This window comes from Hyaloscypha bicolor (genome assembly GCF_002865645.1).
Source record: "Hyaloscypha bicolor E unplaced genomic scaffold K444scaffold_206, whole genome shotgun sequence".
Taxonomy (NCBI): domain Eukaryota; kingdom Fungi; phylum Ascomycota; class Leotiomycetes; order Helotiales; family Hyaloscyphaceae; genus Hyaloscypha; species Hyaloscypha bicolor.
The window spans coordinates 57,816-129,904 of record NW_020194708.1 but is presented as its reverse complement, the minus strand read 5'-3'; the positions used below and the strand labels follow the sequence as shown (position 1 = coordinate 129,904).

The window sequence follows — 72,089 nt, the reverse complement described above, 5'->3', positions numbered from 1 at the left end:
TTATAAGTAAGAATATTATATAATTACTAATAGATTTCTCAAAATACTTTATATAATATATATTTAATAGCTTATTAATATTTTTTCTATTAATATATAAGATATTAAAAATATTCTAAAACTAGTTATTAAAATCTATAAAATTATTAAAGGCAAAAAATATATTTCTATTATTTAAATAAATAAAGAAATATAAAATTTCTTTTTTAAAATCCAGAAAATTAAAAAACATAAATATAAATATTATATTTCTAATTAATTTCGCCTAAATTTATAGTTCTAATTTAATATTATAGTTTTTATTTCTAAGTCTAATATTACTAATTTAGATATAAATAACTATATTTATAAAAAGAATTATCTAAAATAAATTAAGAAACTTAGTATTTAAAAGCTTTTAATAAAGAAAATAGAAATACTATAATCCTATTTCCGAAAAAATAATATATTAAAATATAAAGATCTAAATAATAATTACTTTATTTTAGTTTCTTAACTTTTAATAATAAATCTATTAATATAGCTCGGCTTTTATAAGATATTAAATAAATACCTTATTTATTTAGTTATTTATTTTTAGCTAGTCTAATACTATATTTCTAGAAATATTAATTATAATTAATATAAAAATAATACTAAAGATCTAGCTATTACTAAAGCTTTAAATAGCAAATTCTATTTTAGTAAAAAGTATTAGAATATTAGTTATATTTTTCTTATAAATTTTAAAAAAGCCGCTATTTTTAATAAGAGATTTTTTAAAGATATTAATTACTTTTCTATTTCTAATAAATTTAAGCCAGAAATAGTTAAGGAAATAGGCGAATATTTATTAAAAGTAATAAGAAAAAAGACTTTGAATATAATTTATTTAGCTAGATAAATAAATATCTTTAGCTAAATAATCTATAAGTCTGAAATTATAGGCAAGTATTAATTCTCGAATAATATATAAGTTAAAGAATAGCTTAATAATAATTTACTATTTAATAGGCCTTTTATTATAATTCTAATAAGTCTAGTTATTATTAAAAATAAAATATATAAAAATAGAATTTTTTTATAAAATTATTAAAGCCTTTTATCTAGGGCTTTTTTCTTTTATTAAAAATTAATTTAAGAATATTATAAATAATATAAAATTCAAAAAAGCTATTTATTTAAAATATATTAGTATAATTTATAATATAATTTATTATAATAAGCCTTTTTAATATCTAGTAATAAAGGCGGAAATTATATAATAATTAAAGGCAAATACTAATTAATATAAAGAATTATATTAGATCTAATATAAAAATATAATAAAGTAAATTCGGATTACTTTTAAATAAGTTTAGAAATATAAAATAAGATTATTTAAAGATAATAAATATAAATAAATAAAGAATTAGATATAGTATAGCAGGCTATATTTTTTAAAGATTATATTATTTTAGTAGTTTTAAGATTTAGGTTATATAATAAAGGCTATAGTTTTTTATATATAACTTATAGAAATTATAAAAGAAAACTAGTTTTTCTATAGTCCTAAAAAATAATTTCTTATAAGTATTTAATTAATTAAGCTTTTATATATTATATATTATTTATATTTTATTATTTATGTTTTTAATTTATTGTTTTATTATTAAGTTATGTTTTATATTCTAATATACTTTATATAGGTTTTTATTTTATTATAGTTTCTTTTCTATAATAGTAATTTAATATTCCTGAACTCGAAAATACTATAAATATTAAAAGATTAGTTAAAACTAAGCTATTTTAGAAAAGTATAAAAAAATAACTTATAATTATTAATAATATAAATAATTTTAAAATATTTTATTATTAAGAAAATAAAAATAATAGGTCTAATATATTATCTTAGTATTTTCTATTAAATTTACTTAATATAATTTTATTTATAATTCGAGATTATAAAACTATTATAAAATATACTAGATTAAATATAATTAATATTAATAAAATAAATAATAACAAATCTAGTAAGTTCTTCTAGTAAAGTTTTTAGAATAAATAACTTATAAATAATAAAAGTAATATAAAAAAGCTACTAGAATTTCTTATTAACTTTTCATTTATAATTATATAAGTAGCTATATATTTTAATATTAAGAATATTACTATTATTAAATATATTAGAATTCATAAAAGAAGTAGTAATAATATAATTAAATTATTAAATAAGAACTTTAAGAATATAAAAAGATATTAGAATATAAAGAATCCTATTACTATAATATAGCTTATTTTATTCTAGTAAATCGAGTACTAAGATTTATTAATAATAGATTATATAGTATTTATATTATATATTAAAAAGAAAAATATTTTAATAGGTTTACTATTTCTCATTTCTAAGTTTAATAAAATAAAGGCAATTAATATCTTAAAAGCCTTTAGATTTATTAAAAGCCATATTAGTAAAATATTATATAATATATATTAATTAAAATATAAAGAAAAATAGAAATATTAGAATAAAAAAAGTCTAAAATAAATTATAAAGATCTTTCTATAGTTCTAATATAATAATAAAGCTATATAAATAAGATCTTTTTTTATATATAATATATTATTATTATTTTAAATCTAGGGTTTTATAAAATAAAAGACTTACTAAGATTATTATATAATATTATAGAATTACTTTATTAATTAGATAAATATATAGAAATAAAGGCTATTTACTAATAGATATTATAGCTTAAAGAAATAGTATTTAAGAAAAAGTATTTAGATTTATTTATAAGTATAAATAGCCTTATAATTTTATTTTATTAATAAGATAAAAATATAAAAATAAAGGCTATTTATTAATAAGTATTATAGTTTATAGAAATAGTATTCGAGAAAGAATATTCTTATATATTTATAAATATAAATAACTTTATAACTTTATTTAGCTAGTAAAATAAGTATATAAAAATAAAGGCTATTTGCTAGTAAGTATTATAGCTTAGAGAAATAGTATTCTAATATATTTATAAGTATAAATAGCTTTATAAATTCGCTTTACTAGTAAAATAAGAATATAAAAATAAAGGCTATTTATTAGTATATATTATACCTTAAAGAAATAGTATTTGAAAAAAAATATCTAGATATATTTATAAATATAATTAATCTTATAATATTATTCTATTAGTAAGGCAAGTATATAGAAATAAAGGCTATTTACTAGTAGGTATTATAGCTTAGAGAAATAGTATTCGGGAAAAAATATCTAAATATATTTATAAATATAATTAATCTTATAAATTTACTTTATTAGTAAAATAATAATATAGAAATAGAAGTAATAAATTAGCAGGTATTAAGCTAAATAAGACAAAGCTAGTAAGTATATAAAAGCTAGAAAAATATACTAGAATTAATAAAATAAGCTTTATATTTCTAGAAATATTAATAGATTTATAATAAGATTTAATATATAATAACTTATATTTCTTTTTATTTATATTTTATAGAGAATTAAAGAAAATATATATTTTTATAATATTATATAATTATTATTTAATTTCTAGTTTTCTTTTAGAAAAAGTATAAAATTATTATATAATTAATAAAAAGTATATAATTAAGTTCTATAATTTAGAGTTTAATTACTAATAATAGCTAATTCTAAATAAAGATCTTTAACTTATATATAATATAACTAAGCTAAGAAATAAGCTAATATAGGAATTAATAAATAAACTAATTTAATTATATTTAAAAATGAATTTTATTAGTTTATATACTAATATTCTTATTATTTTTCTTTTAAAATAAATATTAAAGTAGAAGTTTAATAACTTATTATTATAATTAATATTACTAGAAATAAGTATTAAAATATTCTTTTAAAGAAATCTAGATAAACTATATCTATTATTATTTAATTAGAAATATTAATAAAATAGTAGCTTCTTAATAGAAAACTAATAAAAAAATAATACTTTTTAGTATATTCTTATTTTAATTTATATTATTCTATATATAATAAACTCGGGTTTTAGGCTATAATTATATTAGTTTTATTTAGTTTTTTAGATACTTAAATAAGATTACTATTATATTAATATTCTGAATTTATATATTTTAGTTAGAATTATTTATAAAATATAATAATTAGTTATATAACTTAATTATTCTTAATAAGTAATATATAATTTCTAGCCTTACTAGTCTTACTAGCCTTATTTTATATAACTATTACTTTTATTCCTAAATAATACTATCTTTTTCCTATAATAAGACTATTATAAGATCTATATTCTATTACTATTATTTATATTCTATTATTTATATTTTATTATTATATATTAATTTATTTGTAATATTTTTAGAAACTTTTTTTTTATTTTTAGAATTAATTTTAATAATTTTATTATAGTTATTCTTATTATATATATTCTTTATATTTTCTAGATATAAACTATAGCTTATTTATTCTAGCTTATTACTATTATTATATATATCTTAGTTACTATTATTAATCTAATTAATAAGATATAAATTTTTTATTTAAATAACTAGAATAGAAATTTAATTAGTTTTATTTTATTATTAGAATAATAATACCTATTATATCTAAGAATTACTAATAATATTAATTAATTTAGTTATTATTAACTTCTTTATTATTAGACTATTTTACTATAATAATATTTATAATATCTTTTAATATTATTAATACCGGTTTCTAAACCGGAATAATTAATAATTTAGTTAATATTATTTTCTATTATTATACTTCTTCTAGTAAATTATAAGGACTTAAATAAACTAATACTAATAATAGCCTATTCTAGAATAACTAGAAACTCTATTAAACCCGTTAGTTATTATATTCTTTAGTTATAAAATAGATTTTATTAAATAAGAAATACTTAATTAGATTTATTAGAAATATATTTATTAGCTTAAATAGTATAAAATAAATATAAATACTTTATTAAATATAAATAACTAATTACTATAAAATAAATTATAGCTTATTATTAAATATATTTATTAAATATAAGACTATTTACTAAAAATATAAATATTATAAATTTATATAAATAATACTATTTAATTTAAATAAAGCTTTCGAAATATACTAAACTATATTAAGATATTTAAATAATAAAATCTAATAGCTAATATTTTCTAGCTTATATATAACTAGTTATTTAATAATAGAAAAAGAAAATAAGTTCTTATACTAAATAATTTAAATAATACTAGCTTTTTTATTAAAGCTTAAAATACTAATTAAGATAAATAAATAAATAGTATTAGTAATAGGAATTTATAATTACTTATAATATATTTTCTATAATATTCTAATAAATTAATTCTTATAATAATATAAAATAGATCTATAGCTTTTAAACTAATTAAATAATATAATATTATTAAAATTAAGCTTATAAATAAAGTAAATATACTGGAATTTTTTATAAAAAAGCTAAATAGAAATAATAGTAGTAATAATATAACTAAATTTATTATAGTATTCGAGTTTATATTACTAGCTATTATTTAGGCTACTAGATATATTTCCTAAAAAGTATTATATTATTTTATATAAGAATACTTTTAAAACTTTTAAAAAAATAATTATAAAAAAATAAGTTTTTTAAATTATAAAAATAAATAGTTTTATTAAGATCGGGAAATAAAGAACTTTATTATTATTATATAATAAATATTATTTAATTATATTTATAAAACTAGACTATTAGCTATTAATTTATTTTTATTTATAAGCTTTTTTAATTAGTAAGGAATTCCCGAGGCTTTATTTCGGAATTAAAATAAATAATAAAACTTATAATAAAACTAAAAAAAAAATAGTAATAGTAATTCTATTTATAATATTATTATTAATAGTAATAATAATAATAATATATTATAATTTAGTATAAATAATAAATTTAAAAAAAAATTTTTAGTCTTATAATATTATTTATTTATTTCCATTTATATAAATAATATAATTTTTAAAATATATAAACTAGTTTAGCTAGTTATATAAGAATAACTAAAAGCTAATAAGAAATAAAAAAATAGAAATAATAATTTATTAGTAATCTTAATATAAAGCTTCTAACTAGAGAATATAAGAATTAGATGAAATATTAAAAGCTTTTCCTATATATATAATTAGTAGTAATATAATAGATAGAGAACCCAAATTTATTAAGAAATTAGGCTTTAATACTTTATAAGGCTATATAATATACCTTAAATATAAAGAAAAATATAAAAATAAAGAAAATATTAGTTTAAATAATAAAAATATAAAAAAAGATCTTTAATTAAAAATATAATAATATACTAAATAATATAATAATAATAGACTTAATATATAAGCTTAGGGGCTAATAGAATACTATTAAAGAACTATTTATATAAGTAATAAAAACTTGAAAAAAGAAACTTAATATAAATTATTTAAATAAGCTAATTAATATAAATAATCTAATATTTATATAAAAAGAAACTAGTAAATAAACTAAAGCTATAAAATTTATAGAAAAATATATATAATTATAGAAATATATCTTAGAACATAATTATTTAGATATTCTATTATCTAGTAAAGATTTAGCTATATAGAAAGTCAAATAAAATAAAGTTATATTATTAGTTCTAAAAGCTAGAAATAATTAGATTAATTTAATTAATTTTTGAAATATTTATTATATAATAATATTCTAATATTAAAAGTATTAGCTAATTATTAATTTTAGTTAATATAAATATTATTAGTATATAATATATATTATTAGTTCTTTAAGTTTTAGTCTTTACTAATATTAGCTAATTCTTAAATATTTATATAATATTAGAAATAATTTTAAATAAATATAAAGATTAATATATATAAATATAAATTCTAAAATAAAATTTATTAATTATTTTAATTAAAGCCGATTTCGAATTCTATTATATATTTAGATTATATTTAATTTACTTTATTATAAGATATAATAAAGCTGTTTTTTATATATAAAATCTTAGAAATAGAAAGTTAGATTAAATTAGCTAACTAGAAGTACTAAAAAAGTATTTCTATATTAATTAAATATTTTATTATAAAAGTTTCTTTTAGTTTACTAGAATTTTTACTTAGTAAATATCTCTTTTATACTCTTAGCTTTTTAATAAATCTAGTAATAAATTAATATCTATTACTCTAGATATATTACTTTTAGAAGTTTTAAAAGTAATTCTAGAACTAGCTATTTTTAAAGCTACTATTTCTAGAGATTGTTTTAAAAAGTATTATTTCTAGAAATATATTACTAAAGCTTAATATCTTATATATTTAAGATACTAAATATACTAAATACTATAATAACTTTTAGTTTCTAATTTAAATGCCTTTCTATAAGTTAATTTATTAGAGCCTATATTATTTCTTTTATATTATTTAGTTTTTATATTATATTAATTTTATTAAAACTTTCTAGAATATAAATATTACTTAATAATATATTATAATACTTATAGCTATTATTTTTCTTTTAGTAGTTTTTTATATATTAGAAATTTTAATTAGCTTTTTATATATTTATATAATATATTATTTTCTTTAATATATTTTTTATTTATAAATTTATAAATATATAAGAAATACTATTTAATATTATATATTCTTAATTATTACTTTTTTTATAAGTAATATTATTTGCCTTATAAATAATTATATAAAGGTCTTATAATAAACGAAACTATTATTTATAATTAATTTTATTTCTTTTATTTTTATATTATATAATACTAGTTATATAATACTATTATATATAATTTAGTATAAAGCTAATACTTTTAGTCTAATATATAGCCTTTAGCTTAATTTAAGCTCTTTATTACTATTATAATAACTATTTTATTATAATATATAATAGTAATATAATAATTATAATTGAGATTAATTTTATAATATGAATTATTATAATAATAAAGTAATATTTCTCTTACTATTATAGAAAGAGCTTCCTGCTATATATATTCTTACTAGTAAAATTATCTAATTTCTTATTTCTCTAAGTCTTTACTTAGCTAGTATTATAATATAACAGACTGTATTTATTAAAAATTATATTATTTTAGTAGTTTTAAGGTTTAGGTTATATAGTAAAGGCCGTAATCTTTTATATATAACTTGCGGAAATTATATAAGAAAGCTAGTTTTTCTATAATTCTAAAGAATAATCTCTTATAAGTATTTAATTAATTAAGCTTTTATATATTATATACTATTTATACTTTACTATTTATATTTTTAATTTATTATTTTATTATTAAGTCACGTTTTATATTCTAGTATACTTTATATAAGTTTTTGTTTTATTATAGTTTCTCTCTTATAGTATTCTTTTATATTAGAATATAAGACATATATAATAGTTATAATTAGGAGGTTATTAAGACTAGATATAATATAAATAAAAAATATAATAGAAAAAAAAGTAATATATAAATAAGAAATATATTCTGAATTTATATTATAGTAATATAATTAGCTATAATTCTAGTAATAAGATATAAGCTACTAGAAGAGAAAAATATTTTATATTAGTAAACTTCTTTATTTAAAGCCTTAGATAGCTATATTATAATAAGAATATTATTTTTTGAAGTCTAAAGAAAAGAATTTATTATATAATACTAATTATGTAATATTATTATATATAATTTAATATATAGCTAGTACTTTTAGTCTAGTATATAGCCTTTAGCTTAATTTAAGCTCTTTATTACTATTATAATAACTATTTTATTATAATATTTCGTAAATTATATAAACTTTATTATTAGTAATTATGAATTTAAATATAAAACTTATAATATTATTTATTATTAGATAAAATAAATAGCTATAATTAAAAAAGAGATTTATATAATTCTAGCTATAATATTATAGATCTCTAATTTATATTTATTAATTTAAATAGTAATATTAGTAATAAGTTATTATTTATTAAAATAAAAACTACTAATTAGATAAATTAGGTTATTTCTATAATAACTACTATTTTAATTATTTTCTTTTTAATTATATAATATTATTTCTATCGAATTCTAGTAATAATTATTATAATTATTATTTGAATTCATATTTTAGAAAAGCTATTTAATATATTAATAATATATTTCTTTATTATATATTATATATAAATATCTTTATATTTTCTCTAGATTTATTAAATACTTTATTAGAACTTCCGTAATTAGAAATACTTATATAAAGTTTTTATTAAATCTCTATTAGATATTTATTAGATCTATATTAAAATTTTGAAATTCTAGAAATACTAAATTAGTTAATATATATATTTCTATATTTCGAAAGCGAGCTATAATACTTTCTTTTAATTATATCTATATATAATTATATAATAATATTTATATAATAAAAATTAGAATATTATTATCTTTATTATTTAATAATAAATAGAATTTGTATAAAGTTTTTCTAGTTATATTAGCTTATTCTAATTTACTAAATTAAAAGCTATTATTAAAGAATCATATAATAAGGAAATATATCTTAATAAATACGAAATAGTTTTATTATTTATAATAGGTATTAGTATAGCTAGTTAGCTATTTTATATAAAATAGCTTTTTAAGAATTTTTATAATTATAATATAAAGACTAGAAAAATTATATTATTCTAATAAATAAATTCTAAAAATAGGCTTTAATTAATTTCAGGAGAACTTTTACTAATTATTATTCTAAAGAATACTTATAATAAATAAAATAGTAAATAACGAATTTATTTAAATAAGACTTTAAATATATAAATTTAATTGAAATAATTTATTAAAGTATTTCTAATTTATATTTCTAATAAATTCTTAATATATATTTCTTTATTATAGGAAATTATATTACTAAAAATATAAAATATAATATAGTTAATTAAGTTAGTAAATATAATTATATTATAATAAATTATTAAGATCTTAATATTAAGAATCTAATTAGATCTGAAATTAAAAAAATAAAGAATTAAAATATAATTTTATATAAATCTAGCTATAAAAAAATATTATATTTATTAACTAATAACTTAATATAAAAATATATAAATAATAATATAAGAGAATAAATCTAAAAGATTAAAAAGCAAATATTAGATAAGAATATTTATTTAAAAAAGTTACTATTTTATTTATTATAATTCTAAAAAAACTATATATAATAAATAGAAATTAATAATATTATATAATAAAAAATAAATTTACTTATTTACTAGTATATATAATAAAATTCTAGAATATTTTATATCTAAGCTTGAACTTAATATATTTCTATTTCTTTACTAGCTTACTTATTTATATACTTCTATTTTATTCTAATAATAAACTATTAATAACTATTTATGTTTTTCTATTTATTTTTCTTTTAAAATAACAAAGAAAATAACTAGAAATAATTATTTATTAAAGTTTTAAATAATAAGTTTAGCTATTTATATATTATTTTCTTTTAACTAATATTTAATAAATTAGTAGAAATTCATATACTAGTATAAGAATTATAAGTAATATAAGAATTATAAATAATATAAGAATTATAAATAATATAAGAATTATAAATATATAATAAATAATTATAATAATATATAAGATTAAATAATATAAGAATTATAAATAATATAAGAATTATAAATAATATAAGAATTATAAATAGTATAAGAATTCATACTAGTATAATTAAGGCTAATAAAAGTATATAGGCTAGTAGAAATATATAGGCTCGAGCGAGATTTTAAGTTTTTATAAACTTATTTACTAATATAAGAATTATAAATAATATAAGAATTTAGGCTAGTATAAAAATTAAGGCTAGTAGAAATATATAGGCTTATATTAAATTTTGAACTTTTATAAAATTATATACTAATATAAAAATTAATACTAATATAAGTTTATATTAATAATAAGTTATTTCTTAATAATTATTTTTCTTTTTAGTTCGAATATTATATATTAGAGTTTACTTTTTTTAATAGATTTTATTTTAGAAGTAATTAATAATTTATTAATCTTATTTTCTTTTTTTAGTATTAGTATTATAATATATATATAATTACTAATTATTATATTATAGTATTTTTCTAAATATATTTAATAACTATATATTTTATTTTAAAAGAATTATTATATAATATAGAATACTTCTAGTTTTAAAGGCCTTTTTTTTAATATATCTAAAAAATTATTTAATATCTAGAAAAGTTTATATTTCCTTTATTAAAATAAATAATAACTTATATTATTATTTAGTTTCCGAGAAATATAATATAGAAAATAAAAATAAATATTTATATTCTTACTAGCTTATAAAATAAGTACTAGTTATATTTATTATAAAAGAAAAACTATAATAAAATAAAAATTCATATAAAGTATACTAGAATATAAAACGCAATTTAATAATAAAATAATAAATTAAAAGTATAAATAGTAAAATATAAATAGTATATAATATATAAAAACTTAATTAATTAAATACTTATAAGAAATTATTTTCTAGAACTATAGAAAAACCAGCTTTCTTATATAATTTCTATAAGTTATATATAAAAGGCTATAGCTTTTATTATATAACCTAAATTTCAAAACTACTAAAATAATATAATTTTTAAAGAATATAGCCCACTATATTATATTCGGCCTTTTATTTATTTATACTTATTTCCTAAATACTAAAAATAATAGAAAAATCCTATTTAAAATTCGAAATAATAAAATAATTAGGATTTTTCTTTATTAGCTAATCTAATTTCTCTTTTGTATACCTAAAATAAGACTTATTACCCTGAAATAGTTTTATTTTATATTTCTAAACTTATTTAAAAGTAATTCGAACTCGCTTAATTATATTCTTATACTAAATCTAATATAGTTCTTTAAATTAATTAGTATTTACTTTTAATTATTATTTAATTTCTGCTTTTACTATTAGGTAATAAGGAAACTTATTATAGTAAATTATATTATAGATTATACTAATATATTTTAAATAAATAGCTTTTTTGAATTTTGTATTATTTGTAATATTCTTAAATTAATCTTTAATAAAAGAAGAAAGCTTTAGATAATAGGCTTTAATAACCTTATAAAAGAATTCATTTTCGTATATTTTATTTTTAATAGTAATTAGACTTATTTAAATTATAGTAAAAGGCCTATTAAATAGTAAATTATTATTAAGCTATTCTTTAATTTTAATATTATTCGAGAATTATTACCTATTTATAATTCTAGACTTATAAATTATCTAACTAAAAGAATTTATTTATTTAGTTAAATAAACTATATTCAAAGTCTTTTTTATTTTTATTTTTAGTAAATATTCGCTTATTTTTTTAGTTATTTCTGGTTTAAATTTATTAGAAATAGAAAAGTAATTAATATTCTTAAAAAACCTTTTATTAAAGATAATAGCTTTCTTATAGTTTATAAGAAAAATATAGCTAATATTCTAATATTTTTTATTAAGATAAAATTCATTACTTAAAGCTTTAGTAATAGCTAGATTTTTAGTATTACTTTTATATTAATTATAATTAATATTTCCAGAAATATAGTATTAGACTAGCTAAAAATAAATAACTAGATAATTAGAATATTTATTTAATATTTTATAAAATTCAAGCTATATTAATAAATCTATTATTAAGAATTAAGAAGCTAAGATAAAGTAATTATTATTTAGATTTCTATATTTTAATATGTTATTTTTTTAGAAATAGAATTATAATATTTCTATTTCCTTTATTAAAAACTCTTAAATACTAAGCTTTTTAATTTATTTCAGGTAATCTTTCTTATAAATATAACTATTTATACCCAGATTAGTAATACTAGACTTAGAAATAAGAACTATAATATTAAATTAGAGCTATAGATTTAGGCGAAATTAATTAGAAATATAATACTTATATTTATATTTCTTAATTTTCTGGGTTTTAAAAAAGAAATCTTATATTTTCTTATTTACTTAAATAATAGAAATAGATTTCTTGCTTTTAGTAACTTTATAGATTTTAATTACTAGCTTTAGAGTATTCTTAATATCTCGTATATTAATAAAGAAAATATTAGTAAGCTACTAGATATATATTATATAAGAAGCTTTAAGAAGTTTATTAGTAATTCTATAATATTCTTGCTTATAAATAAGTCTTAAAATATTATTATATATTTTTTTTAAAAATATACTTATTTTACTAAATAAGTATTAACTTCTATTTGGCTAGTATCTTATAAGTATATTAAATACCTTTTTTAAGTTTTCCGGATTTAATATTCTTAATTTTCTATTTCTTAATTTTAAATATAAATATAAGAATCTTTTTAAATAATATTTTTCTTTTTAGAATAAAGAATTCCTTTTTATTTAATTCTTTATTTTCCTCTATTTTACTAGCCTTATACCTGAACTAGTATTTAGATTTTTATTATTTATTAGGAATTTTAGATTTAGCTTACTTTTATTTTTATTAGATTTTTTTTATTTAGTTATACTAGTTTTACTAATTCTACTAGTAGATTTATTACTAGACTATATTAAATTAGCTTTATTCTTATTAGCTAGATCCGATTAAATTAAAGCTAAAATTATAATAGAGGCTTATTTTTTAGGCTTATTTCGAAAAGTAGGAAAAGGCTTATTATTATAAATTTTTTTAATTAGAATTCCGGAAATATTAAAAATATATTATCTAGCTTTAAGATTATTAGCTAATAGTAATTTAAAAACCAATTTTCTAGGTTCTAAAATAGCTTTAGAATATTTAAGTATCTTAGTAATATCTAATTTAGTAAATATATTAGTATTTTAATATTTCTTATTTTTAATATATTCTAAAATAGCTTTATTAATTAACTAAATAGCTTTATATATTAAAGCTTTTATTTTAAAAAATAAATATAATTTCTTATAAATATTTTTATTAAAATTATTATAGATATTATTAATATATTAGCTAAAAGCTTTATTATATAATATAATTCTATTTTAACTTTTAATATTAAAACTATTTATTATAATCTTAATTATATTAAGCTTTTCTTATTTATTTTTAGAAATGTTCTTAATAATATTCTCGAATTCTTTATTATTAGCTTAGTAATTCTTTAGTTTTTCTTTAGTTAATTCTAGTCTAGTTCTGTTTCTAATAAAGGTTTTTTATTTCAAGAGCTTATTATATATATTACTTAGCTTATTTAGAATATTTATATTAAATTCAGTAATTATAGCTATTTTTTCTAGTATTAGTAAGCCTTTTATAACTGCCTAAGCTTTTTTAATATTCTAAACTTTAATATTATTAATCTATAGGCTTTTAATAATATTATGGCTTATAAGAACTAGCTATTATACTTTACTAGCTTAAGGAATCTATTTTTTAGTTATTTTATTATTTTTAATAAATTATAAAAGTATTATTAGTATAATAATTATAGGTTATAAAATTAAAGATTCTCGAAATTATAAGGATTTCTTTTAAGTACTTTCTAAAACAAAAAATAAATTAGAATAGATTTAGATTATATAAAGATATTATATATATTTGAGTTTTTTCTTTTTTCCTAATAAAAAAATAAAGCTAAAATAATAATATATAAAATAGAGAAAATAGATATAATAATTAGATATATTTAAGATAATATAATTATAAATTAGAAATAGTTATAAAAAGCAAAATATAGAATTAGGCTTCTATTATAGAAAAGAATATAAATATATATATTTAAGGAAATATAATTTAGAAAATAATTAAAACAGGTTAAACTAAATAGTAATAATAAGGAAATAAGAAAGTAATATAATAGAAATATAAATATAATAGTAATATCTAAAGTATTAAAATATAGAAAGAAATAATATAAATTTTATAATATAAATATATTCTAATTCTTTATTTATTTAAAAACATTTTTATTAATTTAGAAAATAATATAATAAAAAGAAAATAATATAGGAAATATATAAATATATTAAAGATATTAAGAAAATATAAAATAAGTATTAATAGAAAAAAGTTAGAATAATAGAATTAAGAAATAACTTAGAATAAAATATTACTTTTTTTAAAACTAATTTATATTTATTTAGTATTTACTAAAGTTGACTATATATAATATAAAACTATTTAATTAGTTAGGACTTTAAAATAATATTAAAGGTATTAGAATTTATAGAAAAAAGAATTATAAAATAATATAAATAGAATTTATAATACTATTATTAAGTTTGAAATAATTAATATAAAATATAAAAAAATTAACTACTTTAAATTAGTATTAAGAATATAGGAATTATTTAAATAATAAGAAATAATAAGAAATAAATTAATAGTAAGAATTAGTAAATTATACTAGCTTTTTAAAAAAAAATTCCGGTAATAAAATAGTATTATAATCTAAAAAAGAGTTCTATATAATAAAAGTTCTTTTTATATAGAAATAGAAATATATAATATATTAACTAAGCCTTAATATAAGTTTTAAGAATAGCTATAATTATATTAAAGAAAAAGTAGGTTTTCTAGTATAAGGTAAGCTTTAAATAGCCAAATCTAATTTATCTAATATTTAAGAAATTCCCAGAATTATATATTATTAAATACTTTCGGAAATAACTATTAGATTTAATAATATTTCCCTTTTCTTTTTTAGGGCTTCTAGTTTAGCTATTTCGTTTATATAAAACTTCTAATTAGGAAGTTTATTTAAATATTATAAGTAAATTTATAATAATAGTTTAAGTTAAAATTAAGATTTATAAATATTATAATTAAGCTTTAGACTAGTATAAGCTACGAGAATAGCTAGTTAAAAAAGTAAATAAAGCTTCTAAAAGATTTCTAGTTTAGTAGAATATATATAAAAGAGCCTTTTCTTTCTTTTTTTATTTTCTTAATTTTATATATAGTTACTATTTATTACTATAGTTTGAAATTAAGAGTTTATAAATTAATCTCTTAATTTTCTATTTATTTTTATATTAAAAAAAAAATTTTTATATTTAATTCCCAAGATCTAATAATAAAATCTTATATTAAGATTATCTAGTAATAATAATTAGATAATAATAAGAAATAAATAATAATAAGGCTTATTTAATTTCCAGAATAATAATCTAATAATAATATTTTCTAAAGATTATAAATAATAATCAGAAGTAAAAAATAAAAGATATATAAAGAATTAAAAGTAATAAGCTTTATTTTATATTAGGAAAAGCTCTTATTATTAGATACTTTCTTCTAGTTCTTTATATAAAAGATATACTTTACTTTTTCTAATTCTAGTAATTTTAAAATATATATAATAATACTAATAGCTTTCTTAATCTCCTAAATACTATTTTACTTATAATATTCTATAATTATTTTCTTTTCTAGTTCCATATCTATTTTAAAATATTTATTTATAAATATATACTTATTATTAATTTTGTTTTTAGGGAAATACTAGAATTTATTTCTTTTAATAAATTATTTAAATTAATTCCTAATATATATTTTTTAAAATATAATATTATTAAGCTCTTCTAGTATATAGTATTCTTTTAATTAATCTATATACCTTACTTTATATAAGCTAATCTAGTAATATAATAGCTTTATATTTCTTAATTTAATATTATATATAAGACCTAGATTCTTTTCGGAAATAGGCTTTAAATAAATCTAATAAGTAATATTAAATTATTTCTTTCTTTTTTAGTATTTTCTATTTTTCTTTATTTTAGTTTCTTTAATATTTTTATTTCTTATTTATATTTACTTTATATATATTTCTAGAAATATTTCTCTATTATAAACTTTATTTTATTTAAGTATTCTCTAGATTAAAAAGTATATTTCTATAAATAATATTATTTCCTTATTATAAACTATATAAAAAAAAGTTAATCTAGTTAGTTTATATATAATAATTTAGTTAATAAATAGAATATATAATAATAAATCTACCTATAACTTTTTTTTATCTATTATAAATATAATAAGTACTTAAATTATTAGTTAATACTTTCTTTTAATTATATTATTTTCTTTGGAATTATAGGCTAAAATAATAATTCTATTAATTTCTAGCTTATTAAGTTCCTGAATTATTACTTTTTTAAATTCCAATCTATTATTTACCTTAAGCTATCTAAATAAACTATACTTATAAATAATTTCTTTTTAAATAAACTTAGGAATCTTCTTATTAGTTAGGTTTTTTAAAAATCTAGCTTTAATTTATTCTAAGAAGTTGTCTCTAGTAATAACTAACGAGTTATATTCTTTATAGTCTAGTAATTTAATTATATTAATCCTAAGGTAATAAAAAAAGAAATATAGCTTTTATTAAATATAAAGCTTTTTTATATATTTTTTATTTTTATATTAATAGATTTTATAAATATTAATATATTTTTATATATAATTATAATAATCTTTCTAGTAATAATAGCTAATTACTAAATAAAAAGTACTTTCTTTTCCAGTATATCTAATTTTATTATATAGCTCTTTAATAATAATCTTTCTTTATTCTTAGTTATTAATAATAAATTAAGATAAATATATTTTAGATATAATTCTTTATAATAATTAATCTCTCATACTATAATTTAAAGCTTTTTTATTTAATTTTCGAAACTCGATTCTAGATATTTCTTCTAGTCTAAAGAATATTATAAGATATTATATAATATTCTAGTATTATTCAAAATAGCTATAATTTAAGAAATCTAATAAAATAGTTAGGTTATTAAGTAAAGTATAAGAATTAATATTATTATTTACTATTTTATTAGAAGTTATATATAAAAGACTATAGCCTTTATTATATAACTTCCGGATATTATTATTTTTTAATATTACTAATTTGCTTTTAGATATAATAAAGTTTTAATTATTAATTTCTAGTAATTAAATACTATTATTTAAATATCTAGTAAAAGTTTTAGAAATCTAATTTCTTAAAATAATATTATATAACTAAATTAGAACTATTTTCTTTAATTAAAGTTTCTGTCTAATAAGTACTATTCTAATAATATTAAGTTCTATTATTAACTATTTATTAATATCCTTATTATCTTTAGTATTACTTTCTTATTATAAGTATTACAATAATCTATTAGTAATAATATATTTAATTCTTTTAATATATTTAATTTTAAAGTCAAATAATTAAATTTATATTAGCTAGTAAGTAATTAGAGTTTTAGGAAAATCTGTAGCTATTTTATTTAGTTATATAACAAGTATATTAGTATTTAGTTTAAAAATAAAATAAACTTTATATAACTAGAATTATATTTTCTATAAATACTTTACTAGTTCTTAATATTTTCTCTTAATAATATTATATTTTTATTTAATATTATTTTAGATTTTAGACTTATATTATATAATTTTCTTTTTCTCTTTATTATTATATTAATTAAGAATTCTGCTCTATTTATTTAGGCTAGTATATATTACTAATATAATTATTTCCTAATCTTTTAATAAATTATAATATAGCTTATAGAATATTAAAATAGTAATAAGCTTTTTTTAAAGAATTTATATAATTAGTATTTATTTATTATTCTAGTTTTATATTATATCTTTCCTTATTAAATAGTAAATAGATTTAGTAATAATTATAAAGCCTTTAATCTAAATATAATAGTAAATAATAATTCTAATAAATACCTTGCTTTTAGTTATATTATTATAATATTCCTATTTTAAGATTTTAGTAATTCCTGAGCTTAAAGGGCTTTTTCTAAGTATTTTATAAATAAAGCTAATAATAACTATATTATTATAATAGAACTATAGTTTTTCTCTAATACTAGCTATAGTTTATTTAATTCTATCTAAGATTATATTTAGATTTAAAAGATATTTGAATATAAAATACTAAATTCTAGATAAAATAAGCTATTTATTATAATTTATATAAGGTTCCTTAATTCTAATATTATTAATAAATAATATAGTAATTTTAGGAAATAGATTTTCTAGAATAGTTATAATAATTTATATAAATTATATAATAAAATTAGTAGTTCTCTAAAATAATATAATTATTTTTAATAGTTCTAGAAATATTATAAATATAATTAAATCTTTATTATAAATATCTAGTATAAGTTAATTATATTCGGAAAAGAAATTAATTAGAGAAATATAAATATATTTAGTAAATTTTTTTAAGATCTTATTAGTAAATAAAGATAAATTAGTATTTTATAAAATTACTAAATTCATTTTTATAATAATATTAATTAGTCTATAAGTTCTAATAACCTTTTTTGTAACCAAGAACTATAGATTCTAATAAGGTTTATTATATTTTTTAAAAACTTTATAATCTAGGTATTTTAATAATATTTTTATTACTACTAATATTAGAGCTTTAAAATATAGGAAATTCTTTTCTTATTAGGCCTTATACTTAATAGTCTTAATTAGAATAAATAGACTAATATTCTTATAAACTTTTCCTATTTCTTTTTAATTAAATATAATTATATTTTCTTAATTAATTATTAATTCTTGAAATATAGCTAGTTTCTTTTCCTAGAGCTAGTTACTAATATCTAATTATTTAAGGCATTCCGGAATAAGTTATAAATCTTTTAAAATAGTTAATATTTTTTATAAAAAGTAATTCTTATATTTCCTAATATATTTCTATAAGTATTTTCTAGCTTTAGATCTCTTAAACTAGTTCAAATATTTATTAAGGCCTTTTCTAGTTCTATTATTAGTATTTATTAATTAAATCTTCTTATTTTTTATTTTATATATTCTTATAACTAAAAATAGATTATAGTTATTATTTTTTTTTAAGTATTTTAGCTATTTTATCTAGTATTTTTTTTATCTAATCTCTAGAATTTATAATTTTCTTATTTAGTTTCTTTTTAATTAGATATAGAAATTATTTTTTTATCTAATATTTTAATATACTTTTCTTAAACTTTTATATATTTTAGAATTCTTTCTAGTTTTAGGTTCTATATTTCTTAGCTTCGGGAATATATTTCTTTATTATTAAAAAATACTATTTTATTTCTTTTTTAGAAATATCTTTATTTAATATTCTTTTTGTTTTCTTTTTTATTAAATCCGGAATTACTTTTAATAATATTCTAATTAGAGTCTTTTTTATTTTAGTTTCTTTAAAAATATTATTAATTTCCTAAACTTCTAATTCTAAAATAAAAGAATTTATAAGAAATCTCGGTATTTTCCTATTTCCTTTAATATTATTACTAGTTATAATATTAGGTTCTATTTTTCTTTTTTCTTTTTAGTTTCTTATTTTATATTACTTAATTCTTTAATTCTGGAAGTTTAATACTTTTAAATTATTATTTTCTTTTATTTTCTAATATTTTTTAAAAGTAAAATAATTATAATAATATAAGTATTCTAGTTATTTTTAGGATTAATAAATCTTCTATTCTATAAACTATTATTCTAATTTTTATTTTTATTTTTACTAAAAATAGTTAATTAAATAGGATCTTTAAAGCTTTTTTAATTAGGAAACATATATTTTTATATTTTACTTTATCTATAATCTTAGTTCTAAGCTTTATTATTTCTATAAATCCAAATTCTGCTTTAGTAATAATAAATATTTAATAATTTATAGTATTATATATTACTTTACTAATATTTCTAGAAATCTTTTCGGGAAAAATATTAACTCTAGCTTTAATATTAATTATTTCTTTATATTTAATATTCTTTTAAGGTCCTTAAAATACAAATCGGAAATATAAAGATTATATAATATATTTATAAGCTAATAATATCCAAATATTAATACTATTATTTTTAAATTAAATAATTCTATTAGTATTAGATATCTAAACTAGTATTTCTAATTTCTTAAATATTTTATTTATTATATAAGCTATAACTACTAGTTTTATAGATCTTCTAATATATCTAATTATATTTAATATAATAGTATTTCTTATTTATAAAATAATAAAATAAAGAATATTATTCTTAATTTATTAGTTCTAAAATATATTAGCTAAATCTGGTATTTTTAAGATATTAATAAGTATTCTTATTTCTTTCTAAGTTTTTAGAAATAAAATAATTACTTTTTTTAATAGTCTTATTAAAATATTATTAATTTTAGGAATCCTATATTTATTATAATTAAAATTATACTAAGTTTCTAATTTATTTTATTTATTTCCGGAAGTATTAATATTTATATTTTTAGTTAGGCTATTTCTTTATTTATTATTTCTTGAAATAGTACTTTTCTAATCTATTATATTAGATAGCTTTTCTTCTATTTTTCCTTGTTTTCGGAAAACTTCTTTAATTATTTCTATTTCTTTTCTCTTTCTTTTTAATAAGAAACGTATTATAGTATTAATAGAAATATTATTTATAGCCAAATCTTAATACTATTTATTAATTCCAGAACCTAAAATATTAGTAATTCTAATATAATTTCCTCTAAAATAAAATAATTATTTAGATTTCCTAAATATAACTTATTTACTTTTATATATAGATTCTAGTTAGCTAGTTTCTTTTTCTCTTTCTTATTTAATAAACTAGGTATTTTTTATTAATTTCTAGATATTCTTAAATTAAGTATTTAAGTTATAATCGAATTTTTCTTTTTAAACTTAGGAAATAATTTAGTTAAATTACTAGTATTTACTAGTAAAAAAAAGGAAATACTTTCTTATTTAGGCTTAAATAGTTCTTTATACTATCTTTTATTAAATTAGTAAATATATTTATAATTTATAAGTTCTTTTATTAATAGGTAATAGAATTAAGAAATATAAATATATTCTGAATTAATATTTTTATTTTTATTTCTATTATAATACTTATAATAAATTCGTTTTTTCGATTCTGGATTTATATTATAGGCTATATTAATTTAAATAATATTTTCTAATTATATTTAAGATTAACTTTTTCTAGAATATAGTTATTTAAATTCTTTATTTATTTTAGCTTAATTATTATAGCTATTATAGTATTCTTTATATTCTTTATTATAACTTTTAGTATATTTTTTCCGAAAACCCGAATTATATTTATTATAGTTAGCTAGATTATATAAATAGGCTATAAATATTTTCTCGAATTATAATAATAATTATATTAAGTTATTTCTATAGGTTTTCTTAAAATTATAGTAATAATAAATAGTTTTTCTAAACTTCTTACTAGCTAATTAATATTATCTTTCTTAGATTTACTACTTTTAGTAGATTTTATATAATTAGCTATAAATTAGGTTCTTTTCTTATTTATATCTATAATAGCTTTAGGAAATATAATAGGAAAAACTAGTAAAAAGTAATTGTTTTCTAGTTTAGGAACTATATTATAGACTATTATATTTAAGTATTCTTATCTAAATCTAGATATATTTAGGTTATTAGTAATATTAAAATAGTATTTCTTTTCTTTATATTAATAAGATATTACTACTTTTTTATATATTTTATTATATTTATAAATAGAAATATTTATAGATTTAAAATTTATATTTTTAAGAATATAATTTCTTACTAGAATAAATAATTCTTTTATAAATTTTTAATACTAAATAATTTTATTTATTTATTTTTTCTTTAGTAATTTCTTTTATATTTTATTAAATATATTAATATAAGATTTAGAAGAAATTCCTCTATTCTAGGCTTATATAATAATCTAATTAAGAAAATTATAGCTAATTTTAAATATTTCCTAGTTATATTTTCGGAATTTCTTTAATAAGGCCTTAAAAAACTTAGTTTTCTAATAATCTTCTGGGTTATTAGTATAATATTCTAGTATAGCCTTAATCTAATCTTTATAAATAAGAGAAATATAATAAATAATTTTCTTTCTTTTAGTATTTTCGGGAATATAATAATTCTTATATATATTTATATATTATTTTAAGAATATAAAGATATTATTTTAAGAATATAAAGATATTATTTCCCTAAAACTATAGTATTTTAGGAGCTTTTATAAATAATAAATTTAAATCCGGTATTAGTATATATTTATTCTTAGCTATATTAATCTTAATAATTTCTTTTATAATTAATTATAAAGTTTCCGAGCCTAAAATCTCTATAAATAAGGTTTCTAAAAAGCTAACTTCTTATTTAAATATATTTTTTATTTTAGAAATTAGAATTAGAAAAAAACCGGTTAATAATAATAAATATAGTTAAGGTTTGAGTTTTAGTATTAGTAGTAATAAAATAATAACTTTTCTAGTTTTATTTCTATTATTTATACTTTTTTTCCTATTTCTTTAGCTTAATACTTATAGTATTTCTCTTTAATTCTACTAAACTAAATATATTTAATAATATTATTAAAAATAATAATAAAAATAATAAATATAATTTTACTAATTTTTCTAACTTTTCTGAATTTTCTTTTTTTTCTTTATTTAGTATCTTTTTCTTTTTTTAAAAGCTTTTCTAGTTTATTTATATAATTTCTTATTTCTAATTTCTTTTTAATTCTTATTTCTAATTTCTATTTATTATTATATTTAAAATTAAGGATATTTTCTTTTTTAAATATCTTTTCTAAACTTAAAAATAAGCTTTTTTACTAAAACTAGTATTATCTCTATTTCGGTCTTTATTATAACTAAAAATAATATATAAATTAATAATATAACTTTATTTTAGAATACTAAAATTTATTTCTAACTAAGGTCTAATTTATACTATTTTAGTATAATATTTCTTATTCTATTTTCTTTATTTCCTTTTCTTTTATAATTAGCCTCTATTTTTATTACTTTTATATATTATACTAGTAATTATATCTTATAACTAACCTATATTTAAATTACTAGATATATTAGAAATTAATATAAGATACTAAAATTAATATTTTAGCCTTAAATATAAGATATTATAATAGCCTTTTTCTCTTTTAACTTATTAAGCTAATAATCTGCCTTATAAATATTTCTTAGAACTTTATAAAAGTATTATTTTAATTATAAAGTTTTAATCTTTCCTATATTACTTATTATAAAATATATAAAAAGGAAACTATAATAAGACAAAAACCTATATAAAGTATACTAGAATATAAAATATAACTTAATAATAAAATAATAAATTAAAAATATAAATAATAAAATATAAATAATAAAATATAAATAATAAAATATAAATAATAAAATATAAATAATATATAATATATAAAAACTTAATTAATTAAATACTTATAAGAAATTATTTTCTAGAATTATAGAAAAACTAGCTTTCTTATATAATTTCTATAAGTTATATATAAAAGGCTATAGTTTTTATTATATAACCCAAACCTTAAAACTACTAAAATAATATAATTTTTAATAAATATACCCTATTATACTATATTATTCTTAGCTTAATAAATTCTTACTAGCTTATAAAACAGATATAAGTACTATTTATTTCTAGCTTAATAAATTCTTACTAGCTTATAAAACAGATATAAGTACTATTTATTTCTAGCTTAATAAAGGCGGGAGTATTAGGTAATCTCTTTATACTCGTTTTAGTACTAAAGGCTCGGCTATTAGGGCTTGAGGTAATACTAGCCCAAATTTAATATAATAGAGAAATATTCTATTCTATTTTCTAGTTATATTATTTTCCGGCTTTTAAAATAGTTATTCTTATATTACTTTAGCTATAGTACTAAATATATATTTATTAAAGAATATAAAATATAATAATTTTTAAATAAAGAATAATATAATACTTTTTTCTTTTATATTTATAATATTATAGAAAATATCTAAAAAAAAGATAGTTTTACTTATTTTTATATATAATCTAAAAGAACCGACTATATTATTATAAGAGGAATTCCCCGGGCCTATTTATTATTACTAGAAACTTAATATATTATTAGCTCTTTTTAATAACTATTATATATATCTTTATTATTTATTTTATATATTTCTTAAAAAGCTATAAATTAAAAATATATAATTTAGAAGAATTATATTTTAAAAGAAAGTTATAAGCCTTAATTATATATAGATTATTAGTTTTTAGCTACCTAATAACCTCCGAATTAAAGCCTAGCTAATTAGCTAAAAGAGTAAACTAGTACTAAGTTATAGAATTAGGCTTTTTAATAGTTAGTTTTAGCTAATTCTTTTTCTTTTTCAGGTATTCTCTAATTATTCGAAAAAAATATTATAATATAAAGAGATAGAATTACTAGTAGCTAAATTTAATCTAATTTATTATATTTCCTTTATATATATTAAATACTATTTTAGTATCTTATATAATAATTATACTAAAAGCCTGGTTTATACTAGAAAACTACTATTCTATTATATTATATTATAATTCCTTAAAGGGCTATTTAATTAAAGCTTTAATAATCTTTATATATAGGCTTAGTAAGTTCAGGTTTTTAAAAAGTATATATAATAAAGAAATAAGGCAAGCTATTATTAGAATATTATTTCAGATTAATTACTACTTTTTCTTTTCTCTTATTTCCGGAAAAAGCTTACTTTTATTAAAAAGTCTTTTAAATAGACTCAGATCGTCTTTTAATATTTATAGAACTCTTAGTTATAAAGCTTTAATAGTAAATTAGTTAGTCTTATATATGAGATCTATATTTCTATCTAGAATAGAAAACTATATTTATTAGATATAATTAAAATAATATAGGGTCTCTTATTTAAAAGATTAGTTTATATAGTTATAATAAGAATTATCTAGTAAATATTATTAAAATATATAGCTAGAACTTCCTATATATTACTAAATAAGAATTCGGGCCTTGGCTAAAAACTATAAATAACTAGTAAAGTATTAAAAATAATTAAAAAAGTATAAAAAAAAAAAAAAAAAAATTTTAAAATAATAAAATAAATATTTTCTAAAATTATAAAAGAATATAACAAAAACTTAAAAAATAATAAAAAAGAAAACTTAAAAAAAATTTTATTAATTTTAATTTAAAAAATATAATTAAAATTTTATATAAATTAAATAAAGTTTATAAAATAAAAATATTAATAAAAAGTTTTTAAAAATATAACTTTAATTAAAGTAAAAATAATTATAAAAGATAAAATAAATTTTTTAAATAAATTTTTTTTAAATTTAATTTAAACTTTATATTTAAATTAAATAATTATTAAAAGTTTTAAAAAGTTATAAAGAATATATATATTAATATTTGATTAATAATAAGTTAATAAATTTAAGTTTTATTTTCGAATAATTATAATATTTAATTCAAGAATATATTTATTTTCCTCTTTAAATACTCTTTAATATACTGAAGTTAATTACTTCGTTTATTATATTGTAATCCCTCTTATTACTCTTTAATAGTCCTTGGCTATTACATATTAATACTTCGTTAATACATCCTCAATAATACCCACAACTCGTAAACCCAGCTTGCAACCTCGTCAAGCACGGCTCACCGTCCGGCAGCCTGGCACATGTCTGATCCTCATGCAACCACTCATCCAACAGCTCCATCCCACAATGCTTCGTATGATGCATCTCCATCATCTCATTATCAACCGGCATATGCTTCTCCATCGCTTCGTGCATCTTCCTCCACACATACGTGCAATGTACCACGTGATATTTCCAATCCGCAAACAACACTTTGTGATCGCCTCCAACCCATTCTTCCATTGGAACTTCTGTTTGTTGGGAGAACTCCGTGTTTCCGTCAAGATAGAAATGCCAGTCTGTTCGGTTTAAAAAGTCGTCGATGAGGTCGGCCTGATAGCATGCTGGCTGGACCCAGATCCAGCTCATGGGATCGAATTTACAGCCCAGAGATCGTGCTTCTTGGATAGTTGAGCCGCATTCTCCTAGTTCGTTCCCTTTTGAAATTGGAGTCTGTGTCTGCTGTTTCAAAGTAGGGAAAGACAGGTAGCATATAAATCCGAAGGATGAAACGAGGTAGAGTAGAAGTATGCTCCATGCGATTTTCGACTTCTTGCTCGACTTTCTCGAATTCGAGGTATAATCTGAAAAGTCTTCCCACTCCGTATAAAGTAAATTCTCCTTGGCCGCAGAATCGTTGGGAACTTCACGGTACCTCGGATAAGGGAAGTAGTTGAAGCGAAATAGCGCTCTTGCGCTAGGCCACGAATTGGAATCTGTGATATCCATTTGAATCGCAATGATCAATTACGAAACCCTCAACGGCCACTGCGTTCCTACAACAGAACTGGACGAAACCATATTGAGGAAATCCTATGCGCCCCATTTCGAACGCTGATGTCACGTGCTTCCTAAAAGGGGGGCGAAAATTTAAGCGAGATAGGCTTAGTCCGGGGCTACCAACGTAAGCTGCAGGTGATGCCGGAGAACTGACTACGCAGGGCTTGATATGCAATGTCATTAACCCTGGTTACATCAGCATCTAAGGTTTGATAACCCACCCTGACCTTACAAAGTTAACTGCTAATGCAATGTCAATAACACGAGGCTATCTTTGCAGCAGGATAGCCCCAGCGGCACTCAGCATTCGCCACTCGCAGACCACCATGCAGTTGCCGGCACGATTGCGCTTGGTAAGTGCTCTTGTGCTTGCTTGGCATCGATGAAATCTGGAAACCAATCCGAATCGCTTGTCTCTTACTGAAATCTACCAAGAGAACACAATCACTCGCGACCTTCTTTCCTGGATGTTTAACCAAGAATCATAGAAGTTCGCGAGTTTATTTGTTTAATATGTATCCTATTCGTAACTCAGAGTCGACTGCACGCCTCGACTCACCATTCTCAGATCAGGAAGCAGAATCCTTCCTCCACGGTGAAAAGGTAGACAATCTTCAATCCTCAAACTCAACCACAAAAATCAACATTCCAATATTTTGGATTGCTTCAAACTTTATATTTGCAAGTCTTTTGGCGATATCCGTCATCCAAGGTTGGAAAATTGGCGGCAATGACACTTATGAAACCGGCTTCAGAACAGAACTACGTTAGTTTTCTACCTTGACATATCTCTAGGTGAAACTGAGCCGATTGGAATCTAGAGCCCGCACGAGAAGCGATAGCGCTCCAAGAAAGGAAATTCTGGGGTGGAATCATAGTAAATGAGACCGCAGACTGGGAGTTAATTTTGGATCCCAAGCAACCGAGATATGTGGGGCATCCTACCAAAGAGCTTGATGCAGCTTGGGATATGCTCGTGGGGAACTACGTTGCTCTCAGTGAAGCAGAGGCGTCAACTGTACATGGCCAACATTCTAAGGAGAATGGATACTATTTCGTCGTGTGAGTAATCTTCTTCTCTGCTAAAACTTCAAAGCAATTTACTAAACACTATCCAGACCACACGTCAGACACACACTCCACTGCGTAAACTACCTGCGAAAAGCATTATACCCAAAATACTACCCAACCCTACGCCATGAGTCCAGAGAGCGTGTCCCAGACTATTATACGCACGTTGGTGAGTTCTTTCGCGATCAGGTTATGGAGGAATGGATACTAAATGCTAGTAGATCATTGTCTGGAGACGATTCGTGAGACGGTGCAGTGCAACCAGGATATGACGCCAGTTCCGCATTATTGGAGTGAGGAGAAGGGGATGTTTTTGGCGAATACGATGCTCACGCATACCTGTAGAGATTTTGTCAAACTTTTGGAGTGGCAGGATGAGAGGGATAGAACGAGGCCGCAGAAGGAGGCGCATCCTATAGATAGGTGATTAAAGATAGTCTATGGAATAAGACAATAATACAGCGTCAGGGGAATAAGGGTTCGGGTTATGCAAATTCAATTAGCATGAGAGTGAATTCCATCTCCTCAAAATCCTTTGAATGATCCTACTGAGAAAAAATATTGTGGATGGTTCAGGAAACTGATATGAAATAACTTTTACAGATGTCCAATTCAACTTGAGCTGTGATACGGCTTCTATGGGTTGGTTATGTGATTATGTAAATCTGATTGGTGTAGGCTTACCTTGCATGGTACGAATCTGCAGCAAGCTATATATTCTGCCCACCCCCACCATCTCTAACAGCTTTCAACACCTTTTCGAAAGCCGCTCGCCCCACAAGAAAACACCATGTATCATCCAAATTTCGTTCTTAGATTACTCTCAACTTTAATCCTTGCAAATCAGGATATGATACTGGTAGGTCAAATCATCTTTAGAACCCCTCGTACTCGAATCAATGCACGATAATCTTGAAAATTTCTGACAATTCGGAACTTCAGGATCACACATGGCCAAACCACCAACGCTGCGCGGGAATATACGGGCAGCCTGACTTCTCCCACTCCTCGCCATCCTCCATCTTCGTCGAATTTCCGGATCTCGATCCTTCCACCCCAAGCGGGCTCGTCAGCGTCGTAATCTTCGGGTTTCGAGATGAGCATCTGGGAGGAATCACTGTCCAACACGGCAACGGGAAGAAAGGAGTCGGCCCCCTACTTTCTCCCTTCCATATCCTTTTGCTAACTTGTTGGGACAAAGAAAGAAACGCTTTGTACAAGAAAGAATATCGAGAGGAACATCTGCCACGAAAAGGAACTAGGAACGTTCATCATTACGCCCACTGCTCGCCAGAAAGCAGGCAATCCACTCATTACGCGTGCGATCAATACCTCGCATCCGGTATCACTCATTTACCCGGTGAGGAACCCGGGATATTATTGTGTGGCTACAGCTGCATTTTCGGGGCAGCCGTTTGAGGCGAAGATGCATATCGTTGATGGGCCGGGGAGGGGAATTTTGCCTTCTTACATGAAGTCTGCACTGACGTACTCGCGGACATTGGCGTTTGTGGCTGTATTTCTGGTGTCACTTTACGGAATTTGGGCGGTTGGAAAGCAAGAGAGAAATTCTAGACCACGCTGGATATTTGGAATGAACGCACTCGTTGCCGCATCAACGGGGGTTGCGGTGCTGAGATGGATCGACCTTGAACTTCAGAACGAAGACTTCGGAACCTTGGTTCTTTTCCCATCGATGCTGGTTACGAATTTGCTACGCACCTTTCAGATAATGCTCGTCATATCCTATGTATCCAGGTCCTGCCAAGGAGAACAAGATTCCGGTTCCTGGAAATCGAAGGCGTCGAAATGGTTCTGGATCCCACTCGGTCTCCTGACATCTATTCTCACCACCAGAACTATATCTTCAGCTTATACGTCCGTCGGTCTGGGTCTAGTCTTGATAACAGCTGGTGTTTGTGCAATCCTGGGGCTTCAACGCCTCGCCAAATCGCAGCCAGGGTTCGAGAAGCGGAACGAAAACAGATCGAGAACCGTCCTACAGGTGTGTTTGTTCATTTTTCTGATAGGCGTGGCGGGGATTCTAGCCTTCAATTCTTATGCCGTGTTTGTCTACGGGAATAAAAAGCAGCAGTTCAACTCGGAGTTTTGGATCATCAGGTGGTTTTGGGTGGACGGAGGGGCTTTTGGGATTCTTTTCCTTCTTTTTGTGCCCGGCTTGGTGCTTTCTATTTAAAGTTTTCAACTAAGAGGAGGAAAAAGTTACTTTAAATTAATAAAACTTTTATTGGGACAAAATCCTCTTATTGTATAAGGCTGAAGTTTCTAGATGACTTCCTTTTCTCTAGGCACCTCCCTAGACCAGTTCGGTGTTTACGTATATCAAATGAGTAGCACACAATTCTGGACTATTATCTCGCGAACAGAAAACCTCACTATATAATTCATTTCATTATTCTCTCTCTCAATCCTAGCCTAGCTTTTGGAAACTACATAACAGCAATATTATGAGGAGTGTTGGTATTGCTCCAAATCCATATCCTTATGAAAGGGATGTTCATGACCCTCTGGAATATGCAGCGTAGTCTTATGCTCCCGATTCCAATCCCTAATTTTATCAAAATTCCGGCACGTATGCAGAGTTCTGAAGTCGGCGTCTAGACCTGCTGGCTTTTCTGGAGCCAGAAATTGAAGATAAGGTGTTACATCAGATGTACATTGTAAGCTTATTCTGATGGTATTGATGCAGTGGTCGACATGCTATAAACAGCCGTGGTCAGACGTGCTTTTGGCTGAGTAAGAAGGAGGGGCCGAACTTACTCTCCAAACTACATGATCTGGCGCGTCGAACAGTGGGTTGGCACTATAGTCATATTCGTCTCTGTAGATAAATTGACGGACCATATCGAGGCAGTGGATAACATGGAATACTGAGTACAAATTAGAAATGAGCATTGTTTTCCAGCACATAATGATACCTTCAAGAAATCCCACAACACCACCTCCCTCATCTGGATCAGTCCGTTGCCAAGGCATATCCGTTGATTTGTTGAGAAGATGCAAATTCTCATATGGAACGTTGATCTCGCCAACTATTATCCCATTAGTAAATTCCTATTTCCTCAAACTTCTCGATATCTTACTATTCCACAAATCATTCCAAGCTTTCTCCAACTCGGGCGTCGGCTTCCCTCGATATATAGACGCCTCCTCCTCCTGGAAGAACCCATTATGAAATTCCACCACTTTATACTCAACCGCTTCCCACGCAGGAGAGTAGGTCGAGAGCTTTTCTCCGCATTCCAAAGTCGTCATTGGCTTTGTCTTGAAATGAAAATTGGTTAAATATGCAGCGCACATAAAGCAGAGGGAGGTTGTGAAGAGCCAAGCGAAGGGTGATATGACGGCCCATCTTGCTCTCAATTTCTGCACAGATGTAGGAGGTTCATAAAGAGGAAGACTGTCGGATTCTGAGGTGCTGTCGTCGACGGATAGAGGTTTGTACTCTTGTTCCTTCGCCATCATTTTTGAGATCTCCATTTTGTTGTTGTATGGTGGACTTGAATACTTGGAAGATACTTCACAACTTGGCCAAAGAAGAATTCAAACTAGTTACCGAAGAGAAAAATCTGCGAGGGAAAGCTGATCACTAGGAAAGGTTGTACCATTTCCAGATACAGATCTCATACGACAAACGCATTTGTCAGCCGCCACGATCAGGGTAAGTGCTGATGTGCAGAGGTAAGGAACCCTCTGATAGCATTTGCAAGAAACGTTACATATCTGCCGCTTGAGATAATAAAAGCCCAGACCCCACATCGTACAAGGGTATAAAGTTCCGTGCAGATCGGCAATGCAAGGTCAGCGGTCGTGTTACTGAAAGTTACTCGTTAGTAAATTTCGCTAGTAGAGCTCGATAGTAGGAATCTGACGGCCCCCTCGTGAGGCGCTAGCGTCTCGGCAATAAACCTCATCCTAGTACAAAAATTAGAGTTAGGAGGTTAGATTGTCCTCACGGTCATCGTATACCGGCAACGAGTCAGCTATAGCATCAAAATTCATACCGAAAATGCAAAGTCATACAGAAGGTTGGGCCGCTGAGAGTAGAATGCAAGGTCATTACAAGGACCAAGAAATTCTGGAGTAGTGTCTTACAGTCAGGCTTAAGCAAGATGAGAATAGTGATCACAGGGATAGTACAGGCCGGAGGTGATCATTATTACGAAAATTAAATTCTAGACGTGCTTAAAAGACGTGCCGTCCAGGCTAATCCCAAGTTATTTTCTGCATCTATCAGCTTTCTCCATCTCAAGGATCCATTGCTTCAAACCTCATTCCCAAACGAATCAGCAAAAATGAAGTTCCCCATTACCGCCATTGCCATCTTCGCCGGCCTCGTTGCCGCAGCCCCCATCGCTAACCCTGGCGAGGAAGGCGTCGACGGCTGTGACAAGCGTGACCTTTCCGGCCGCTGCGTTCTCTCATGGACTAAGAACTACGGGGAGTATGACGAGAAGGTCAAGCGCAGTGAGGAGAGCACCGAGGGCGTTGACGGATGTGACAAGCGTGACTTGAGCAGCCGTTGTGTTCTCTCATGGACTAAGAACTACGGGGAGTATGACGAGAAGGTCAAGCGCAGTGAGGAGAGCACCGAGGGCGTTGACGGATGTGACAAGCGCGACTTGAGCGGCCGTTGTGTTCTCTCATGGACCAAGAACTACGGCGAGTATGATGAGCAGGAGTAAATTTCTTCTTCGATGCCGCCCTCTGATCTCTAGGTATTTCCCCTTGTCAAAACATTTCTGAGATATGGACTAATACTCAAGGCTTCAGTGAATGACGGAGGATTGATGGTGCGGGGTTCTTTCCTGTAATTGGTTCTCTTGATTCTCTTACTCTGTGGATGGGTGGACGATTGGCGGGGTCGTAAGCTGGTTTGAGATGGGAGGGATGGTTGAGTTTGCATAGAGTAGAAGCACATCAGCTGTATGTGATATAGTCTGAATGCAAAAGAAGGATTTTCTTAAAATTCGCCCTTCTTAAGTGAACAAATTTGGCAAAGCGAGAATCTTGCACGTCTGAAGTATTAAGTTCCTTCATCGACTATAGAGAAGATTTTAATATCCATTGGCTTAATTGAATGTTACTCGATTTTATTGAAGAAGTCAATAATTAATGACTCTACAAGGAAGACATCTTTCTCTTTGTTTTGAAATGTGAGAGCAACATACGTTGGGACTCATTTTTAGAGTCAAATGTTTAAGGAAGAAGTGTAGATAAAAGGCTCCTCATGGAGTCACAGTAGCCCAAAAAATCTTGTATTCAAGTACGGAAGGGAGCGGAGCTTGAAATTTATTCTTAAATTTTAAATTGGAAGAAATGTGCTAACTTTATTTGTATTAATTCTAAGGTAAAATCTACCCAGGAGTATCAAACAACTGATGCTCATGAACCCACTCCACCAAATTCTCAAACTTCCTACACTTCCTCGGCGTATTCCTCTCAACCACACCAAAATCAGCAGATGGGTCTTTCTCAACCAGGTATAAAGTGACATCACTTATGCACATAATATTCATTAGCAACGTGGAGATGCAGTGATCAACATGATGTCGTCTGATTTTCTCTCCGCCACCAAATGATGGAATGTGCGAGTAATCCCAGTGGTCGCGGTATATGTATTGGCGAACCAGATTCAGGCAATGGATTTGGTGAGAGCCTGTATTTAAGTATTAGAGTCTGTCTAATTCGACGATCGAGCATTTGATAACTGACCTTCAAGAAGACCGCCAACACCTCCACCACCAGCTTCCGGAATTCGCCGAAAATCCCCATTTAACGAAGACTTGTTCAAAGCCGGCAATTGCTCAATTGGCACATTGAAAGCTCCATCTGCGAAGTCAAATTAGCTACTGGAGTAATCATTGGAAGTAGGAAGAACTCACAATCCCAAAGTTTAGCCCACTCGTCTTCACTTTCCTGAGTCGGGTAACCGCTGTATTGATCTGGGACGAAGTCGTCCGGGAACTGAACCCATTCGTACTCGATCGCTTCTCGAAGAGGCGCTGTGGAATACAAAAGTCAGAGAATGTGCTTGTGATTGAATGCCTTCGGAAATATCTTACAGTACGCAGACATATTCTCAACGCATGCCATATCTGTTACCACCCTCTGCCGCTTCCGTAGAAAGAACAAGAAAGACAAGGTTGTGGCAATAAGAGAAGCCAGAAGGAGCCATTTTGCAAAGTTGGAGGGTCTCTGTTCTGAGGACTCCTTTTCAGGTGAATATAATGGTAAGGATGAGCTGGAACTGGAGCGATCGGTGTATTCCTCTTGATCAGAAGCGGTCGGCAGAGATGCGTATTCCGCTTTCTCAGTTCTTTGAAATTTAAAACTATTCCGAAGCCACTTGGGCCACTTTGATGAAGCCATATTGAACTTCAGGTTCTCAATTGGTAGTCAGAACTGTTTGATTCAGATCTCTGGGAGTCTACTCTTCCTCGACTCGTTAGTAATCATTTGCTTTTGAGGTTACTGTCTAGTGTAACAAATCAGTGGCAAGTACGCGGTCATTGATACGAGAAAAGCTTATGTGATCCTCAGATTGGCGTGACATGAACCCCGCATGGCTTTTACCGTTCGATTAAACATTAAGCTCTTATTCCAACTGCTGACAGTGCATGACAGCCGTACAAAGATAGTGGCATTTCAGGGGTGTTATTGCCGGATGCACTATCCATGGCCCCTGTAGAAGCCGCGAATAATAGCTACAGGGGCACATCTATAGCGCATATGCCTGACTGCCCCCTGAACGCCTCCCGTAAGTCTTCAGAAAGAAAATCACAACCCATGTAACCATTTGCGTTACCGTGCAGTTTCTTCAAAGTTTCAGCATAGTAAACAATTGTGTCCTCGGGCCGATTTACGAGTACGGTACTTTTCCAATTTGAACGATTTCTTATCGTGAAGCGGGGTAGCTGAAGATAGGAAATGTACTGTACTCTTTAGGGCAAAGTAAGCCGCGCTTCATACCACGCCAAAGAGCGGAAACGGTGGAGAGGGGTGAATTACTGGGCTGGGCCCAGGTGATTGTGTCTGCTTGTCTCGTGACGGAAATCTTCCATTGTCTCTCTTGCTTGCATCTAACGTCAGAATACCTCTGCGCACCAAAAACCATATCCTTCTCAACACAACCATGGAACGACCCACGAACTCTCGAAAATTGTTCTCAAAGATCATTGGAATGGAGTCCAAAACAGCTTCAAGAGTGCAACTTCTTGCGACTCTCTTCTTCTCCATTTTATCACTTTTCTTGGTGACCAATTCCCTTAAGCTTCAGCCTACGGACCACCAATGTCTGCAGAGCATGAATTCCTGGTCACCAGCTCTTGATTCTGTCAGATACCACTGGGAGACTTTCCAGAATGGCTTCGCCAGGAAGACAAATTACAAAGGTCCACCTTTAGTTGAAACAGAAGCTGCGTGGGATAATCTACGCCAAGGTATGCAATTTTTCAAACCCAAGAGAACAACAGAATACTAACCTAAGCAGAAACCCCGCTGGAGATCCCAGCTTCCAAACTTCCAGAACTTCAACAACCCATAGAAAGAGATTGGGCCCTTACCTCTCCCTCACACTCAAACGGAGTCCAAGGACACCTCTCAGTATTCCGGCAGATCGACTGTCTTTCCCTCCTTCGCAGACACACGTACAGAAGCGAGCACGGCTACGCTTCCCTTCCCGAATTTCAGGGATCGGAAATGCAGATTATGAGGAGAGTCGATAAGTGTGTGCAGCATTTGAGGCACACCTTGATGTGTGCGGCGGATGCAACTCCGTATCTGATTAAGTTGAATCCAAAGCGGCCGTCTGGAGAGGGACCCGATTTTGATACTTTGCATTACTGTAGGAATTTTGAGGAGTTGAGGGAGTGGGCGGGGGTGAATTCTGTGAGGGTTTGAAGGGGAGAGAAATCGGCGTTGCTGGTAGGATTAAGACGCAATAATCGCGCTCATCAAGATGCTCGGATAGACACAATCAAATATAATTTCTTCTGGTATTTCATGACATATAAAATGTGGTGAAATGATCAACTCGGGGAAGAATTGCTGGATTTGGCTGAAAATTTCCAGGCTCCAATCGCTAAAAAAATACAGCGTGGTTCCCATTGTGCTCCAGGGACTTGCCCCCGCAATTTGCTATGGATACCCCGCCCAATCGCTGAAAAAGTCCGCTCGCCTCACCCCAGTAAGCCCAGCATATCAACGACTTCCCAGGACGACCATCCTCTCAACTTCATTCATCCACCAATTTCAAAATGTCACGCCTCACACTCTCCCTAGTCCGCCCTTCATCTGAAGAAGAATGGTCTAAAGAAACAGCAGACGGCTATAGGAAACATGCCTACCGAACTTTCAAACTACCTATTTTCCTCCTTGTCACGACCGCAACTTTTACCTGCCTGGTCGGCATGTTCATCGGAGCAACCTATTTGGCCACGCCCGTGAGCTCTGATTCATGTCGGCGATTCGGAATCAGTACACTTTCATCCTGCAGTACACAAGATACACATTCCCACGAAAGTGCTCTGGAACAACCACATTTGATTTTCCCTCCATGTAAGCATCCTCAACATATTGTAGGAATGATATCTGAGGATGAAAATAGCGCAAGAACTTCTTAGCCCACAGAACGGATTCAAGACGTTCAATACAGAGCGATTCAATGGGTCCGCAACTGGAATATCTCCGTACAAGCGTCCCCCAAATCATGAACTCGAACTTCTATGGGCAGATTATTGGCCAAGTAAATCATCTCACCCCCTTTTCATCTTTCCCCAAACTCACTAAAATTCATCAGTAACGGCATTCTCCATCACTGCAAAGCAATACCACGAAACAAACCCCCAACACCAAGAAAGCGGCGTCCAGCTCCATCCTGGTTCAGAAGAGCCTCACTACATCGGCACATTCGCCGCCATGCATCAGATGCATTGTCTTTATAATCTCTTCAAAGCTACAAATTTGGAGTATTACGAGGAAGAGAAGGGCGAATTGGAAAGGAATCCAGGGAGATGGCATGAGATGGTGGATCACTGTGTTGATATTTTGAGGCAGAAGATTGAATGGTAAGTCGTCATTCATCTCACTTCAAGTTTGTGGAGCGAATTTCGAAATGACTGGAATATGATACTGACGATGAATGGGTGAAGTGATCGAGATACATCAGTTATCACTTATAACTGGGTAAAGCATAAGAGAGGCCCGGTTGCGAATTTCAATGTTGAGAGGCAGTGTAGACCGTGGCAGGAGATGGAGGATTGGGCTAGGGAGCATGAGGTTAAGAAGATGCCTTCTAAGCCGGAAGGGGTTGTTGAAATGGATGGTTTTCCTTGAATAACGACTTATTAGAACATCTTAAAACAGATTTCGCAGCACATTTAGACGGAGGTCATCCAAATCCTTCAAATGCATCAAGTGACTCAAGATCCATCCTTCTTTCAAACTTGGACCTCACGTGAGCCATCTCGATATCGGAGTCACCTCGTGACTTGGAGTTTCCCAGCAAAAGTTCGGGGCATCTGGATCTCTGACCACTATGACCGGCCTTTAGGTATTTACACAAGATAAATGGGTATTGTCCGCGCAACAAACCTCATACGAATTGGTGGCGATCTTTTTCGCTGAAAGCTTAACGCCACGCCCGCCAAAGATGGCTCGCTGAGAAACCTCACCTCAGACGGTTCAAAGTCGCAACCCACAATCCTACGATCAACACTTTCACGAAATAGCTGGATCACCGCATATGCAAGGTCAACATCCCAGTTCGGAGTTAGGGAATCTCTTCGCTGTTTTTACAGGGAGTCATAGTGGTAAATCTAACTGCCGGGGCCAAATAAGCGCTAATGTGCGTACCGTTAGCCACTAAAGGCAGGGTACCTAGCCTCCATTTTTCAGCATTTTTTAGGTTTTCCGCCTTTCTGCAGGTGCTCTCGTGTGCTCTCGTGTCAGCTACGAGCTGCTAGGATAGTGGCATGTTTAATTTTCAGGGAAGGGTAGGGGTGAGATTATGCATGGTGATCTTGAGGATTGTCAGATAATGGGTATGTGCGGTAATCGTTTAGGAGGTTGTCGATTGTCAAGGGGTTTATTAGTAAAGTTTTTCGTTACCCCGCGTAGGGGCGAGGATGTAGGAGACGAGTTCTGATTCTTGACTTTGTTGCATGGGGTAGAAGCTCTGTGGACAATTTTGAGGCGGGAATCACCACTCAAGTGTTCCAATTTCCTGTTTTGAGTCTCTCAACACCAAAATGGGCCGCTCATCAATATCCTCAGACACCACACTCGAAGACCTAGATCATCTCTTGAAGCAAGAGGAGGGTAGTGTTGAAGATCTCAAACGCCTTCGACATGATGGCCATAAGGAAAAAGTCGCCAATCGATATCGCTCTTTGCTGGTCATTTTCTGCGTCTTCCAATTCATTTTCTCCCTCGGCCTCATATTTCTTCTCATCAGAGCAAATCAAGCCAAACATGATCCAAGCTTGACTCTTTATTGTATGACCTCCTAAAACCTTTTCCTGAGAGTTTGACAAATGAAGAATCCTGATCAAAAAAAAGCACCACTAAATGATCTCGTCGAATACATCCCCCACCGCTTCAACCGTTCCCGTGGTGCAGACAAAACGCCCTTTCAAGGCTGGCCCACGGACGAAATCGACCGCACCTGGCTCTCCGCCTACGCTCCCGGGATACTCTCATCCCTAACCCCCTCCCAAGCCTCGCTCCTCCCCGATACCACAACCCGAATCCCCGTCCCGGGCCGAGAAAACGAGTACCAAGCAACCGTCGACGTCTTCCACCAAATGCATTGTCTAGATGTGGTGCGAATGGCCTTGTACAGAAATAGATATGATAAGCATTTTTATTTCCAGAATGGGACGGTTGACGAGTGTAAATGGGTGCATGTTGGTTTGTTCCCTCCCCCAATACCCATCCCCATACCAAAAACACTCAAGAAGAAAACAGAGAATGGAAAGGAGAGAAATAGGAGAAAATTAATAAAATGGAGTAGATCATTGTCTAGATCAGGTGAGGCAAGCACTCATGTGTTCGGCCGACATTTCCATGGTTCCTTACCAATGGAGTGACGTGGTTCAAGGAACGCGCCCAATGGTGAATAACATGCACACTTGTAGAAACTACACTAAGATTCTGGAGTGGGCGAAGGAGAGGGCGTTAGGGACTAGGGAGTGGCATCCTAGTCGGCGGGTTGTGGAGGGAAAGAATGGGGAGTTGAGGATAGAGAAGGGGAGGAACCATGCGTTGCATGAGGGGGAGGGGGAGTGTAATGCTATTTGATGAGAAAGAAAGGACGGGAGAGGGAGTTTGTGGGATTTTGAAACAATGAAATGAAACTAAAAGATAGCTTGCTTCAATTGCGTTCGATTTCGAAAGATCTTGGTCGAAAGTGTGCACACAGAAATGGAGTCCAAACTTGGCCCCCAACTGGCAGTATCAGCCGCAGCGGTAGTGGCGGACGCCTTATTTCAACCGTAGTTTTTGGTGCTCTATTATAGACCTGAGTGACCTAGCCTCCCTCTTCCTCCAAGAAACATATTCCCTCAACCCACCGCGCAAACCCCACCGCCTTCAAATCAACACCTCTCCAAACCAAATCACTCACCCAAACCAGCACCACCGCATAAACCACATAACTCATCCCAAACCCCACCACATACCTTACAACCGTAAACCTCCCCGAGACCTCCCACATCGCAGGCCACAGCCAATATCCCAGCGTATGCAAAATTGGTCCATGGACAATATACAGACTGAAACTGAGTTTCCCGAAATACTGGATGAGAGGTTGGTTGAGGAAGTTGTTGGGGAAGGAGGTTTGGGATGAAAGGGCGACGAGGGAAACGAGGAGCATGGCGCCAAGACCAGGCCAGAAGCGGACGGGGTTGGTGTCGAAGGAGGGAACGAGGTGCCCCAGAGTGGTGAAGCCTGGGGCGCGGGAGATGCAGAAGTCGGGAGCAGAGAGGAGGTGGAGGGAGATGGGGAAGAGGATGGTTTTGAGGATGGTTTGAATCCAAGAGGGGATGGACTTCCGAGTGGATTTTGACTGGGTTCCCGGTCGTAATGATAGATCGGCGATGAGCATCCCAGCAAGGAATAGCTTCAGATCCCATCGTCCCCATAGATACGCGCTTAACAATAGGAACACCTCGAATCCATACCGTAAATGGGACTGCATCCTCACCACAACAGGCAGGACCAAGAATAATGCGAGCGAGCAACGAAGTTCTGTCGCGATCGTCCACAGGTGAACATCGTAGACTGGATGAAAGTCCTTCCATGAAAACGTATTCATCATCCCTCCCATGGCATGGCACCAATCCAAAATCTGCGCAAGGAACGTTTCCATCCGTTCAGCGTGATGCTCTGGAAACTCCGTGATAATACTACGATCCTTCGTCGCCCGTCTTCCATGCTCAAAAAGGCCAATCCAAACCGCCAGCATCGTAAACGCCATCACCATCGCCGGCGGGATGATCAGTCGAAATCCTCTCCTGAACGTGGAAGATGCCACACTCATCAAACTCGAACATAACTCCCTCCTGCGAGCCAACTGAAGCGGTTTGTAAGAGAGTACAAACCCTGAGATGACAAAGAATACCGATACTGCAGCAGTCCCTGAGTACGCGAGACGAAAGATGGGAAGTTGATGGAACCATAGATTGTGCTGCCCCACTCCAACATCTTCTGGACGAGCACAATGAGCCGCATCTTGAGATGAAAGTCCATAGCCGTAGAAAACAAAGCCTTGGTAAACATAGAGAACATGATAGTTCATTACTGCCAGGGCAGCCAGTCCTCGAAGACCATCGAGAGCTGAGCTTTGACGGATGTTCGTTTCCAGGAGCTCATTGTTTGGTGAGAACCAGCTTGGGAGAATAGCAGCGAAAAATGCTGTCAGGCATGGCCAGATCATCTCCAAGTATCTCTTTCCGATTGAAACATTCGTCTTCCGCCATGTTTTCTCATCACTGGAGTCGAATGATAGAAGTCGTCGCCATTTGGTGCGACTTTGGCCCGCGTTTCCAGGGAGAAATGACATCTCTGCCCAGTTGTCTCCCCCAATTTGAGACTCTCTATGGCGAGAGAGGTATCCTCGAAGGAGCCCAGCCCTCAACAATAAATTGTCGCCCTAGTCCTGATCTACGATACTCGAATGAGAATCTGAATCCTGGATAATACCAATCGGCCCGTTGTGAGAATGAAATTCAGAGCACTTCCCCTGCCACAGAGAACCCAACTGCACGTTTCGCCTCCTCAGATAATTGGTTTGCCCGTAAAAAGACTTTTGTTGTAGAAGTTCACATCTTCAAGGATTTTGACTGGCGGAGAAAAGTCCGAACATGGCGAACACAGCGAAGCGAAGTTTGACCTGCCTGGTGGCCAGATTAGTAATCCCATTTGCATAGTATTAACCATCTACCCTTGATGGTAGCCGCTTACAAGCTCTACACCGCAAGATCATGTATGCGGCTACTCCATAGCGCTGACGGGTGCAGATAAGGCGAAGGTAAGCTTATATTTAACCCGCACAAAGGTATGAACTCCCGAATGGCCCCGCATCCTGGACATCCCGGATAGAAATTAAATAGCCGACTGGTCAAGATGCAAGAACCAGAATGTGACAGGCTATTCCGCCTTATAACGTGGTACAAGGGCGCACTTGTATCCAAATTCAGTAATCTCTGGAGCTTCATAACATCAGCCAATGGACCAACGCATGAGAGATTCCTGATGCGGGCAATAGTCAGACTAATCATGGTAAGCTTATCTCATCACAGGTTGGATTTGATTACTCACTTGTTATACACAATCAATTCCATGGAGGCAAAACAGGGATGGTTGGGGAATTGACGGCGGAATGACGGTAGCCAATTGGAATTGATGTGGGGTCCCCAACGCCGAGCTGCCTCTGATTTCTGATCGGAGCCTAAGAGATTGGTAGCCACGGGTGAAGCTCTGTATCTCCATGAGACGGTCGTGACATAATCCTCGTGCTGATGACCTTCATATCAACAAATGGTCTACGAACAATAAGGGTCGTTCTCGGCAGTAGGAATCCCAAACTAGACGTGCGGAGACAGAAGGGACACGAACTCGCCTGATATAAATTTGATCCAATCACGCATTTGGAGACTCGTAAAATTCTCGATTGTTGGTGAAGCTGAAACCGTAAATAATGCGGTGAGAAAAAGATCACAGCTTTTGAGTTTAGGTTAGCGCTGACGAGGTGGCGGCCGCCACTAACTTGACGACCATGCACTTGTTAGTGTGATAAATTTGGGTAACAGGAGATACGGAGGTAAGTAAGTCAACAGGAGATAAGGAGACTTACTAGATATATCAAATAATTTGATGCCTTCGCCCGTTGCACCGAAACCAAAATAAACTCTAATTCTATATGTCGTACTGAATCCCCTGGGCTGGTCGTACGAATCTCTCTGGATAGTAATACAAGGCCTTGAAACGTTGGTACCGAGCTTCTCGGAGAAGGCCAAGTCAATACGATGGTACAGCGGTTAAGTATTCGCACAGCACTAGCATGGGAGCCCTTGTGCCTTGGTTCCTTTCCTTGATTAGGCAGTACAATATAGCTGCTCTGGGCGCTGATTGGAGTAAAACTGTTGTTGTTTACTCGATAAAGCAAAGCGTAGTGTACCTATGCTAGTGCTGTGCGAATACTTAACCGCTATACCTCCGTAGTCAGTGGCCAGTACCAATGATTTTGTGTGGTGTACCTATTCTCGAGGGCTTTCCACCTCGGGAACCTGTCGGCGAGTTAATCGTTTCAGGATAGAGACCTTGCATGGAACGGTAGCAACGACAAGGGGCGACAGATTATCTTGGCACATATCCACTGAGAACTTTCTTCGATTGGTATCCATCCCATAATAGAAAAACTTTTGAAGCGTTCTTAATAATTAGATTTCAACACAACACAATGGCGAGCCTATCATTCAATGACCCCCCTGCATTAATTGTACCGCACCAGTACAGCAATGTAAGTTTGGAGACCACCTTCGAGTTCGAAAGCAAAAGAAAGGCGCAGAATCGCGTTGCTCAGCAGCAGCATCGTCAGTGATCCACAAGGGAAGAGTTTGAATCTGACTGACTCGATTAGGTGCGAGAAAGACGGCCCAAAAGCTTCAAAATCAAAGAGGTTCAATGAGGTCCATCTCGTCATCAACGGCGAGCACGTCACCCTCTCGGCAGAATAGCCCTTTTCAAACAACGAATGAAATCCCCACATATGAAAGAGCAAGGCGTTTTGGCGGGGACTCTCGTGCTGGTATATGCAACATCTTCTCGGATTCGGCGCCAACCTTGGAGGTCCCGGGAGGATCGCAAACTGGACTTACGTTTTGGAGAGATGACACTATAGCTCCATTCAACGACAGGTCAGCCTGGAACTTCATGCCATCGTCCACTGCATCTCCAAGCGACACAAACTGGCTAGCGAGCTCATTCCCAGCAACTGGTATAGCATTGACATTCATACATCCGAAGTAAAATGTAATAATGATATCGTGTAGAGGTCTCAAACCGGACTTGGTCCGAGTTTACAAATCCGGAAGCGCTTGACCCAATGATTATAGAGACTCTGAGCCAGCAACATAAAAAATCCAGAAACGTTCTCCAAATTCCAGTCACCCCTAGAGAAAGCGCGGGGCCCACGAAGTCGAAAAAACGATTGCACAGTGATGCCTTTACAGAGACGGAGGGTGCTGAAAAGCGATTACCACAAGCCAAACCGACAGAAGTTAAATCAAATAGCTCGGCCACAACTTCATCACACGAAGAAGAAATGGAATCGATCCTGTCTAGCGCACGCAAAATGGGCTTCCGAAACTTTGACGAGTTGGCGACATGGTATTACACATCGCCCTCACCATCCTCCTCCGTTCTGCAATTCTCACAGAAGATGAGTCGTCAACGGCACCTCGCTGGCTTATTCGAATCGATCTTCGCCGACTCGATGCAGTGGCCAGATAATGAGTCGCAGGGTATCAGGCAAGCGGCCATGAGGGCTGTGGAAGGCATTATAGGGGATGAGATGAAGAGCCTTGGGAAGCAGGTGGAGGCAACAGAAGGGCAGGGACAATATCCGACGCCCCTGCCAAGCCATCAAACAGAGGACAAGGAGATTGAACTCAAGGCAGGCAGGCATTTGATACAGGAGCGCGTAAGTGACAATCAAAATGTGAAGCATTAGAGACCAATATGCTGATGCCGTAATCATAGATGCCAAACGCACTGTCTCTTCTGATGGAACTAGTCAGCAGCACGACATCGATGAGTCAAAGGGACATATCAGAAACTGTCTTCGAATGCTTGGCAGTGTTGTGCAAACCACAGCTCAAGAGAAGGTAGCATAGCAAAGAAACATGTATAGGAAGTGCATATCAGGTATCACATATTAACAAGAAGATGTGTAACTTGCAATCTCCAAGTTTACGAACTGTGTAAAGGGTAAGAAAGGACGAGGGATAAAGCCCAGAGCCCAGGTAAAGATCCGCTGCTTATGTCACGTGCTCTGGCTGATCCACGCGCAATCACGCGACGAAATGGGGTGGGATTTGGAAGGGCATGTCTCGCAACAAGAAGCAATTGATATATTATCGTTATTCGTTACAAGGACAGGGAAGTTCGATGGAATTTGGATAGACTTTGATAGAAAAAAGGGAAAGAAAGAAGGAAGACGAAATTCAAGGGAAATAATATGATAGTGGTCAAAATTAACAAAACTTTTCTTAACGCGAGATAGTTTTGTCACGAAAGTTTCAATTGTATAGTATATTATATTAAAGGATCATAATAAAATTATTTTTTGAAAAATCGAAAATCGCATTTCTTAATTTCTTAATAATAATAATTAATAAAGTTACTATAGCCAAAATTAGGTTGCTTAGCAGGAAAAGGCACGGGAAAAGCGGACGGTTCGATAGTCGTCTATGTCACAAAAGGGCAGCGAGCAGTCCGACTATTACAACACCAAGAAGCCAAAACCAGAGAACTCCGGGAATTCACCTCGCCATTGCAAACTATAGCTCACGCGCACCAAAACATGCTAATGGACAAGATGGAGGTCATTAAGCTATATGTAATAGCTCCATGGGAGGAACGACCCCCGCCAGAATTGACTTCAGAATAGAGGTGGCCGTACACATTGCCAATATCACCCGTGGCCTACGGATTGTAAGAAGCTCTTCCGCGAGGAAAGGATAGCAGGAACAGGAGGAGACATCCACTACACTCTCGGCATTTACATTGCAGGGTAGCACCTTTCTGGAGCGCACACCAATCCTCAGGCCTCGCTCAAGTGGAGGTCTCCCAAGGCTAACCATCGCATAGCTCACTATGCGAAAGTATAAGAGTTTTCCCCGCCATCTCTCAAAACCTCCCCAGCTTACGGTCGTTGGCGCAACTTTTGGCGAGAACTCCTGCGGGGCTTGAAGGTTCCGTACATTCCGGTGCGGAATTTTTTGGTCCTTCGGCAATTTTGGTGCCGGAACTTCCGAAGACCCCATGTCCATCAGCGTCTGCCACCCGAAACCTATGTTTCTTATTGATATTACGCATCATGGAAAATACCTTAATTTGACCAAAGGTAAATTAAAGCATTAATGCAGAACGTAGAGCATTCTAAACCCTTTGAGAGTCCTATGCCGCACACGATACGGCGGAAGTGTATAGCACCATTTATGATATTCTTTCTCCATTTCATTTTTACCAAGAACGAGATTCAGACAATATCTCAACTTTCATTTTTCAACCATGCAGAATATTCTGATCACAGCATCCAGCGGTAATATAGGTGCTCAGTTGATCCGAAAGCTTCTCGCCACGAACGCCGTGCATCTGGTACTCGTAACCAGTAGTACTGAGAAATTAAGTTCCTTCGCGAACTCCAATGCCGTAACGATTGTGGAGGGGCCTCTCTCGGATCCACAATGGGTGGAAACACAGCTCAAGGTACACAAGATTGATACAGTCTTTCTCTATCTTTTTGGCATCGAAGAATTATTTACAGTATTCAATTTCTTGAATGCTCTCCAAAGATCGCCGAATGTCAAACATGTTGTGTAAGTACCTGGGAAGCTGCCATTTTATTTCTCGATTGTTTTTGACTCAATATGCAAACCGCCATTTTATATCTGTCAAATCCTGTTGACAGAACTCAACCTGTGCGATCTTCAAATAATTCAGAGTAGTGTTATGGGCCACTCGAATAGTCTCTGTCTTCCCTTCGACTTTCTATGTAACATTTCAAGGCATCTCTTCTTATTTTGCCACGCTGACCGACTCATAGATATCCCTCCGCTTGTGGTGACTTCATTGGCAAACCCGAAAACACGGTCGGTTGGATGTGTGCTCACACAAAAATAAAACCACCCGTCGAGATTGCGTTACGACACATCATGTCATTCACTCATACTGTTATTGGGCCGACATTATTCTTTGAGAACGATAATAAATTCAAAGATGCTATTCTCCAAGGGAGACGGTGGGTCGAGCCTCTCGGCGAGAAAGGAGCTAGCAGAGTCGCCGTCGCTGATGTTGCCGACGCTGTATTTATTGCCCTTCTTGATCAAGGTCGCAAGTGGGATGGAACTAAAATCAATATTGGGACATTAAAACAGTACGCTGTGAGCAAGTATCTGAGTTTAATCTATGGAATGCTGATTGGTCATTTCAGGGCGCAGAAAGCGCAAAGCTTTGGAGTAATGCATTAGATTTCCATATTCAAGCTGTTCCCAGCAACCAAGAAAGCCTAGATATGTTGGAGAAGGAATTTCGAAAGAAACTTGAGCCTGTTTGGGCCAGGGATTTAACTTTGGTAGGAGTTTTCTACGTTTAATCCTTAATATGGCCTTTTGATATGCTCGCTAATATATACCTAGCTATATAAAGGCATTATCTCTACAGGGTTTGGAATATCTGAAGAGGAATATCAATTGCAAGTCAAGCTCTTGGGCCGTAAACCAGCCAAGTACGAAGATTATGTTGTGAAGCTAGTACAAACGGCTGGGTGAAGTCGAAGACCGAACCCATAACCTACTCGAAGTATACCTTCTACCTGAACCGTCTTGGGCGAGATACGGGCTTTGAAGACAAGCTAACGAGCTACTATTTCCGCTATAGCTATACTAATACCATTAATAATATATATCCTATACTATATTATTAACTTCTCGAAGCTAATAGCTATTCTAGATAAGGCCTCAGATACTATATATAATTAAGTTATAAGATATAATACCTTTATAGGAATTTTTAATAAGATATATAATAACTAGTTAGTCAGATTTAATATATAAGATACCTGTTACGCTCTACCGCTTCACTAATAAATTTAGCGTCACGTGATCGCGATGACGCATGCGGCTGGCTAGTATTTAGAACACCAAAGCTCCTGTACTTACGAGCTTCCCTCCTTAGTTTAGAATCCTCGGATTAAGAGCCACTCTACCTGCTTTCCAAGCCCAGAGCCCGGTTTCGTGACAATACCTATCTAGAGAGTAATATTACTAATAATAGGCTAATTCAGGCCTTTACTTATATAAGTATTTAATATAACCCTAGTACTCTAAAAGAAATCTCCCGAAAAGTAATAAAGCGACTTCTTATTATAGATTTAGAGATTGCCGTTCTTAAATAATAATTCAAGAAGTTATATATCCGGATTAAATAGAAGTATAAGTTTATTAATTAAGTACCTAAGAAAATCAGGAAAATATATAAGAAATTCGGCTAGTAGCTTAAGGCTATAATAAAAAGCCTAAAAAATAAACTCGAGGCTAAATATAGAAAGAATTACTTCTTCTATATTAATAATAAGGTAATAAAGAAGTAATTAAATAGGCTACTAAATAAGATAGTAATAGAAGAGGAAGCCGAGCCTATTATTAAATACTAGTTTAAAGAACAAATATAATTATAGCTAGTTCTTTATAATTTCTCTAAAAACCTTAGTTTTTAAGCTATTATTATTTATAAAATCTATACTATTAATCTCTAGATTATACTTACTTTATAAAAAGAGCTTATAACTTACTAGTAATAGTCTACTCTAACCTATAAGAATTCTCTTAAGAAAGAATCTCTCGTTTCTACTTCTGCTCTTACTCCTATTCTTAATTCCTTTCTACTAGCTAGTAAATTCCCTTTTATTATAGAAAAGACCTAGTATATATTTTATATTAATAATAAGGTACTCTTATATAGGTAGTAAATAAATAGATTTAGCCGAGTTTTATATATATAGAACTATATTGAGAATATTTACTTATATAGAATACTAGTAAAGTAGTAAAGTATTTACTATTATCCTATTTATAAGGCTAAAGGATTATTACTTAAAAATAAGATATTAATTTTTTATTTCTATTTTATTTATTAATATTATATATATAAGAGGTATTTTTTAAACTTATATATTATTATAATTAATATTAATAGAATTATACTTATTATTCTAATATATAAATTATTTTTAATTTTTAAAGTTTTTATTTAATTTCTTTAAATATTACTTATAAATAAAACGAGTTAAATTTATTTTAAAATCTTAGATAAATCTCCTAATAATTTTTAGTTCTATTAATATAATTTTAATAAAAAGTTCATTTTTAGAATTCTTATATATAATATATTATATATAGACCTTAGCTTTATTTTATTCTATATTATAATTAAGATTTTATTAAAGAACCTAAGATTTCTTTTAGTTTTATTAGATTAAAATTAATTAAAAAGATATTTCTAATTCGAATTTAATAAAAAGCACATATTTAGAATTCCCGGATATAATATACTTTATATAAGCCTTAGTTTTATAATATTTAATATTATACTTAATATTTTATTAAAATATCTAAGATTTTCTATTATTTTAATTCTTTTAAAATTAATTAAAAAAGAACTAATAGTCTAATTCTTATATAAAGTAGCTCCTTTAATAGCCCTTATTATATAATATATAGAAGTAGTACTTTTATTATAGCTTATTTAAAACTTATAATATATAAATTAAGCTCTTAATCTTAGTTTAAAATATAAGTATTTCTATTTAATTACTTTAATTTATTATTAATAAAATTAGCTAAAAATTTATATATAACTACTTTTATATATAGTAAATCTAAATATAATATAAAAGTTACTTGAAAAGGTTCTAGTTACTAAGCTATTAGGTTTAAGCTTAAAAACTTTAGAAAAATTAAACTAAAATTTCTTTTATTATATTATAAATATATTTTTAGATCTTTTAATTACTAGTTTAACTTAATATTCTTATAAGAGCATATATTTAAATTTTGGGCCTTTTATATAAGAAATAGCCTAAATTAAAAGTTATTTATATTTTTAGCTATTTTCTAGCTTTATTTATTAATAATCTAGCGTCTATAAGGCAGATTTTTATATAAAATAGTTCTAAAAATCGGCCTAAATTAGAAGATTCAATATATAAATATTTTTATTAAGTTTATTAATACTTTTAGAAAATACTATATAATTTTTAAATTCTTTAATATTTTTCTAATAAAAAGTTATAATATTTTTAAAGAATATTATAATAGAATACTATAAACTATTATATATTTTATAATATAATTATATTATTAAACTATTTTCTTTAAAAATAAAGAAATTAATTTATAAAATAATTAATAATAAATAATAATAAAATGTTTTGAATTAAAATATAAATATAAAAAGTACTAGTATTAAATTTAATATAAAACTCAATTTTTTTTCTTTTAAAGTTTAAAAAAAGCTTTTATAAATTAGAATAATTAATAATATATATATAATCTAATAATTAATTAATATATAACTAATTTATTAATTAGTAGTATTTTTATAATATAATAAAATTATTAGTTCTTTTAATTATTAATTATATTATTCTTAAACTAAAATATATTATATTAGCTAAGCTTAGTTAGAATATAGCTTCTTTAGATAAGAATAGAATTCTGAGAGCTAATAATACTAATTTGGATTATTTTTATTTATATAAAAGTTAGTTAGAATAAGAGTATTACTAGTAAGTTTACTAGAAATATAAATAATCTTAAAATTCTCTAAAGAACATAAATTAGTATTTCCTTATAGCTTATTCTTAATTTAAAATAGCTAGTTATTAAAGATAGTATAATCTCTAGTAAAGAGAATTAGATCTGAGAATTTAGTAATTCTAGTATTTCTAAAGAAAATATAAGATATAAGGAATTCTAGACGGGAAGAAATAAAAGATAATTCGGAATTCTTTTAAGAGAGGTTTAGAATAGCCAGAATAAATAAAGCAGAAATAGCTAGAGCTATTATAAGCTAATCTATTATAGCTATATAGTATTTAATATTATTCTCGAGTTTAGTATTATAGAGCTTAGTATTCTCGAGAATAGCTTTCTTATAACTATAGGTATTCTTATATAAAATAGCCTTTTAGATATTCTCCTAGTAGTTCTTTATAATAATATTAATATCTAAAAGTAAAGTATTAGGTTTTTTAGCCTATTTATATAACTCTCTAGTAGTAATATAGTTATTAGTTTCTAGAAGCTTTATAATAAAAGTAGAAAGTTCTATTTCTATAGATTTATTTATAAATTTTTCAGAAATACTAATAAGATATTTGGTTCGGGAAAGGCTATTAATAGAATAACCTGAACTAGTAAGAGCTTTACTAGAAGCCTTAGTAGAAATTAATATAATTCCTAGTTATATTATATTCTGGAAAATTGACTTATTATACTTTTTCTTTATTATATTCTCTCTAATAGTCTTATTATTAGTATATATATAGGGCCTATAAGGTTATAGGGTAAGGCTTGAGAATAATAGTTAGGTTACTAGCCTATAGGTATCTATTATTCTAAGACTTAATTAAAGAGTAGCCTTTATTCGAGGTTTTTCGATTTTCGGGTTTTTAGAAGAATTTCTAATATATTACTAGTATATATTAGTAAAAATATAAATACCTGATTTCTTTAAGGATTCTAAAGCTTTTTACTTTTATTATTCTGGAATTTATTACTTGTATTTTTGAGGTTCTATTATCTTAATAGTACTTATATTTCTAATAGTTCTGAATTAGTTTATTTGAAATTCTTTATAGAATTAAAAAAATAAGCTTTAAATATTATTATAAATATAGTATTTAGAGTTTAGAAAGCAAAGTAAAAGGTTTCTTATAAAGATAATTTAAAGCTAAGGAAGGGAAAACTAGAATATAGGAGGCTATAAAAAGGTATATATACCCTATAATATACTAGTCTTAAAGGGGCTTAGCTTTCTAAATATCTCTAGTATATTTCAAGTATACTTTTCTAGTAAAGCAGCCGTATTATATATATCTAGAAAGTATTTAGTATCTAGTAAAGTATTTTAGATACCGGGTATCTAGGAATTATAATAAATAAGACTTTTTTTCTAGATTAGTATTTCTTTTTTTCTTATAAAAATATATAACTATTTAAAGACTTATAAGAATAGAGTTATATTTCGAAACTAAGAATTTATAAAATAGTTTCTTAATTCTATATTTATTTTAGATTATAATAGTTTATTCTTTCTAATTCCTAAAACTCTAGAAATAAAAGCTTCTAAAAAAGAAAAAGAAATTATATAAATAAAAATAATATCTAATATATTAGATATATTTCGAAACTCATATAATTAAAAGATATATCTAATATATTAGGCTATAAATATATTTGTAATAATTTTTTTAGAACGAGATTTTCTCTAAAGCTTTAAAATACAAGAATAATTCTCTTATATAACTTATAACCCGAAAATTTAGTAAAAAATAAAAATAATATCCAGAAATAATTAAAGAAGAATTCTTATACTTTTTAATAAATTAAGAAATAAATCCAGGAAATAAAAGTATCTAATATCATTTCCCTAAATATATATAATACTAGCTTTAATTCTCTTTTTCTTTTTATAGTTTTATTTTATAATAAAAATTTTTTTTTTTTATAGTTCTATTTTATAATAAAAATCTCACTCTCTTTTTTATACTTTCTTACTAAGTATAATAAGCTTTATTTAGCTAAGGCACTCTTTAATACCTTAATTCTTTAATAAATAATCTAAGGATTTTTACTCGAGTAACTAGAATTCTATTAGTTATAAGAATATATTTATTAGCTATTATCTCAAATTATAAACTAATTCGAGAAATCGTAAAACTCGGCTCTTATAACCCGGGAAGTTATTAAACTCGGGAATTAGAACGTGGAATATATTATTAAAGGGCCTTATAAATAGTAGTAAATAGACCTGAGAAGTTATTAAAAGTATTAAATAATTAGTAAAGAATAATAAAAGAAATAAGAACTATTTTAGGGCAGGAAATAGTTTCCGGATTCTTTATTCTATTATTATAGTTATAATAAGTAAAATAACCCGGATTAAAAACTAATAGTTATAGATCTTAATATAATAATAAATAATATTTATTAAAAGAAGTAAATATTTCTAAATTAATAGTTATATGAAATAAGAGTAGCTATAGCTTTATAGCAAGAATTCCTGGCTAAGAAATAAAATATAAAAGGCTTATAAAAGAAATAAGAAAGTTTCCCTAAAAAAGCAAATAGCTATAAAAGAAAAGAAAACCTAAATAAAAACAAATAAACTTTGGTTTACTAGAGAGATAATTATTTTAATAAGCTTATAGAAGACATATTATTATAGAAAAGGCAAAACTCCTATAATATAAGATTTCGGATAAGTATACTAAAGTGTCTGGGTAATAAATTCTAGTTAATTCTAATATATATAACTTTATATTTAAAAGAAATAAATTAATAAGCGAGATATTAGATATAATAATAGTAAATACGAGTATTAGATAATTAATACTTCTTTTTTTATTAGCTAATTAGAAGTATTATTTCTTTTAATTAATTCTCGAATATAATTATAGACAGATTTATAAATAATACTAGATAGTACTCTTATAGATATAGGCTATATATTAAGAAATAGTAGTTATTATTACTAGAATATAAACTTAGATAACTATAAGCTAGTAATAATACACTTATATTAAATAATAGCAGGTTATAAATAAATTCTAGAAAGTATTAATAGAAGTAATAAGTTTATATAAGGAATTTTTTATTACTTAAAAAGAAAAATAAAGTTCTATTAGTAATATAAATAGTAAAATCGAATTCCTTATTCTAATTCTATAATATTTAAAAATTAAAATAAGTAAATAATAATTTAGGCTAGGCTTATTATTAAAAGAAAATTTAATATATATTTGAATTCTATTTTATTTATTTAGAATCTTAATTATAATTAATTAAAGAAATAATAAAAATAGAAAAAAAACATAAGAGGCAAGGAATTTTAATAAAATAAACTCACTTAAATTATAATAATTATCTCTAAACTTATTAGCCAAAATTCTTTATATAAGCCTTTTTTATTAAAAACTTATTAAAATCCTAACTCTAATATAATATTTATTCTTCTATTATATAAAACTAATTCTTATAAAAAGTGAATTTAAAAATCGGCTTAAATTAAAAGATTTAATATATAAAATTTTCTATTAATTTTATTAATACTATTGGAAAATACTATATAATTTTTAAATTCCTTAATACTTTTTTAATAAAAAATAATAATATTTTCAAAAATATTATAATAAAATAATATAGAACTAATATTAAAAATTAAATTTATATATTATTCGAGTATTTAAATTATATTAATAGTTATTTTTATAGCCTATATATAAATTAATATATAAATTATATAATAATTAAAACTTATTTGAAATATTTATTAAAATTTAGTCTAAATTATAAAATTATATTTTTATTTAAAAGCTTATTAATTATTTATTATTTTTTTGTTTTAAGCTAAATTCCTTTATTAATATAAACTATATTTTATTAAAGAACTAGCTTTAAAAGCCTTTTTATTTTTTTATTAATATATTTAATTAAGTATTTTCTAAAGAAATAATATTATTTATTATAAAAATAAAAATAAAATAGAAGAAATTAGTTATTATTTTATTATTAGTTAGCCCGAACTCGATTTTCTTATTTATATAACTAGATTTTATAAATATTTTATTAAAATATATAATATAATTAATAGTATTTTCTATTAGTTAAATATTATATATTTACTATTCTTTCTATAATACTTTATATTATTTTATTATTATTAGATTATTATATTCGAATTATTTATATATTAAATTATATTTCTTATTTAGCTAGTTAATATATTTTAATATATAAGAGTTTATTTCCTTAACCTACTCTTTAATTCATTCTTAATAAGTATCTCTTTATTTGCCTTCTTTGCCATTCTTCTTTGCTCGCCTCCTCTGCCGTTCCTCTTTATCTATATCGAATTTTTCCTCTAAGTCCTTCTCACTTTTTCTTCTCATCTCCTGGGTAATGTAACCCAAATCGACAAGTCCATCAATATTACGTCTCTCGGTATGCCTGATTGCCCATTTATAATCTTCCGAAGATAAAATTCTCTTCTTCCAAAGATACTCGATAATAAAGAAATCAGGACGCATATTCTCAGCTCGCGCTCCGTATCTATAATGCTCCACAATGTGCAACATCCGTCGTCTCCAGCTCGCAAGCGGATCATTATGATTTTCAAAAATGCGTTCACAGAATATGCATGTCGCTCTGGGTGGAGGCCCGTATTGTAAAAAGTGAGAGACGCTATGCTTTATATATGGGTGGATTTGCGAGGGATGGAAAGTTAAAGAGCAATCTTCAAGTAGAAACTCGCACACAAGCTCATATCCGTAGTTAACTCTTTCGGATATCAGGGGCTGCGTGATTCGTTTGAATAAAGCAAACTCATCTTCATCAAGCTGTGTTGAGTCGAAAAGATGGTAACGGTATCCGCCCTGGCTGGAAATAGCGTTTATCGGGGTCTGCGACAACCCGCCGGATGGGTCTGTTGCTTCAACGCTTGACCTCATAGTTCCAGTACTATCTGATGACTTTTTGATTTCCTCTTGGTAGAGGACTTCTTTCATGCAAATAGGACTAAGCGGTGTTAGCAGTATGGTGACAACCTTACTTCGCTGAATATTGCGCACCATGTTGACCATCTTGAGGTTGCTGAGCTCTGTAGCTGTCCAGTGCAACCTTCCTGCGGGCACTGAAAAGTTGCACTATCCGAACTACTCTCTGGTAACTTGCGACTAACCACCGACATGGTCACTGTCGACCCACGGCGGAGTAGCGTGTTCGAATTTGCTGTCGTTAAAACGCGCTCCCCAATCGAACTTATCAAAAGATAGTCCCCTCTATGAACCAACGAAGAGCCCGGGAGGAATCGGAATTCGTGTTTAACGAATGCTTGTAGGATCTAATACCCTGCGCATTAGTTTGAGATAGATGTCAAATGTCCAAGAACTCACTTCGAGCGATTGAAAAAATTCATAAGGCAAGATTCGTGGCGATCTTCCGAGAGCATCCAAGAATGAAATGTTATACTTTGCGAGCAGTGTTGGCATCAAGGCTCTAGAAGGTATGACCAGTCGTGACAACGCTAATCTATTATTTTGGTATGTAAGTGGGGGAAAGTCTCCATCTGAGGAATGGAATGACCTACAAGAGATTCTTCAAGAACAGTCCCAGGTATAGGAACACTAGGTAGTATCTCCCTATGTTAGCTGTTGTTGTAAAGAAGAATATGATATCCCTTACATATCTCGGAGACTTTCTTCCCTTTCCTCACCAATATCACCCTGAATGCCACCTCGTTTCGGTTGAAGCTTTCGTGATGAATTACTTCCCGATAGAGCAGAGTTGATTTCCTCTTGAATTTGGGAAGGCTTGCCAATATTCTGCTTGATCCACTGGACATCGGAGGACAGCCCTTCATAGCATTCAAACGTCTTCGCAGCGAGCCTCTCATATTGCATATCGTGTTCATCTTTGACATTCGCGAGTAGCTTCTCATGGAGTGGAAGAAGATTCTCCCGAAGAAGATTCATCAGATCTGGGCGAAGAGCGTCGTCAACTACCGTTCGTAAATCCCGAGGCAGTTGAGTTTGAATGGTTGATACGATGTCCCTTGACTTGCAATCAGCTCTCTTCTCATCGTTAAACAGAAGGAAAACCGCAGGGACTGACAATGTTAATCGTTGCACAAGTGTATCAATGATCCTCATATGCGACTCGACCCTTTTTCTCAGTGCGAGCACTTTCTTAGATACCAGAATATGCCAGTGCAGTTTCTTGAAAACATCGCGATGGTAAGCTGACGATGCATATTGTCTAAGAGAAGGCTCAAACTTCGTCACAGCCTTCAGAAAACTTTCCACGGGCTCTCGGACCTGAGCGACCTGTTCCTCGATGTCCTTGGCGTAGGAAGGATAAGCACGCCACGCAGCAAAACTCTGTAATGGATCTAGAGTGCGGTTTAAGTCTCGAAGAAAGCCTACAGCCTCGCGGTAATCGCTCGCCGCACCGTCGCAGCTGTTGAGAGCCTGGATTAGGCTGTATATCAGCTTGACGGCTGTCGCAATGCCACCGGCCGACCATCCGAACGACATCTGTGATATTTTGTAAGTTAGCAACACCTCAAACTGGTGGGAATGTTGGTGTGGCGAAAATTTGAGGTTGAGATGACGGGGCTGAATTGGATGTCTGCATAATGCCGGCGGCCCCTCATTGGGCTCTGCCCCTACGCGTGTTCAAGATTGATAGAGACACAGGGGTTAGAGCATATCTCGACCCTTGGTCGGAAGCCTGGAACGGAAGGCTTAGATTCGAGACTCAGTATAAGGTTACCACTGGCCATTAATTGGGGGATCCAAACTGTAACATTAGTGCAACTTTATTGAGAATGCTATGATGAAATAACAATATTGATATCATTCCCGACTATTTTACCAGTCATCTACTCCGACTCCTCATCGAAAGCTTTTTCGTATTACTCCGTGTATCAAGTGATTGTTGAACTTTATGTTGCGCTTCGTTTCTTCCCCTCAAATGTTGGGATATAAAGTCTTCTTTATCGGGATAAATTTCTTGCAAAATGTCAGAAGCTCTCTTTCCAGTCAGTGTTCTTTTCAGATCAGATGATCAATTGATATGATATATTGAGAGCCTGCAGGCTTTAGCGAGGCAGACCGACGGGCAGACTTGTGGCTGTCTTCACTGCATACCACAAGTTGGACTGACGAGGTTGAAGGACGGGCTGAAATAGATTCGGGGAACGAGTCGAACGAGGAGCTCGAGGCTGAGTCGCAGGAAGAGTCAGAAAAGAAGTCGCAAGTGGAGTCTGAGGAGGGGTCTAAGCTCGGGACGGAACTTCAGGAGTCTGAGCAGAAGGCAAGAGAGGATCCAGAAGTGAGCGAAGAGAATCACGACGGGTACGCTGGGCACCAGGTCTCGGATGGACATGTTGGAATGAACAATGAGAACAATGGTTCGAACGATTATGAACCTCATCTGATCGATGGTCATCGCAACATTATTGACAATCAGGCGGGCATCACCAGCCGAGGAGAGCACATCTGGTTGTCTTCAACTGGCCGGAAGAAATCTGTTGATTCAACTCCACGCGCGACTCATCGAGGCCGGGATCAAGCAGTTGGTTACGCTGGCGAGGGATTCATTGTCAATATCCTGAAAACAAAGATTGAGGACACTGGACGAGCAAACTCCGTCGGCATGCAAATGTTTATCCCTATAGCGAGGCGGAAATCACCGATTTAGAATATCAGGACAGAACGGGGTGTTTTTAGCAGGCTTCTAAGAACTTGGACAGATGGTAAGGTCCCGAACTGGCTCGAAGAAGTGTGCGTATCTGGATCTAGAACCCGGCCAAAGTATTGGCTGGAAGTGAAAACAATACCTGGAAGCTGCGAGACGGTCTTTTTTGTCAGTACGCATCAGTATGAGTTGGTAAGCTTCCGAACGCTTTCTTCGACATTCATCTGCTTCTGCAAGGCCCTCTGCCTCAACTATTACTAACATGATGCAGATGCAAGAGATGGCTATTATCGATGGCGATATGCCTATCAATGTCTATGTGCTACAGGGACACATCTCTCTCCGTAATATCTTCAACATCATCTAATGCGCCCCGATTGCCAAGCTCTATGGCATATTCTTTGATAGTCTTTATATGCTTCCGAAGAACATCACTTGAAAACCCTTCCTAAATCAGTTCTCTCCGGAAGTCTTTCCATATTGCCTTATCGTCTTCGGCATAAGACGTTAGGATCGATCCCTCTCCAGCCTTTGGTGCCTTTGCCTGCATCATCACCGTGATATAATTCAAGGCCCGTCGTATTTCTCTAACCTCTTCCCCCTGCGATTCCATGAAAGATTCTACTTTCCCTTGCGAGCCCATCGAAAGCAGGTTGATATGCAAAGTTAATAAAGACGTGTAAGTGCAGATCTTGAGTCTGATATCCGCCAAATCCAGCATCTCTCCGTTACCGAACTTGACTTTCTTTCAGAGCTTTGTAACGCTTCTCCTCTTGTCCGATAACGTATTGTACTTGTCCAAGATCTTGGACAGCGTCCTTAAACCCGATGGCAGTCCCCCAAAAGTTGCGCCAATTGCCCCCTTCGATCGGCCCCCTCATCGCTTTGGCTGAGGATCGAGTCGGACTTCGAAACTTCGACCTCCAGTCGCCGGAGTATGCGGTGTAAGCTCGTGGCTGAGTAGGTCAGCTCCTCGTGAGCGCCGCATGCTTTTCGCGAGTTCTGTACAACTTGCCAGGCCAGCTGGGTAAGGAGCACAAAGTCGCCGATTCCGTAGCCGAACGACATTGCGGTGCGGAGGTTACAGCGAGGCTGGTGAGGCTGTGGCTGTGCGAGAGACATAAAGAAGGAAGAGAGAAAGGGGGTAGGAAGAGGGCACTACGGTGTGTTTTAATCTCGGTAGTCGGCAGCGCGGCTCCCCGAGCCTCTAAGGACGCCTGCCCTAATGTAGGCTAGACCGACCCAGTTATAGGGCACTGGCGGTGGCAGTGGCACGGGCTCGTAGGACCAGCAGCCCCGGCGGGGCAGTATGTCAAATGATTAGGTTTGATTTGATTAGAACCCCCTACTAAAATCAAATCAAGTCAAAATCAAGCTAATCAAATTATACTTAATTATAATCAAAGATAATCAAAGATAATTAATTAGATTTATCACGTGGCTATGTACATGACTCTGGAGCTTTGGAAGCCGAGATAAGGCTAAAATAAGGTCTGGGCTAGCCGTATTCGGTATTACTAAAGGCGCTCTTTACTAAACCAGCCCTAGTACTAATTAGTAAGCAAAGCTAAAGGCACTAGAACCTCCTTAATTTCTAGTAATTTCCTGTTACTAATAAAAGAGCTATAAATAAACCTTTATAGTAATTAAGGAAAAAGAAATAAGAAAATAAGAAAATAAGAAAATAAGAAAATAAGAAGGAAAAAGAGAAAGAGATTTCTAAAGAAGAAAACTATTAAGATAAGGTAATATTATAATAGTAGTAAAGAGCTTGAATTAAGCTTAAGGCTATCTGCCAGGCTAAGGAAGTACTAGCCATATACTAAGTCACGTGCAATGGCATTATATAACTAGTAGCAGGTAATAAAAACTAGTTTATTATTTTGGATTTAGACTAATTTTATATTCTTATATATGCTTTATAGATTTTATTTATATTCTATTAATATAGCTATTAATTATTTAATAATTTTTGAAAATACCTAAGAAAGTATACTTTTATATTATTATATAATAATTATAATTAATTATAATAAAAATCAAGCTAATTAAATTATATTTAATTATAATTAATTATAATTAATTCTAATTAATTAGCCTTAATTATTTTTTAATATACTAGGCAGGGGAAATATAATTAAGTTATAAGAAAGAAATATCTAATATCCTATAGAATTTAGAGAATTGAGTTATTTACTTTAAAATAATATTAAAGTTAAAAGAAAACTAATTCTTTATTAAAATAATTCCTTATTAGTATAACGGCAGGAATAAAGTAATAGAATGAGGCTTAAAGATTAATAATTTCCTATATCTTGAGAATTTAAAGTTAAAGAGAGAAGAAGTGAGGTATAGTAGTAGATAAGTAGGTATAGCTAAGACTACTAAAATACCGAGCTTTAGAAGCAAGCTTGGTTTAAACTATAGCTTGGAACCTTAGCTAAAACCAATTCCTTTAGCTAAAACCATATTTATATTAACTATATAATACTAGCTATTATAATTAGAATATACTTTAGTTAATAGTATATATATTAATTATAGTCTTATATTTTTAGTTTCTTATTAAAAAACCGCTCTTATATAATAAATAAACTTAGTAAATATATATTATTATATTAATAACATAATATAAGTCTAATTCGGACCCGGGTTTTAAACTTTAAAATTTCTCGGGATCTTTATATTAAGTTAAGAAAGAATATTAAAACTATATATCTTTTGACTTTATTTAATAAATTATAACTAAAGCCCTAATATAGTAGCCAAATTTCATAGTATAAATAAGATACTAGCCTTTTTCCTATTATACTACTATTATTAACTTCTTAATAAGCCATATATAAATCTTATAAATTAATAATTCAAAGCCTTATATTATTACAAATATTAAACTATTTCTATTTATAGTCTTTTTCTTAAGATTAGCTAATAAATATATCTCTTTTACTTTTCTATTAAATAGCTCTTCTTTACTATATATATATCCTAAACCTATTACTATATATATTAGAAAATATTAAGTTACCGGAATAAGAAGCTTATAATAATTAGCCTAAGGAACTACCCTAGTTATATTTTTAGTAACTTTATTTATTATTACTATATTTCCTATAATTTGGATTTAAGAATCCTGTATTTTATAAGCGGGTTTTCTAATAGAAAAGAAAAGATTTACTTATATTTATAGGTTCTTTAATTCTTAATAAGATAGCTAACTTTGGCTCTTTAAAATAAGGACTTTTATATACTTTCTAACTACTTGAATTCCTATTAATACTACCTATAAGTTTCCTAGCTAATACTAGTAATCTTGTTTTTATTACTACTATATCCTCGACTATATAGCTCTTAATTATAGTAAAGATTAGTACTATAGCTATATAAATAACTCAGGTATATATTTATAAGTATTATTATAACTATAACTAACTTTCTTAAATTAATATTATATTAAAATAGTACTAAATTAGTAAACCCTGAAATATTTCTTAATATATTATAGCCATAATATATAACTTGTTTTCCGGGGGCTTTATCTTATATAATAAAGAGCCCAAACCTATAAGTATATTAGAGCTCCCTTACTAGAATACTAGGATAAGAATACTATAGGAATATATGTTTTTAATAACGGATTTAGCCTAAATATGGTTTATAAGACTAGATTTAGTAAAGAGCTTAATATAAACGAGTATAAAGTAATAGTATTTAAATACTAACTAATTATTACTAATTAAATAGTTTAAAGTATTATTACTTTTATATAAGTATATCTAGATATCCTTAATACTTAATAATATTTATTAGTTATTTTCCGAGATAAAAGAGTAAGTATTATATTTCCTATAGAATATAATACTAATATATAGGAAAGAAAAATATTACTTTATATATTTGCAAGTATATTATTTGATTTATTAAGAATATAAGTCTTAATTCTCATTTTATAAATTACTATTATCTCTAATTTCGAGTTTATTATAAAGACAAGAGCTTTCTTTTTATAGCTATTATTATTTCAAACCTTAATTTCTTGTTTTTCCCTCAAATACTAATTAGTATAATTTTAAAACTATTTATAAGTCAATTTAATAATTAATCTAATAAAGAGAGAAAAAGAAAAAGAAGAAATACTTATATTTATATTTTAGGTATATAGATAAACCTTTATAATAGGTAAGTATAAAGAGAAATTAATATCTCAGGTTATAGAATTAAGTGAATTCGAATATATAATCTAATTAGTAATAGCCCTAAGGGCATTAATTTCTATAGCTATATTTAGGAATAAACTTATATATAAAAAACAAGAATATAATTCAAAAATTAAAGAAAGGCAAGAAGTAAATTTAATATTCTTAAATTCCTTTATTTTTACTACTATAATATTAGGGCTAAAATATTACTAATATTAGTATACTACTTTCTATAGCTAGCTATTTATTTTCGATAAGTAACTACTTGAATTATATTATAGTTATAGCTATATAAATTAATAAATAGCTTAGTAATAAGTAGTTTTAGAATTACTAAAAATCGAAAATAAGAACTTATTAATCTTTCGATTTTCTATAATACTCTTTTAGTTCTAGTAATAGTAATATTAAGGAGCTTATTATACTTACTAGAGTTAGTAGAAATTTACTTATAATAAAGAAAGCTTTATTTTCTTATTATAAATACTATTTATTAAAGTATATTCAAGATATTTATATATTAATTTTGCTTTCTAGAAATAGTATTAAGGAGCCTTATTATATATTAAAACATATTAGGCTTAAGAAAAGATTTCTTTGCCTAGTTCTAGACTATATTACGATTTTATATATAAGTAAGAAAACTTCTAATTTATAAATCTTTACTTTTAAGCTAACCTGAATTTAGATATAAGACTCTTCTAATAATACTCAAATTATTAGATATAACTATAGCTATCTAAAAAGAATTATCTAAGAATTTTATCTAATCTCTATTATATACTAAAGTATTTATAATTTAAATATATATTTAGTTAATATTTATAGGCAGATATAATATATATTAATTATAAAGATATAATAGAATAATTATAATAGGTTTAAATAATATATTAGATATTTTCTAAAGTATTAGAAGTACTTATCTAGCTTGGGCCATATATAAAACATATAAGACATATATATAAAATTATTAATAACTTTAGAAGAATTCTATAATAGTTTTAACTAGCCTAATTATATTAATTCTAGAAATTATTTAGATCTTAATAATAATATCTGGGAGCTCTATAAGGAATTCTTTTACTTTCTATAATTTATACGGGTCTAGGTATTTTAAGAGGCTATTATTATAAGAAAGCTATATTTTATTTTTAGGAATTAGGTTATTTTATAAAGAAAGATTATACTTATTATTTACTCTATTAGCTTCTTTAGTAATCCGGTTTCTAATAATTTATTAGATATAGCTAGTAGTACTTAACTTATAGATATAAAGAATATAAGACTATTAGATATAAGAATTAAAAATACTAAAAAGTATATTTTTTAAAGTAATAATATTTCTTTTATCTATATTCTTAATTATTCTTATTACCTTAAAGTAATAAATCCGCAAAACCGCATTTTCGCGTTTTAAGATCTAGTAAAAGAAATATATAATCCAGAGTTCCAAAGTCTTATAAACTACTTTTTTAGTATAAAATAAGTCTATATTATTTTTATAAAATATAAGCTACTTTATTAAAAGAACTTATAAATACTATTATTAGTTATAGTTATCTCTAATCTTTTACTTCTATTATAGGTACCTAACTAGATATATACTTCTTTAGAAAATTAACTAATTACTTTAAAATTAAAAATAAATTAGGGTTTAGTATATATAGGAAACTTGGACTATAAAGGGCTAGAGATTTGAATTTCTAGTAATAAAAAAATATTATAAGTTTAGGAAATAATTTTTATAAAACTATTATTAATTAGTAAGGTTTATTAAACTTTAAGAAGTAATAATTTTAGAAAGCGGATATATAACTTAAAATTTATATTTATTAAATAAATAAATGAAATATCTTATACTAGACCAGATTTATATTTAAATAGGGAACCTCGAATTAAGGCATTTCTTAGAGCCTTAATATATAACTATATAGACTAGTATTACTATATTAAGAGAGCTATTATAATAATATATAATAATAGAATATATATTCTTAATAAATATTAACTTTTCGAAATCCTAAGTATTATAAAATATTTAGTAAATATAGTCAAATTTAAGAAGGCTATAAAAATAAATTAGAGATTCTATTTAATAGAAAACGAATTCTTTAAATAAGTTCTATAAGCTACTAAAATAAAGAATTATATAACTATATTTAAAGAAGCTAAGATTATATTTATTCTAAGAATAATAGAAAATAAATAATTTAGGCTTATTAGAGAATATTATCTTTATAATATTAAGAGTTAGAAGAAAATATTACTAATAGAAATTATAATTATCTAGGCTTTTATATTTATATATAACTAGATATAACTTAATTAGTAAGCCCTAATAATATATATTATAGCTAAACTCGTATTTAGTATCTTTTAGGCTATTTTATTAATTTAAATTAAGCTTTATACTAAATGCTTATACTAATATCTAGCTACTATTAAATATTAGAACTAAATATATATTAGTATATTATAGTTTATATACTAGATATATATATAAAGTACTTATTTTATATAAGCTATAAAATCAAGTTATTAATTTCTAAAATATTATAATATTAAAATCTCAAACGAGCTTATATATAATATTTAATAATAATACTAATTTAATAAAAGTAATTTCTATATTACTTAATTTCTTCTTTATTTACTAGACTATCTTCTAGTTCTCCTATTTCTTTAAAACTGCCTCTTTAATTTCATTTCTAGTATTAATTAAATAATATAACTATAAAGATATAAGGAGATACTTTTAAGGTTATTAAGGATACTATAAAATAACTAGTAGCTAGTAAGAGTATAATTTATTAGTATAAAGACGGGATACTTCCTTCTTTTATAAGTAATAATACTATAGTAAAGCTAAAGATTAGAAAGATATATTTTAGTAATATAAAGATAAGATTAAGTAAATATATTCTTTCTATCTTATAGGACTTAATATTATTTCTACAAAAGTTAGCGAGAATATACTTTATCCCTAGAGCTATTTATAGAAATAAGAATAGCTCTAGATAAGGCTATATTTACTAAAAATGCTATAGGTTATATATTAATTCCAAATAATATATTTCTAATTATAATTAGATATAAGTAGCTCTCTTATAGCTAATTAATTATATAAATAGTACTATTATTATATTTATAGCTTAATAAGCTATTTCTAGTTTTAGATTTTCTCGGGATATATTTAAGTCATTTATTAATTATTTAGGTAGAGGATGCGATTATATTATAATTTCCTTATAGAGCTTGAATTAGAATTCTAGTAATCTCTTGGGTTAACTTTTCGAGTAATTACTTATTACCTAATTATTTATCTTCTTTAGAGAAAAACTTAACTATTACTAGAGTAATAAGTTCTTAAAGTATCTAGCCTCGAGTAAACTACCTACTATCCCGGAAAGCCGCTTCCCATTATTCTGGCTTGGCTGAATATCTCTATTGTAATTAGGGGCCAATATATCTGCAAGATATATATAGCATTTCTTCGCATTTTGATACCAGCGGGACATAGAATTAATAGCTATCAAAAGCTCGTCAGTATCTGACTTATTAGTACAGTACGTATTGACCCAGAAGTATTATAGGCCATCCTTATTCTCCACAAAAGGTAGTCTTGCCATAGCTAGACTTGCTCTCCCCGGTATTACTAATGAAATCCTGGTAAGTGACCTCTTGGTCATCTGTCCAGGTGTGGGAGAGTATTGCATATGCGGGAGTGGTATTGGGAGTAACCTGGACGAGGCTGAACTCGCCAGGCCTTTGAACTCCAAAAGACGCATGATTTCGGACTGCTTAGGATCTCCTGTGTCTGCCGTGTCTGAAAAGGTCAAGTTTGGATCAATTTCCGCAATTCTAGTCCAGAGTGGAGTGTTGGATGAGAGTGCTCGATGCCTGGTAGCCTTTCGCAAGGCGCGCCCGACACTTGCAGCACATGATTCATTTTGTGGCGCAGCGCGTACGGAAAGCCGTAAGGATCAGAAGACCAAGCGATTTTCGAATCTGGTTTTCGACCTTCAATGTCTGGTTTGTGGCACGTATGCACCCCACCAAAAATCGCCCGTAACCAAAATACCGCATTCTATAGGTATAACTATACCTAACTTAAGTCCCTTTATTACTATTTATTATAAGACTTATATATATAATTAAATCATATTTCTAAGTATAGATAATTTATAATATAATTAACTATAATATTTCTGAATTATTCTTATAAGGTTATACTAGCCCCGTATTACTACCTATAATACCCCTTTGCCCCTTCTTTCTACTCTTACTAATATATAACTAGCTTTATATATATAAGGTATATATAGAAGAACGGAATTATATCGGATTAGAGAATTAGTTATAGAGAATATATTTGGAATAACTAGTTAGTAAAAGGTATATTTAAAACCGGCAAAAATAAGTCAAGATATACGAAGTTACTAGTTTATGGGAAGTATACCTGAAACCGGTAGTACTAAATAAGGATATACTTGGAGTAGCCGGCCGGCAGGAGATATATCCGAAACTAGTAGTAATAAATAAGGATATATATAGAGTTACTAGTTAGTAAAAGGCATATCCGAAACCGGTAGTAATAAATAAAGATATACTATAGGATAACTCGGTATGAATCTATATCCAAAATAGAAATAGATAGTCCTACCGATTCTTTAATATAAAGGGGTTTTCCTATTATATTCTTATTTCCTAGATTACTATTTTTACTTCCTTTTATTTCTATTCTTAATCTAATCTCTTTAAAACTACCTTATCTAAGACTTTATATATTATAATACTATAGCCTACTATGAAAAGTACTAAAAGCAGAAGGGTATTAGCCCTTTTTATAGCTACTATAGTACTGTCTTTCCCTCCTTAAGCCCGACCGAATTCAACTCAGAAAAGAAGTATCTATAGAAGACCTATAAGCCAAAGCCAAAGCCTCTTGCCTCTTGCCCTTCTAAGAATAATAAGAGAAATAATAATAATAATAGTACTAAAGAGGTAAATACTAGAAATTAGTATATTTATTAGGCCAAGTTCTAAAAAGATAAGAAGAAAAGAGAAAAAAAGGAGAAGAAGAAGTAGATAAGAAAGGAAAAGGAAAGTCTCTAAAGAACTATTACTAGAGATATTTTTTATAGTATATAGGAAGACGATCTCGCCTTTACTAGGAAGAAAAAAAAGAAATCGAGGCTCTAGAAAAGTATTTTAACTAAGGCTCGTAATTAGTAAGAATTAAAAGTAAAGGAAAATAATAAGAAAAAGTATAATAAAGAAGGGCTAACTAGTAGATATAGCCATAATCCTGCTAATAAGCCTTTACTAATAGGCTTATTAATAACTATCTATTACTATATTAGCTATTCTGGGAAGCCGTTTAAATAAATTACTTCTTTAAAACTCTTATTTTTTCTTGACTCTTATAAGATATTTATAAGGCTTAGTAGCTAGGTACTTAATTGCCTCCTAGAGTCTAATATCTAGAAAGGTATTAGAAGGGCTAAATACTATAAACTTGACCTTAAGAATTAAAGCCTAATTATAGGCTATCTTACTAATAGAATTACCTGCTTTAAAATTTCGGATTTCCCGGTTTTATTTAGAGAAAATTATACTTTTAAATAGTTCCTTAAATATATAAAGAAAATATATTCTAGTATAAACTATTAAGAGCCCAAACTTTACTTCCTTATTTCTATTAAAAAAAAGTGGCCTCTATAGGATTATTAATTATATAAAAGGCTAATAATTAATTTAATAATAATCCCTAATACTAATAACTTATTAAAAACCCTTAATACTAATAACTCTAATAGTAATATAATTAGAAATAATTATATATCTAAAGAGAAGTAGTATTAGTATTAAAGTACTAGTAAATAACTTAGTATTATTTATTAAGGGAACTATAAGAGATCTAAGTCTCTATAAACTCTAGCTAGTAAGCCTACTCTAGCTACTAAAACTCTAGCCCGTAAGTTTACCCCAGCTACTAAAACTCTAGTCTATAAGCCTATTCTAGCTACTGAGCCTATTTTAGCCGGTAATTTAGAGGAGCCCTTTAATAAGATATTTAATAAATAATATAAGTAGCTAAGGAAGTCTATAATAAAAGGTTATATTAATAGGTATTAGTATATATTAAAAAAGAGGCTAGTAGATCTTATAAAGGAAAAGAAGTAATTTAAAATATAAAAATAAAGCTTTAAAAAGAAAAGAGATATAGTAATTAAAAAAAGTAATACCTATATAAATAGACTTAATAAGAGAATATGGCTTTTAAAAGCTATAAAAAAGGAATTTGAAATTGAAAAATAAAGTCTTACTAAAATCTATATAAAGAATCTTAAAGAGCTAAATATAAAGATATTTTATTTCTTTTTAGGAAATTCTTAAAGTAAGATAGTTAAGAGAAAACAATTATCTATAAGTTTAAAGTATCTTAATAGTCTTATAAAAAAGAATTTGGAGATTACGAACTTATAAGAGGAAATAAGGCTTATAATAGAGGCTCTTTAATAGAGTCTCGATTATATAATATAAAACGAAAAGAGGCTTAGTAAGCTAGTTATTTAGTAGGATAAAAGCGAAAGCTTAATATCTATTATATAAGAAGCCTTTTAGGCAGCTATATAAGAGACCTAGGGCAAAAGCTCGGGGTTAGTAGTACTAGTAGTCCAGGAAGCTTAGGGTAAAGGCTCTGGATCTCTTAAGATAGCTGGGCCTAATATTAATAAGAGCTCTCTATAGTTTACTAAAAGTAAGGGAAAAGTATATAAATAATAAGAAACTGTCTGGATTTCCTAGTATTATTAAATTAGTTATATTGAGAATCTTATTACTCTAGTAGCTAGTTAAATTAGAAATATAAAAAGTAATATTTACTTATTTCTAATTAACTAATTTCTAGTTAATTTCAAGAACCTAGGGATTATATAGTTATATATCTTTCTTCTCTAGCTATATAATACCTCAAAAAACAGATATTATATATTTACTATAATAAAGGGCTTTATTATTAACCTAATTAGATAAGGTATAATATTACCTTATTATATTACTAGCTATCTATATAGCTATTCTATAAATAATTCGAGTAAGCTTTAATATTCTCGGATCTCTATATATAGTCTAGTCTATAAACTAAAATAGTTCTATATCTAGTAATACTATAATTTAATTTTTAATATAAAAATAATTGCCTTATTTTAGTATATTTAAATATATTAGGTTTGGTTTTTTTAATAGTATTATTATTAAATTATTATTTCCTAGAAATACTAAATAATACTTTTCCCTAAGAGATATATATTCTTAATAAATAGCAAAAATAAATATAGAATTTAATAATATAATTACCTTATACTAATATTTTTTTATTTTTTTATAAAAGTATAACTGTATTTTATCTTTATTTTAAAACCTCTATTCTTTTTCTATATTTTTTTAACTTTACTATTAATACTAAGAGCTAGTATTTTATTACCCTTTACTAATACCTCTATTAATACTAAAAGCTAATATCTGACTACCTATAACCTCTTTTTTCTTTTCCGAACTCTTCCTTCTTTAAACTTCTTTTCTTTTAATTCCTCCTCTTCCAAACCCCTCCTTCTTTAACCCCTCTTCTTTTAAACCCCTTCTCCTTTAAACCCCTCCTTCTTTAACCCCTTCTCCTTTAAATCCCTTCTTCTTTAATTCCTTCTCCTTTAAACCCCTTTTTCTTTAAACCTTTTACTAATAATATTAAGAGCTAGTACCTAATTACTACTTCCGGATTACTTTTATCCGGAACTCCTATACTATAAGTCTTTAATTTACTTACTTCTTAAAAAGCTAAATTTTAGATTTCTTTTTCCCTTTTCTAATATCTTTTATATTTTCGGGCTTTTTAGGAGTATTCTTTTTTAAACTTCTAAAAGAGGCTAATTTCTATTTAGATTTCTCCGAACTTTAATATTTTCTCTCTTTCTCTAATACCTTCTCTCTTCCTTTAATACTTATAAAAGCCTTTAGGCTACTACTAAGTACCTTTATTCTTTATCTTGAAATATATATTAACTTATTTTTATAGGAAATAGCCTTTCTTTCTCTAATCTTGACTTCTTTAATATATATTTCTTGCCTTTAGACTATTTAGATATTTCCTTATTCTTTTTTATAAAATATATACTAACTTATTTTTTAGTTCCCCTTACCTTATCTTCCTTATCTTATTTTCCCTTTAATATTACCGTATATATATCTAGTTAGTACTAGTTCTTATAACCTATAGTTAGGCTTTCTATTTATTAAATACCCGGGTATTTTGTTTTACTTTTATTTTATATATTTTATTTTATATATTTTATTTTCCTTTTATTATAAGTTAGAACTCAAATAGTATTTATCTTAAATACTTATATTCTCGAATATATAAGATTCCTATAGATCTTTCGGGATTATAAACTAGCCTATTTTAGTTCGGGGAAGCTTCTTTAAAAGTATTCTAGAAGTTATAGTATTTATTATAACCTTTCCTAAAAATTAATATAGTATAGGTAATTCTGGTCTATTCTCTTTTTATAAAGCAAACTATTACCCTAAGTTTATATAAAAGTCCTAATTATTTCTTGAGTTAAAATATAGGTATTTCTTATTTTTATTAAATTAGATATAAAGAATAGCAGGTGCCTTTGGACTAGACTATAGTACTAGTTAAGTACTAAGACTTCCTATATCTTATAAGGTATTATTTATAGCTTTAGATATATTATATTTAATAGGGCTTCTATATCTAATTGCCTTATACTATAGTAAAATATATAATATTATAATTAGGAGAGTTCTACTTTATAATCTTATTTATTACTTATAGATTTTCTAGCTAATAAGTCTTAGCTAATAGTTAAAAAACTTATTAGCTATTTTATCTAAAGCCTCTGGAAATAGGAAATTGCCTTAATAAAGATTTAATATTAAAAATAGATTTAACTAATTAATCCAAATAAGGAGTTTATAGTAAGAGTCTCTATATATAAATAATTCTATATAATAAACTCAAGTTCCTGTCTCTGGTTATATAAATAAACTATATAAGAAACTCTTTCTAGCCTATTAGAATAGTCTTTATCTCTGGTTATATGAGTTATAATATATAATAAACTTAAACTTTTTTTGGATTATTTTTAAAAGAATTAGTAAGCTTTTCTAAATAGATTTATTAAGGCCTTGGTTTTTAAAAGTATTAGTCTAGCCTTCTTATTTTTTTTTAAATAATAGTTTAGCTCTCAGGAATTATATATAAATATTAGAATAAATAAGGAGACGTACTATATATACTTTCTAGATAAATTAGGATAGAACCTATAGGATTTCCGTAATATTTATATTAAATCTATAGTACTAGCTAGTAAAAACTTTAATAACTTTAATAAGACTTGAATTATAAGCCCAGCTCTTAGATTTCCCGCTTAACTTTAAGATTAAGTAGTTTATAATAGGTTACTTATTATAGAATATATTATACTCTTTTCCCAAAAAGTACCGGATACTAGTAATAGTTCATTTATCCTAAAGCCCTTAAGACTTTTTATAAGTTTCTGGCTTTAGGGTATTTTTATAGCTAGCTAATTCTATAGAGTTATATAATTACTTAATTCCTTATATTAATTTAAAGGAATTATATCTTTATATATAACTATAATATTACTTTTAAGGAACTTGATATAAATAAACTTTTATAGCCTAAATATTAGTTATTAAATAAATTATTCAAGATTTCCTCGTTTTCTAAACTCCCTAAAT

At 27.9% G+C, this 72,089-nt stretch overlaps 13 protein-coding genes across 13 annotated transcripts; 8 read left to right on the top strand and 5 right to left on the bottom strand.

The window, feature by feature from the left end:
* Window positions 1-27,976: 27,976 nt before the first annotated feature.
* Window positions 27,977-28,685, top strand: K444DRAFT_481810 (uncharacterized protein; the record flags this gene model as incomplete). Its single annotated transcript, XM_024873008.1, has 4 exons — window positions 27,977-28,007; window positions 28,063-28,303; window positions 28,360-28,481; window positions 28,534-28,685. Coding segments are annotated over 4 exons (546 nt in total), but the record flags the coding sequence as incomplete, so codon positions are not given.
* A 417-nt stretch (window positions 28,686-29,102) lies between these two features.
* On the top strand, window positions 29,103-30,544 carry K444DRAFT_713452 (uncharacterized protein; the record flags this gene model as incomplete). The annotated part of the gene is made up of 4 exons (XM_024888297.1): window positions 29,103-29,171; window positions 29,255-29,672; window positions 29,707-30,317; window positions 30,512-30,544. 4 exons carry the CDS (start codon window positions 29,103-29,105, stop codon window positions 30,542-30,544), a joined length of 1,131 nt encoding a protein of 376 aa, XP_024726026.1.
* Window positions 30,545-30,778: 234 nt separating this feature from the next.
* K444DRAFT_549821 (uncharacterized protein) lies at window positions 30,779-34,339 on the bottom strand (the record flags this gene model as incomplete). The annotated part of the gene is made up of 4 exons (XM_024876483.1): window positions 30,779-31,033; window positions 31,094-31,203; window positions 31,252-31,365; window positions 34,219-34,339. Coding segments are annotated over 4 exons (600 nt in total), but the record flags the coding sequence as incomplete, so codon positions are not given.
* A 1,177-nt stretch (window positions 34,340-35,516) lies between these two features.
* On the top strand, window positions 35,517-36,235 carry K444DRAFT_549838 (uncharacterized protein; the record flags this gene model as incomplete). Its single annotated transcript, XM_024876484.1, has 2 exons — window positions 35,517-35,775; window positions 35,826-36,235. The coding sequence occupies 2 exons, from the start codon at window positions 35,517-35,519 to the stop codon at window positions 36,233-36,235; spliced, it is 669 nt and encodes a 222-aa protein (XP_024726024.1).
* Window positions 36,236-36,591: 356 nt separating this feature from the next.
* Window positions 36,592-37,724, top strand: K444DRAFT_671115 (uncharacterized protein; the record flags this gene model as incomplete). The annotated part of the gene is made up of 4 exons (XM_024887717.1): window positions 36,592-36,892; window positions 36,942-37,079; window positions 37,134-37,401; window positions 37,486-37,724. The coding sequence occupies 4 exons, from the start codon at window positions 36,592-36,594 to the stop codon at window positions 37,667-37,669; spliced, it is 891 nt and encodes a 296-aa protein (XP_024726023.1). The 3' UTR covers window positions 37,670-37,724.
* A 1,168-nt stretch (window positions 37,725-38,892) lies between these two features.
* K444DRAFT_511631 (uncharacterized protein) lies at window positions 38,893-39,514 on the top strand (the record flags this gene model as incomplete). Its single annotated transcript, XM_024873471.1, has 2 exons — window positions 38,893-39,244; window positions 39,345-39,514. Coding segments are annotated over 2 exons (522 nt in total), but the record flags the coding sequence as incomplete, so codon positions are not given.
* A 296-nt stretch (window positions 39,515-39,810) lies between these two features.
* On the bottom strand, window positions 39,811-41,168 carry K444DRAFT_623065 (uncharacterized protein). Its single transcript, XM_024882231.1, has one exon. It carries the CDS (start codon window positions 41,130-41,132, stop codon window positions 39,864-39,866), a length of 1,269 nt encoding a protein of 422 aa, XP_024726021.1. The 5' UTR covers window positions 41,133-41,168; the 3' UTR covers window positions 39,811-39,863.
* Window positions 41,169-44,168: 3,000 nt separating this feature from the next.
* Window positions 44,169-44,459, top strand: K444DRAFT_493255 (uncharacterized protein; the record flags this gene model as incomplete). Its single annotated transcript, XM_024873236.1, has 1 exon — window positions 44,169-44,459. A coding segment is annotated over one exon (291 nt), but the record flags the coding sequence as incomplete, so codon positions are not given.
* Window positions 44,460-46,129: 1,670 nt separating this feature from the next.
* On the top strand, window positions 46,130-47,388 carry K444DRAFT_638997 (NAD(P)-binding protein; the record flags this gene model as incomplete). The annotated part of the gene is made up of 4 exons (XM_024884326.1): window positions 46,130-46,437; window positions 46,665-47,001; window positions 47,052-47,192; window positions 47,257-47,388. The coding sequence occupies 4 exons, from the start codon at window positions 46,130-46,132 to the stop codon at window positions 47,386-47,388; spliced, it is 918 nt and encodes a 305-aa protein (XP_024726019.1).
* A 7,328-nt stretch (window positions 47,389-54,716) lies between these two features.
* K444DRAFT_499355 (uncharacterized protein) lies at window positions 54,717-55,196 on the bottom strand (the record flags this gene model as incomplete). Its single annotated transcript, XM_024873323.1, has 1 exon — window positions 54,717-55,196. A coding segment is annotated over one exon (480 nt), but the record flags the coding sequence as incomplete, so codon positions are not given.
* Window positions 55,197-55,216: 20 nt separating this feature from the next.
* On the bottom strand, window positions 55,217-57,011 carry K444DRAFT_301242 (uncharacterized protein). Its single transcript, XM_024871721.1, has 5 exons — window positions 56,512-57,011; window positions 56,083-56,451; window positions 55,988-56,035; window positions 55,794-55,929; window positions 55,217-55,741 (listed from the first exon to the last, which is right to left on the bottom strand). Exons 1-5 carry the CDS (start codon window positions 56,931-56,933, stop codon window positions 55,427-55,429), a joined length of 1,290 nt encoding a protein of 429 aa, XP_024726017.1. The 5' UTR covers window positions 56,934-57,011; the 3' UTR covers window positions 55,217-55,426.
* Window positions 57,012-57,418: 407 nt separating this feature from the next.
* Window positions 57,419-58,101, top strand: K444DRAFT_671112 (uncharacterized protein; the record flags this gene model as incomplete). Its single annotated transcript, XM_024887716.1, has 2 exons — window positions 57,419-57,439; window positions 57,490-58,101. 2 exons carry the CDS (start codon window positions 57,419-57,421, stop codon window positions 58,099-58,101), a joined length of 633 nt encoding a protein of 210 aa, XP_024726016.1.
* A 445-nt stretch (window positions 58,102-58,546) lies between these two features.
* Window positions 58,547-59,200, bottom strand: K444DRAFT_658041 (uncharacterized protein; the record flags this gene model as incomplete). The annotated part of the gene is made up of 2 exons (XM_024886212.1): window positions 58,924-59,200; window positions 58,547-58,843 (listed from the first exon to the last, which is right to left on the bottom strand). The coding sequence occupies exons 1-2, from the start codon at window positions 59,164-59,166 to the stop codon at window positions 58,547-58,549; spliced, it is 540 nt and encodes a 179-aa protein (XP_024726015.1). The 5' UTR covers window positions 59,167-59,200.
* Window positions 59,201-72,089: the final 12,889 nt, after the last annotated feature.

Bases quoted from the DNA above. Each gene is read 5' to 3' on its own strand.
- K444DRAFT_301242 (XM_024871721.1), bottom strand. From the start codon at position 56,933: ATGTCGTTCGGATGGTCGGCCGGTGGCATTGCGACAGCCGTCAAGCTG. The intron at 55,930-55,987 runs GTAGGTCATTCC...CCAAAATAATAG, and splicing joins CTGTTCTTGAAGAATCTCTT to ATTAGCGTTGTCACGACTGG. The intron at 55,742-55,793 runs GTGAGTTCTTGG...GCAGGGTATTAG, and splicing joins AATTTTTTCAATCGCTCGAA to ATCCTACAAGCATTCGTTAA.
- K444DRAFT_623065 (XM_024882231.1), bottom strand. From the start codon at position 41,132: ATGAACTATCATGTTCTCTATGTTTACCAAGGCTTTGTTTTCTACGGC.